Source organism: Dipodomys spectabilis, unplaced genomic scaffold, assembly GCF_019054845.1.
Source record: "Dipodomys spectabilis isolate Male_0828 unplaced genomic scaffold, ASM1905484v1 ptg000024l, whole genome shotgun sequence".
NCBI classification, from domain to species: Eukaryota; Metazoa; Chordata; class Mammalia; order Rodentia; family Heteromyidae; genus Dipodomys; species Dipodomys spectabilis.
The window spans coordinates 12,193,997-12,261,765 of record NW_024870701.1 but is presented as its reverse complement, the minus strand read 5'-3'; the positions used below and the strand labels follow the sequence as shown (position 1 = coordinate 12,261,765).

The 67,769-nt window shown below is 44.2% G+C and overlaps 1 long non-coding RNA gene across 1 annotated transcript; it reads right to left on the bottom strand.

Annotated features, from left to right (window-relative positions):
• Positions 1-41,509: 41,509 nt before the first annotated feature.
• Positions 41,510-66,950, bottom strand: LOC122104388. Its single transcript, XR_006146913.1, has 3 exons — positions 66,940-66,950; positions 58,897-58,903; positions 41,510-41,654 (listed from the first exon to the last, which is right to left on the bottom strand). It is a non-coding gene; the product is annotated as an uncharacterized LOC122104388 (long non-coding RNA).
• Positions 66,951-67,769: the final 819 nt, after the last annotated feature.

The window sequence follows — 67,769 nt, the reverse complement described above, 5'->3', positions numbered from 1 at the left end:
GGATCTGTTGAAGGTCACATGTTGGGAATTCTCAGGGAGGAGGGTCTTCTCTGTCTTTTCAAAGACTCAGAACAAAGCAGTGATGCAGAGGATCTTGTCTCCTCGTGTTATCTCTACAACCAGCCCTAGTGCTTGTTCTCAGTCCAAGACCAGAATTTATCTGTATCTAGCTCCATCAGTGATCTGGCATCCAGCTTAGTGGGAGGATCATCATCAGGTTCAGAGCAAGAGCCAAAAGCAGACTTGACTCTAGCGTACAGCCCTATGGGAGCACCACTATCAAGTGCAGAGGAAAAGCCAGCTACTACCTTGACTCTGGTGCTCAGTCCCAATGAAGCACCAACTTCCAGTTGCTGACCTGGAGCTATGTTGCACCTTGGCTCTAATGCTTCAGGAGCACCAACATTCAGTGCTGATTTGGAGCTACCGTCCACCTTGGCTAAGGTGCTCAGTCTTGAGGGATTACTGATATCCAGTAGTGAGCTGGAGCTATCTTCCATCTAGGCTTGTGTGCTGAGTTCCGAGGGAGCACCAACATCTAGTGCTGACCTGGAGCCAGCTTCAACCTTGGCTCAGGTGCTCCATCCTGAGGAAGTACTATTATTTAATGACAATACTGAGATATCTACCACCCAGGCTCTTGTGCTGAATTCTGAGTGAGCACGAACATGCAGGGCTGACCTGGAGGTATTTCTAGCCTTGGCTCTGAGAGCAACAGCATCCAGTGCAGAGCTAGAGCCAGGTCCAAGATTGACTCCTCTGTCCAGTGCAGAACAAACACCACCATTACTTGCAGAGTTAGAGATGGTTCCATCCTTGTCTCTTGAGGGAGCATCTTCAACCCCAGAGGTATAGTCATCTCCCTCTTTACATGTGATGTACAGTCCTTTGAGATCACACGCAGCATTTGCAGGACCTGAGCCCTCTCCACCTTCATCATGATTCCCAGTCCATTAGGAAATTTGGGTATTGGTCCAGAGGGACAGCCACCTCCACCCTTGGCTCTGGTTCCCAGAACAGTGGGACAGTGGGAGAAACAGAATTTGGCTCAGGCTGAGCTACCTCCACCCCTGGCCCTCATGCCCAGTCCAGTGGGGGTTGGATGATCAAATCCAGAACTAGCAGTGGCATCTGCGGTCGCAGCCTGGATGTCCAGTATACTGGGAGAGTCATCCAGAGCAAGAGTAAGCACCTTCATGGGAACACCAGCATTAGTTCAACAGCTGGAGCCAGTGCCAGCTCTAGCATTGACTCTTGGGAAAAGAGTCTGATCCTGTGCAAGAAAATCTACTGCACAAATCATCCTTGACTGCTGTTCTAGAGCTGGAGCCGGCTGTAGATTCTGAGCCCAATCGATCCTGCATCTGTTTCGTCAGGAGAAGCTTCGTGTCCTATTTGCCGCAGACAGTGGGCAGAGAGAGGAGATGCTTGGCTTGCTTTCCCCACCAGGTGGCAGAGCAGCTCACATGGTTGGATGTGGTGAGGGGCTGGGCAGGGCAGGATGGAAGGGGGCTTCCTTCTGAACTTTGCTGCCCTATCCTGCTATTCTTTACCCTAGAGCCCGAGGTTTCTTCCACCCTGAGCTCCATCATGGCTTCCCCTGACTAGACCAAGTTTTTTAAGTTCAGTCACTAAAGAGGAAATGAGACCCTCTCCCCTCCCAATAGCTGTGCCAACCAAGCATTGGGACAGAGGTGCAGCCCACAGCTCACCATCATGTGTCAGGAGACTTGTACTATTCAGCAACCTGTTATGCGCCAGAGCCCAGGGCAGACAACAGACTGGGGCCTCGTGGTAGGCACTGTGCATGTGGGCCAGGACATAGATATGAGGTGGCTGGGTGAGGGTCAGAGTTGATGCAGGGGCCAGGCAGGCAGAGTTACTTCCTGGCGCAGTCACTGGAACCAGGTAGGGTCACTCAGGTCCTGACTGTACTCCGTGGTCAGCACACCAGACCCAGAAACTCTCACAGGCTCAAGTCACCTCTTCCACTTACTGAGCCCATCCCCTACTTCAGGGATGCAAGCCTGGGCCTGGGCGCTGAAGTTTGTGTCAGGGCCTGGTGGGTGAGACTCTCTTCTCCGGGAGCTGTTCAGGAAAGCAGTGCCCAACCACTGCCTGGGCTCCATCTGGTCCCAGAGGCACAGAAGGGCCAGAAGCATTTGATCCCTCATCTGGGCTATTATTGTACAGTTCAACTACGTGTCCTTCTGCGTCATCACTACTTGTCTAGGAGAACACAACATGAAGGCCCCTAGATAGAACCTTGTAGAACATTGGATCAGGGTAGGGTGGCAGGCTTCAAACTCTCCCTCGGCTCCCTCTACTCTGAGTGTAGCCTGTGGTCAGGGTCCTCTGTGAACCTCGTCAATGTCAATCCAACCCAGGGCAATGCTTCTTGGTGCTCGCTGGTGCTCACCGCTTCCTCCCACTCAGACCTTGGGGAGCGCTGACATCCTGCCCTCCATCCCTGCTGTCTTCAGGAGGGTGCCGCCCATTGATACAGGTGCGATGTGTTATCAGGTGGGGCTCACTCAGTCTTCCTCCTGAGGAGCGTCTCCTTGCCATCCTCCACACCATCTTCTCTGCAGAGTGCAGCCTCAACTGCCTGAAAAGGACATGGAAAGGGCGTCTCAGGTGGGTCTCTCTTCCCACAGGAGCTGTCAGCACGGCTGCCTGCCCCCTCACCAAGCCCTCAGCAGGGGGCTCCACACTCCAGGGCAGGGAGCTGGGCTGTGAAACTCACTGCCTGGGTCCTGGTCAGTCCTTTGCTGCTGAATCTGGACAGAGACACACAGGAGCTTTCCAGGTTTCTTGTGGTAGGCACAGATCTCAGGTCCAGCTGAAATCAAAGCAGAGCTGCACAGTAGAAATAGGGTGGTGCCCCCTTTGGTCAGGAAGAGGGTGAAGAGCCGCTCCAGGCCCATGGCACTTTAGGGCTCAAGGCAATTGAGTCTAACCCTCTGGTGTAGGCAGTTTAGAATCTTGGTTCTAAAACAAAATGGAGTCCCACTCCTCCCCTCCCCCTTTCCAACTGTCACCAGCTCTCTGCCCCTCCTGCAGTGACAGTTTCCAGAGATTCCAAGAGCCATCGTTGTAAGGTTAATCTCAGTTGCAAATCTAATCATGAGACAATGGAGAAGCCGCATTTTGAGGAGTCTTTATTAGAAAGTCAGTATCTACAGGCTCTCCTGTCTCAAAGACCTGCGGCCCCAAAGAAAGCTTTCACAAAGCTTTTAAAGACAAAAACTACATGCTTGGGGTGGAGGTACTCAAGCCCAACAAAAGCAGACCATATTAGGAATTAGCTCAGGTACCAGCAGAACTGTCCATCCATGGAAGTAGCTCAGGGGTCACCTTAGACCTTCCAGATAAGGGATGCACCTCAGACTTTCCATATAGAGGTATATTGAGAGGCTTACTCAGAAGCTGAAGGCCGGCATTTTCTATGCAAATCTCTCCTAAGGGTAAACAGCAAGACATCTGCACTGGCTGGAATCCCCACTCCACCCAGCAAGGCACCAGGATGGCTATGAGTCAGCCTCCTCACTGCATTGTCAGAGATGATTTTTCCCTGAAAACAACTACTCCAGGAGCAGAGAGCTGCTACTAAAGGTTTGGGGAGGTGGCGGCAGAAAACAGAAGAGTAAGGTAGCACAAGTGGCAATCACTTCCATCTTGAAGGCATTTGTGTTACTGGATGCAGGTAAAGGTTTGTGAAGTTTCCCCTCTAAAAGTGGGGACTCTTCACTTAGGGTTCTTGACTTTGAGTGCAGAATAAGAATTTCTGGACAAGTCATGATGGTAAGAAAACTTGGTGGAGGTTTTTTTTTTTTTTTTTTTTTTTTTGATTGTAAAAATACCGTACAGAGGGGTTACAATTACATGGGCAAGATAATGAGTGCATTTCTTATCAAGCATTGCAGCCTCCTCCTTTGTTTCCCCTTCCCATTCTTGGTGGAGGTTTATTGAGTAAGTAAGCCAGCAGGCAGGCAAGCAGACAAGCAGATAAAAAGCAGGAAGGAAGGAGTACACTCTGACAGAGGGTAGAAAGATGCTCTCAAGGAGAGAGAGAGAGAGAGAAAGAGAGAGACAGAGACAGAGAGAGACAGAGGGAGGGAGGGAGGGAGGGAGGGAGGGAGGGAGGGAGGGAGAGGTCCTTGGATGTTGGAGTATTCATATGGTAAAGGCAGGGGGGTTGACTTCAAAGTTATGCAAAAATAGGCATTTTATCTTTGTTCAGTCAGTCCTGGTTTTACAGTTGCTGAGTTTCTGGCTGTTTGGGGCATTTCTTCCAGGTAAGAACTCTCCTGCCATAAAGCAGATCCTTACCCTTGAGATAAGGATCCTTACCTTGGGGTAAGAAGTTGCTTATATTTAAGGGGAGCATTTCTCTTAGGAAGGCACATATCTTGCTTAACAACTGTTAGGTTTTTTTTTTTGCGGGGGGGTGGGGGGGGAGGGGTTTGATTGTGGGCCTGAACTCTGGGCCTGGGCGCTGTCCCTCAGCTCTTCAGCTCAAAGTTAGTGCTCTACCACTTGAGCCACAGCACCATTTCCAGGTTTTTTTTTCTTCTGCTTATGTGGTACTGAGGAATCAAACCCAGGGCCTCATGCATGCAAGGCAAGCGCTCTACCACTGAGCCACCTTCCCAGCCCACAATTGTTAGTTTTTGGGGTGAGAAATGCACCTCTTTGCAACATAGATGGCACCTCTATGTTTCTAAATCCCATATTTCTTTTCTTTTTTTTTTTTTGGTCGGTCATGGGCCTTGAACTCTGGGCCGGAGTGCTGTCCTTCAGCTCTTCAGCTCAAGGCTACCACTCTACCACTTGAGCTATAGCGCCACTTCCAGTTTCTTGGTGGTTTATTGGAGATAAGAGTTTCACGGACTTTCCTGCCCAGGCTGGCTTTGAACCGCGATCCTCAGATATCAGCCTCCTGAGTAGCTATGACCTAAATCCCATATATCTGAGTTGCCTTCACCACACCTCATTTTCCTCAATTTATCCTGCCTCATTTGTGGGAAGTTTCATGACTTTCACTTCTGGATGGAGGGAAGAGAAAGGCTGTTTGGCCCTTAGACAGGTGGGGCACTGTGGGTAACAGGAGGTCTTTGGCAATGGTATGTTGCAGGGAGAGCACAGGATGGTCCCTGGAATAGATAAGCCCCAGAACTGGAGACTCCTGTGACCTGCAGGGATTTAACAGCAACCATGTTGTCAAATATGAGTAGGCCAAAGGGGATGTTGGCTACCGTTCCTCAAACTGTGTTGGCCTGTCTCTAGGAAGCCCAGAACTCAAGCTGTACTGTCTAGGGGAGAGGCTTACTCTGGAATGGGATCCTTTAGCACTGCCCCAGGGGCCAAATGAGCATAGGACCCACTGGGTTTGAATCCAGACTTGCAGATGCAGGATGTTGATCTGAAGTGAGGTGTGTGGCTCTGTGCTTTTCCCTAGAGCAGATGCTGCTGATGGCCAGAGAAAAACTGAGCAATAGTGAACACAGCTGGGGCTGTGGACAACACAGATTCCTTAAAAATATGCCAGACTGGGTGGCAGCAACTCACACCGGTAAGGTAAGGATCAGTGTTGGAACCCAGAGTACGCAGACAAATCTTATCTTGGATTCATTATAAAAACTGGGAGTGGTGCCATGGCCCAGATGTTAGAGCACAGGCCTTGAGCCAAAAGCTAAGGGATAACAGCTGGGCCCCGAGTTCTACCTCTAGAACTGACCAAAAAAATAAAAAAAATTAAAAACTGAGTATCTTTCCTGACTTTTCCATGTAAAGAGGAGCAGCATGCACAGCCCCATTCAGCTGGCAGACTGGTCTGCATAAGTGCGCCCTGGTAAAGCCGCCATTCCAGATGCATGGAGGCAGAGCTTCCTGCCAGGGCCCTGGGCCTTGCTCATCAACCACCCAGTCCCACAAGTTACAACCAAGGGCGTCATTTCCCCCCTGGAAATATTCCTAATGTACGATTGACACAGCCTATCAGGACCCCCTGGGTGTGAGGAGCCAGAGCCCACGTGCAGACCCGAAGTTGAAGGGGAAAGACCCCCTGAGAGGCCTGAGCTCTTAACACTCCTGAGAAATCTCAAGACCATCCTCTAAGCTATCCATGGTACCCATATTACCAGGTGACACCCAGAGATACCTTGCCACTGAGCTGTAGGCAGATCATGTAGTCTGGGCTGCAAATCCCTCAAGGGTGGATAGTGAGGGAAACTTTAAGCTTTCATGAGACAAGCAACCCAGAGTCCAAGCAAGGCCTTTCCCCCTCAACCTCATGTCATCAGAAGGGTTAGAAAAGAAGTCCCTGAACCACAGTCTGGTTGCAAGAGATGGTGCCAGTCCTATGTATGCATATATTGTCCCCTGGGGTAGAGTACACCCTGGCCTGGGGGTCGAAAGGGAGGGAGGACACTTTCTGACTATATTGCTGTCTGCTTTCTAGGAAAGAGCAAGTTACATGGAGTTGATAAAGGTGAGTGGCAGCTGCCTGGACAGGTGGGCTGGGACCCACAGGGTCGTCCATTCAGTCCTGCCCTGCTCCCCTTTATTTACCCAGACTGTGGATACAGAGAGAAGGTCTTTCCAGAAGGCAGGATGGGGTGTGAAGTGGGATCAGTAGAGCTTCCTGTGAACCTCTGTGTGGACACAGCTGTGAGAGCACAGAGCAGCCTGGCTGGACTGAGTGGAGGTTCCAGAGCACAGCCAGCAGAGCTGGTCTCTCCCTGGCCTTCACAGCCCAGCCCTGTCACTACCTTGTGCTCTCCCTGGCCAGGAATATGATAGCATTGAGCGGTTGAATCAGCTACAGGTGAGCTGACGTTATGATAATGTAATAGTAGAAGAGAATTGTATTGCCTGTTTCAGGAGCCTCTAGAGACGCAGCATAGATGGGTTGGGAGGGGGCAGTGGGGGAGTGGAGTGGGCTAAGATGGAGGCCTGAGGCCTGAGGTCTGTGCATGGGTCAGTGTGACACAATACAGGGCTTGGTGAGGGCTGGGCACTAGGCTCTGAATTCCAGGGAGACTCTAGGAGGGACTCAAACATGACATGGGGTCACCTCATATCCAACCTTTGTCTTAGCTACAATCTGTCATGTGCACTGGAGCCCTGGACCCAGACTGACAATAAAAGCCTCCATACCGAGACGCTCTTAACGATTGTGAATGTGTGGAAGAACTGTGTCTCAGTGGGCAGGAGACAGGGAAGATACTAGGCTCCCATCAGGATATGGGGGTCTGATGCTGTGACCTCCTCGCTGAGCAGCCCCATTGCTGGGCTGGGAGACCTCAGGATTCTGTGTTCTCTTTCATGTCTCTGTGATCCCTAACTCAGACCTGGGAAGGGAATAGGGAAACGGTGATTGACCAAGATCCTCTCTCTACTTGTGGTTCATACAATTGGCCCAGAAAAGCCCAGCTGTGCATAGTCTCTGGAAGCCCCTAGACCTGGCTCCCAGGCTGGGGCACCCTTTAGTGTCCTGGCTTCTCCACAGGTGAGGAGAGCACCCTCCCAGCCACCTCCAGGGACTTCTGGGATCACCAGCCAAATCTTCCCCTCATACTTGAGATCCCCACAGGCAACAGCCATTGCTGTGCTTCAGGATGAGCATTGATTGCTCCTCTGTGACTCTGATAACAAGCAGGCAGGAGACTCCTGTGTCATCGGGGTGAGCCTGATGAAGGACACAGGACATAAAGAGTCCACAAAAACATCATGGTAAGTTGTGCAGCTTGGCATTCCCTTGGTGTCTTCATCGAGAGACAGCATCCTGGGCATTGGAGACCATGGGAGATTTGGATTTGTGAAAGTGTGGATTCTCGATCTATTCATAGTTTATATGAATGAATAGCAGAAAGGAAAATATTTATTGATTGGGAAGAAGAGGGTTGGAAGTGGAAACTGCCCTTCTTGATTACTGATATGCTATTAAAATTCTGTTCTACTGATGTGTGGTCATTGTGGTTTTATTCTTTCATTTTCGTGTTTATAAGACTCTCCCACTTGGTGTGAAATAGGAACTTTGGAGGGTGATGGTGGACTTTGGTAGAAGTAGGGAATGCTGCCACTTCTCATCCCTGATGAAGAGAGGGTCTGTCCAAGGCAGCACAGAGCAAGTGTTCATTTCAGTTTCACCTATGTCAGGACACTGCCCTAACAAAGCTCTCAAATTCTGGGGATCAGAATTTGAACACATCATAGAAAGATAAATTGCAATTCAGATGGCAGAGTAGGTCTTGTCTTTCCAGGGAAACAGCCATCACCTGAGGGAGGTTATGAGAATTCACACCTTTTGGCCTGTAGAAGACCAGATTGGTCACCAAATGAGTACTTCATGGGGAGAGACACTGCTTCTAAGATTACAGATTGAAGGCATTGTTTGTTGTTTGGTACTGACAAGGGACAATGGAACAGAAATTTTGGTGAGTACACTCAATGAGGAATCCAGGCAGATGTGACAAAAAGGGTTTGCAAATATCCCCACGCAAATAAAGAGAGCCTTTAAACAGGGCACTCAACGAATCCCTTAGGAAGACCAGTCTGGTTTACCAGGAAGACCACATTGTAATACTCGATGTTCATTTTTCAACAATTACGAAGCATAGAAAGAAGCAAATGGCTTCTTCATAGAGATCAGAGTCTTGCTGAAAGTGATCCTCAGGGAAGCCTACACATTGGGCTTAGTAGTCAAAAACAGTCAATCACCTATTTCAGATATACTTAGTGACATGACAAATATCAGGAACCTACAAAGTAGTCCAGGAAATTAAGAAGAGGACATTTCAGCTAGTGAGGATTTCAGTAAGGAGATGAACTGGAACGAAACCCTCACTAGAGGCATTCAACAGCAGACCTGAGGAGGCAGAAGCATCCATAATATAAAGAAAAGGGAAGTTTTAGGTTATATAATATACAAACCACAAAACTAATGATTAATTACAGAAAAAGCCCATAAAGTTATCATTATAAAGGGAATGCATGATGGTGTGTGATATCAGAGAATATCTAGATTTCTGAAACCAAATTGTTACTGTTTGGACTACATTAATATATGTTTAAGATATTCACTGTCATCTCCAGTATACTCAGGAGACAAAAATTATAAAAAAATAAAAAACAAGAATTTAAATATTTTACTACATAAATCCCCAACTGAAATGTTATAAACAACCCATGTTTAGAGTGAACTTCTTACCCCAACATTCCAGAGCCTTCCCCTTCTCCTTTCTCCCAGATGTCTACAGCTCCTTCTTTTTAGTTTTGAGTTTTGTATTTCACAATTCTGCTTGTCTTCCTCTGTGTGTGTGTGTGTGTGTGTGTGTGTGTGTGTGTGTGTGTGTGTGTGTGTGTGTTCTGGGGTTTGAACTCTGGCCCAGGGTGCTGCTAAGCCTTTGGGCTCAAGGCTCACATTCTGCAACTGGAGCAATGGCTCTACCTCTGGCTTTTTTGGTGCTTAATTGGCGATGAGTCTCAGGGCAACAATACTTGATAAGAAATGTACTCGTTATCTTGCCCATTTCATTGGAACTCCTCTGTACAGTATTCTCACAATAAAAAAAGAAAAAAAAAGAGTCTCATGGGCTTTCCTGCCCTGCTAGGTTGAACCACAATCCTTTGAACCCAGCCTCCTAAGTAGCTAGGATTACAGATCTGAACCTCTAAGTCAGGCTCTGTCTTCCAGTCTTGTACTTTCCCAGTGCCTTCCCTCGGGCTTTTTCTTCTGTTAATTTGAATGTTGTCAGTTCATACCATAGCCTTAGAAGATCCAGTTTTCAGCCCCCACAGAAACTTTTCACTGTGGTCTGTATTTGTACTGTCCAATTGCTAGCACTGAAGTCTCAGCTGAAAACTAAATAGAGAACAAATACATTTTGCTAGGTACACTAAGTCAAAGACTTTCCCTACCCCGTTCCCCTCTCATTTTTCTTCACTATTTTGAAGTATATAAACTAATTTGCAATTGCTAGTTCTTCCTGTAATTCCCCCCCCACTTGAAATGTCTATCTTTTGCCAGCTTTCAGGCACAGCTTTCTGAATGACTGGAGGCTACATTTGTTGTTGTTGTTGTTGTGGGGCTTGAACTCTGTGCCATGGCGCAGTCCCTGAGCAATTCAGCTCAAGGCTAGCGCTCTACCTCTTGATCCACAGCACCACTTCCCAGAGGCTTCAATTTTTAAATGCAAAGATAGTACCCATCTCTCCCCTCCACTAGCTGTAAAGAGTAGCTAATTACCTGTCTTTGGCACCTGGAGGGTGCCATAAAGAAAAGTAGCAAACACAGTACTTGTCACTTCGATGGAAATTGGCTTTAACAAATCCTTAACCTTTCTCCCTGACAGCCATCTCTTGGAATTGTCCTTGTTGCAGATTCCCATGCCTTGGTCCCTCCTTAGATCCCCCTGAACAAACTCACCTAGCAGTGTGGGAAAAGAGAGCTTTAGACCAAGGCCTCCTCTGATGTGGACACTCTAGTGGACACACCTGCTACTGAAACCATGGAACTCCTCCTCAGTCACCATAAGATTGTACTCCAACCCCTCCATATCATCTCCATTTCTGTCTTCCAAGCCCTGCCCCAACACCACCCAGACTTCACTTTTTCTGCCTAATATTTAAAGAAATCCTAGTTGTAAGTGGTTGGGGAGTGTACACCATTTCCTCTTTAGCTGGACTGAAGGAGACTTGGATACTCTTCCCAGGATTTTGTGCAGAATATAGAGGGTTGGTAAGTGGGAGTTTGCTCTTTTCTGCTCTTTTTCTTTTCTTATACAATCCAAGCTCACTGTCAAAGAACTGGAAACACTAGAACTGTCAGCTTCCACTCCTCTCCTCTGGGAAATTCTTGGAACTGAGCTGCCATGCTGTGAAAAGCACAAGCCACACAGGAAGGCTGAGTGTAGCTCCTCCAGAGAAGTACTCCATGGAATCCACAACAGACAATTTAAAGCACAGAAAAGTCCCTGTAAAATTTCTATTTTACCATTTTAAAACCAAAATCAGTGGCAAGTTTACAGAAGGCCCAGGAGACAAGGGACTATGTGGGAGTATGGATCCAGAGTGAGCTTTCATGGTATAGAATGCATTCTAAACATATAGTCCATGTGGTCACCATACCAAAGAGTTTTCTGGCATTATCATTTTTCAGGGTTACTCTAATAGCAAAACAAAAAGATTTGCTTATAATTATAGAACAGTATTCAAATTTTAAAGCATTGCTAATGCAAAAAAAAAATAGTGGAACAAACATATAGAGTTGAGAACAAAAATATATGAAGTCTAAAGTCTGACATCCAACAAGAACGACTTTAGTATATACCTAGCATGCAAACATCTAAAATACTGTCAATATAAAAGACTATTGCAACAGATTTCTAGAGTTAATATTGAAGACAATGTGGTATGAAGTTTATTTTCAAACACAAAAAGTTTATTTAATACAGAACAGAACACAAATGATAATATATTGCCAATGCAAAAAATTACAACAAATATCTAGAGAATGAGAGCATGAGAAATCTAGTAAGTTTTGATTTCCAACACTAAATCGTTACTTGTAAGTAGAGCATGCTATACAAACTTATAAAAAACTGTAAATACTAAAGGACATTGTTAACAGGTATCTACTGAGGACTGGTTTCCAATGTGGTCAGTCCAGGATTCCTGATGCACAGTGGGAGGGCTCAGCAATAGCTAGGTTGGGTAAACAGGTACTATGTGATGGGGGTGGGGATAGAAGCATTGCTTCCTCAGGAGCATCATATCCTGGTTACCAGACCACAAACATCAAATGAGCACTCCAAAATTTAGTCACCAACATTGTGGCCTTTACCAGGTACAATATTCCTCATTTGATGAGCCAAACCAAGGGGTCCGGAGACATTCAATCTGACACTGCCACAGGCCTCCACAGATACCATTCAGTTCATCTGCCAAGGAGTAGCTCATGTATCACACAGTGCCACAGGACAAGGCTTGGACAATCAAAACCCAGAGAGGCAGACGTTGTCTGTACAGAGGTGTCTGAGTAAAGAGGAGCAAGTAGAAGTAGCTCATGGCAACCTAAATGCTCCAACATCTTCTGTCCTTGAGGAAGTATATCTCTGGATCTGTCTGGATGTCTTGAGTCACCAACACCCAGTGACCTTTAGGTTGTGAACTGGTAGAGAAGGTTGGTGGTGAACACTCTGACTGCTGTGCAGGAGAAAATAGGCTGCACCTAGTGGAAAAAGCAAGATTCATAGTCATTGCAGGGGACAAAGGCAATAGGAAATGGATGATCAGAAAACAGCCAGATATGGGGATAGGGTATCACTGAAAAAGGGAGAGGAAGAGAACCACTCGTTTAAAGTCAATCCAATTAGGCAAATGCTTCATGTGTCCCACCCCATAAAATGCTCACCAGACTTACTGCCCAGCAAAGCTTCTCCAACTAGAAAACATGGAGAGACCCACCTAACCAAGTTCTGCACTACCCAGAAAATCAGAAGATCAAGTGACCATTATGCAGAGCTATTGTGTTCGCTCTCCAGCCCCACCTGGGTGACGGTTCAAGTAAAGGTATGTGGCTTGTTCTGTCCTGTGACCTCCTTCATCTGTTAGAACTGCCAGCTTCCTCCAGAATGGACAGGTATTAGGAGTTGAAAATGAGTGCTATTTGTGGAATCCATCCGACTTCCAACACCCAAAGGATGACTCTATAATTTAAAGAAGAGTAAGTAAATCTTTAAAATATTGTCACTGTAAAAATACTGTCATAAATATGTGAAGTTGAGAAAGAAGCTTATGTGAAGTATAAAGACTAACTTCTAAGACAAGGGACTGCTAAAGAAGAGTAAACAAGGGGACTGGGAAGGTGGCTCAGTGGTAGAGTGTTTGCCTTGCATGCATGAGGCCCTGGGTTCGAGTCCTCAGCACCACATAAGCAAAAAAGAAAAAAGCCGGAAGTGGCGCTGTGGCTCAAGTGGTAGAGAGCTAGCCTTGAACTGAAGATCTGAGGGACAGCGCCCAGGCTCAGAGTTCAGGCCCCATGACCGGAATCCCCGCCCTTCCTCCAAAAGAAGAGTAAGCAACCATTTAATCTACTCTCAATGCAGAAGAATATTGTAACAAATGGTATAGTAGAGAAGGACAGAAATATGGAATCTAAAGAACAATTTCTAACATGAATGACTTACTTATACACCAGAGACCTATATGAAAAGCTTTAAAATACTTCCAGGGCAAAAGCATATCATCACAAATATATACAGTTGAGAAAAAACAGAAGGCATGACTACGAAACAAAATATTAACTGAAAATAACTATATAACGGAATGAAAACTGGTAAAATATTGCCAAATGCAGATAATGTTCAACAAATATCTAGAGTTTAGAACAATGGTCTACGAAAATTAGTAAGGTCTAGATTCCAACACAATAGAGATACTTATAATTCTAGCATGATATGAAAACTTAAAAAATAAATGCAAAGAATTATTGTAAGCAACATCTTCTATCTATATTTAGAGTGAAGGGGACAAGAAAACTGAGGTCTGACTTCCAAAGGTGGTCAGTCCAGGTCTCCTGCTAACAATGGAGGTGCTTGCCTATACCTGGGTTTGGGACGAGTGCTATGCTTCCCTGAAACATCATATCTGTGTTACCAGGCCAAACCTGTTAAAATATCATCCCAATGTGCAGGAGCCAGCATTGTGGCTTTCAAGTGGCACCACTTTGCACAATAATGAATCAGGCCTAGAACTCAGGAGACAGTTAGATCTGGCCCTGCCTACAAGACTACACATACCATTCAGTTCTTCTCCACAAGAGCAGCACACTGGAGCATCACACAATGCCACAGAACAAGACTTGGACCATCCAAACCAAGAGAGGCACATGTTGCTATTTTGGTAGTAGCAGGTGGCTGAGTAAAGAGTAGAAACTCCATGGGATTATGCCTGTTACAGATTCTTCTGTCTTTGAGGGAAAGTCTCTTCCTGGCTCTGCCAGGATGTCTTGGGTCACCAGTTCTGCATGGGTAGAGAGGGCTGAGGATGAACACTCGGACTGCTGTGAACGAGAAAATGGATGTGCACCTATTGGGACAAAGCAAGATCTCAGAGTCATTATAAGAGGAAGACACAATTGGGGATGGATTAGGACAAAACAGCAAGAAGATAGGGGAAATTTGATCCCCACAAGAGACAGAGGAAGACAATAAGAACAGATAAAATCAGGAATGCTCCATCGGTCCCACCACATGAAAATCACATGAGAAACCCAACCTACAGCAAAGCTTCCCCATGTTCTAGATCACAGGAAGGTGGGAAGAGCCACTGAGCATGTTCTGCACTACACAGAGACTCAGAAGAGCCAGTGAACAGCATATTCACATTCCTTCAGTTCTCCAGCCTCACCTGGGTGACTGATGAAGTCAGGTAGCTGGCTTCTCGCTTCTATCCTGTGACCTCCTGCACATTCTGGAGTTGCCCACTTCCTCCAGAAGTGACCAGGCACAGGCTGCTAACTTCCAAGTTGGCCATTTGAAGCCAGAGATCCAGGCTGAGTTTGCTATGTGCAACTGCAGAGGTTCAGAGCCTCTCCCTAGTAAATTTTGGGGTCCAGATTCAGACAAAGGGTGGTTGTTTGGGGGAAGGGTTGGGAGGGGACAGGGATTATTCTTTTCTAGTGTGCTGCCATGGAGTTGAAGCAACACCCCTGGCAAGGCATGGGACTGTTGAGCCCCAAAGCCAAACTCCCCTGAAGCCATGGGTGGGTTTGAGGTGGCTCCAATAGAGAGGCTGCTGCTGTCCATGGCTTTCACAGGTGGAGACTGGGAAGAAGAATGATCCAGAAGATGAGCTAGTGCCTAGGGTGGTCCCAGTGAGTCCAGAGCCCCGAGGGCCAGCTGAGGCAGCCAAGCTGCCAGATGGAAAGGCGGCCTGAGAGCAGCTGGCAATCCTGCTGCTAATGGTGGGGGTGGGGGTGGGCTGAGAGGTGACCCGACAGCCAGTGGTGGTGAGAGGGGTCTGGGAGGGCTGCATGCTGGCAGAGGCCCAGAAGGTAGAGGCTGGGCCTTTCTGACAGCCCAAAGCAGACAGGACTGAGGAGCCCAAAGCCACCTGGGCCTGTGCTGTGGCTGGCCCTGGCGGAGCAGGTGTGTGTGCGGCCTCATCCTGTCTTGGCATCCATGAGCAGCCAGGGACTGGTTTGTTGTCCCCACAGGGGAGTTTGGTGCGGCCTTTGGTGTGGATGCGGAGAGTCGGCATGACGCGGGAGGTAGAGGGAAATTGGAAGGCAGGCCTGGCTGTGCGGTTGAAGCTCAAGCTGCCCTCGCTGGTGGTAGAGTCAGGCGAGAGGCTGCGCGGGCTGGGGCAGCCCGTGGAGCTAGAGCAGGTGGCTGCTACCGAGCTGGGAGAGCCCTGACGCTTGGAGAAATGGCCATGGGAGGGCAGAGACACAGGGGATCTGGGAGTAGAATGCAGCAGAGCCCAAATAATGCCCCGCGGAATATTCAAAGTAGTGGCACAGGCCTGGCCCTGAGCTGGCTCTGAGCCTGAGTGTGAATCTGACTTGCCCGAGGCCACAGTGGGGGTGGCAGTATCGGGTCCACTGACCTGGTGCGTGTTGGTGTCTGCAGCAGCTGGCTCTGTGCAGAGTGGCCCTGAGGGTGGGGCCCCCACGCTGCCCTCCACAGGCTTGGTAGCTGTAGCCTGGGTGCAGATGGAGGGGGTGGTGCTGCTGTGTGAGGCGCTAGATGCCAATGAGCTGAGGCGATGCCCTTTGGGTAGAGCTGGAAAAGCGGAGCCTGGCCTGGCAGAGTTGACAGTCTCAGCAGGAGCAGCGCAGGCAAGCTGGCTGTGATTTATGTTAAACCGGACTCTTCGTTTAGTGCCGGGGAAGGTGGCCTTGGTCGCTTGGACTTTGTTAGAGACCTGCAGGTGAGGGACAGTGGGAAACTGGGCGTCAGGGGCTGGGACTGTAGGAGACTGGGCAACAGGGGCCATGTTGGCAGTTGCAGCGCTGGAATGAGGAGGTAGCCGCTCCTCCCTGGCTTTCTTGGCCAGCCTCCCTCCAGGCAGGAAGAGGGAGGCAAGACCTGACCTCTTGCCCAGCTGGGCCCCGGCCTGCGTGGAAGAAAAGCGACAGGAGAGGCCGTTCTGGCTAGAGCCAGGCTTGCCAGCAGCCCGCCCGCTTGCCATGGACCTCTCTGAAGAGGGGTGCCATTGCTCTTGTGAGGGCTGACGGGAGCCCTGGGCAGCGAGGCCCCCCTTGAAGGACTCAGAGCTCAGTACCTGAGACGGCTTCGGGGGCTTGGGCGATGTTTCTCCATCCCCGGCGCCGTCCTGGCGCTGTCTCTTGCTCTGTGGATCAGAGTCGGAGTCCTGGTGGTCTGCAGCCATGGTCTTGGTCTTCCTGTCTTGGAGCACCTCGGTGAGTGTGTGGTGGTCCCCCGAGTGCGGGTGGCTGCTGGAGGGCGCAGACTGTGCGCAGGAGTCGGTGGTGTGCGCCTGCGCTGGGGGAGGCGAAGGTGCGCTGTGCTGAGCGGGCATCCTCGGGGTCAGCGCGCTGCACAGTCTCCTGCTGAGCGTCTGCAGGGGAGGCTGGTTCCAGCACACAGCAGCCAGCGGCCCCAGCAGGGCACGGCGGGCCTGCTGCAGCAGATAGCGTCTCCGAGGCGAGCTGAACACACGCCTGGGCCCAGCGGCAGGATGCCCGCGGGATGGCCTCTTGCCGGCTCTCAGAAGAGAGATGGGCGCCCAGGAGGACAGCAGGGGGATGCTCTTGGAGGCCGAGGGCTCCTGAGGGCCAGCAGGTGCGTGACGCTCAGTGCCGTCCTGTGCCGGGCTGTCCGCGGGCAGAGACAGGCCAGTCTTGTCCAGATAGGCGCCCATGGCGCCCGTTCAGAGGCGTCGGAGCTCTGTGATCAGACTCCTTGGCTCTGGGATTTCGTTTTCCCGCCAACTCGGTGAGTTGCAGGCAATTCGAATGAGCAACGTTCACGAATGCCGCGAGCCACCAATGATGTCCACGTGTGTGAGCGCTGGAGCGTGGACAGGGCGCGCGCCCTGGGGCTCGGGCCTCTCCCAGCAGACCCAGCGGCCTCCAGCCTCACCCGGCCCCGCAGGACAACCAGTAAGTTAGTTGCTAGAAGTGAGCACTAGGTACAGCACCAGGAACAGCAGTAGTTGCAGCAGAAACGATGATCAGTAACAGGCTTAGCACCCGGTATAGGTCGCAGCCTAGACCCATTCAAGGTTAATTTAACATCCTTTATTCTGCTGATACCTGTCAGGAAATAGGAGACTTTTCCTGTCCTTGCATTTTCTTTATTTGTCATTAGTGATACATATGACAATCTGGCTTGGTTTTTATTAATTTATTGAAGTATTTGCTTTCTCTTGTAGCCTCATGGAAAGCTTTTCTAGGCTGACAGAGCTTGTGTTTGTTACACACAAGTGCGTAAACCTGTGGTGGTCGTCTACATCACACTTCCCTCCACAGAAGGCCTAAAAGGAGGGAAGAGTGGAAAGGCAGGTGGAATAGCAGCAGTAGACACCAAGCTGAAGGCTTCAGCGTCTACACATGAAAGTTCAGCACTTGTCAAATGGGCAAGGATGTAAGACCTACCTGTGCCCTGTTCACAGTAATATATAACACAGACAGAGACAGGTGGAGAACAGAAAAACAAAGATAAACTGTGGAAATACTAAACCTAAGAATGTTGGGTCTGGGCATGACAGTGCATGCTGTAGTACTAGGTAGGTAGCAGGTAGTGGTAGGAGGAGGATGGTTCAAGGCCACATTGGGAAAAGTATGGGATTCTAACTGGGGAAAAAATCATACAAATGATAAAAATAGAACTAGAAGAAGTGGCTTAAAATATAAACAAAAAAGGAAAAAAGAAAACATTATTTTAATTTCAGATAAAGCATATTATATGATCCCTAGAGATTGAAACATTTCATACAGCTTAAAAGTTCATTTTGAAGGAACACACAACAGCACATATGTGAAAGTGTATAATTCAGAAACTAAGCTAGAAAAAATTAAACATATAAGAAAAATCCTGATGACTAGGATAATGAAATAGTTCATTTTTCAGCATCTAATAGATTACAAAGTACATTCAAAATTCAGTAATACTAGAAGATTTGAATGGCAGTAAAATAGAAACAATAAGAGATTTTTGATGTGTTAAAGTCATAACATTTAGTGTTTTGAAGACTATTACTTGCAGCATGTCATCTTATTTATTTTTATTCATGTATGTTGTCATACACTGGAAGTATTTTTTCCTTGCATTTTCACACACACACACACACACACACACACACACACACACACACAGACACACACACATATACTGCACTTGGATCATATTTACCCCTCTATTATTTTATCCCTCCTCCTTCCTCCTTCGTGGTCTTCTTTATCCTTCCCAAAAGTCCCCATTTTATTCCCATGACCTTTGCTTTGTGGATCATGTCATTTCCAGGTATGTGTACACCTTGATGGAGTGGTGATTAGCAAAAACTCCGCAGAGGTCAGCCAAATGCTGCTCTAATGTGACACTTGGGGTAGACATCCTGTCCCCAGAAATAGAGCAGTCTTGATGCACTGGTGCTTTGAAGTGATCATCATCAGTTTATTATCAGTACTATTGTCAGTGGACGAGACCACAATGTGCTTCCTCTCTCTGACCACTTTACCATAGCAATTACTTTAGGCTGATTATTTTGAGATACTAAAAACACAGTTCTGAAGACAGAATGTAAGTTTACCTTTTTTGTGAGGGAACTTCCCATGTATGAAGGAAATGTCCAGTTATAATGGTGTCTCTGTACCAAGAAGAGTAGGATGACTCAAAACTCATAAGGGATTCCTGTAAATGGCAGAGGCATTGACTTCTATCAACCCTTAGCCCTGTTTGTCATCCTTTTCCGAGAGACTCTCCCAGAACTTGTCTTCCTTGCCCCAAAGCCCAAACCCTCTTTATTTTAGTCCAAGTTGGTTTATGGTTAAAGTTAATTTGTGCTTAGGCTGCCTCCTACCTTGAGTCCCTCCATGATGACTGCCACTTAGCCCAGGAGTTAAATGAAGAGAGGATTACACTTGAGACTTTACTTCTATAACAAGAAGGTAAGTCTCAACCAATCACAGATGTCAAATTTCCTCTGGTGACACATGACTTCTTATTTGACTTTGTGCAAATATGGCAAATACCGACCTGTAACCTATCAAACTATGCTTAGAGCTCATGAGGAACTAAGAATACCCCTCAAACAGAAATGGATTTTTCTCTGTGTCAACTGTACAAGGCCTCTCCTTGACAAATCCATATGTTTTTAGTGGGCCACTTTGTGGTGAAGTGTCCTGATTTTTCTTAGGACGATGGTTGCCCCATTTGGCAACCAGAAATATAATTGTTTTAACAGTAAAATGTGAAAAAATAACAGATATAGAGAGTCCCTGACTTACCATGCTTTAAGTGTTTGTTGGCACCAAGGTGATATACCTTAATTTTAAATTAGACCATTTTGTTCAGTTGGCTAGGAGTGATATTTGCTCATTTGATCTAGGTTTTCATTGATAACGAGTTTATTGGGCTGTAAGTCCATTACAAGTTGAACAACCTCTCTACTTATTTCGTTAAAAGTAGAATTTGTTCATTGTTGATCTGAAATTCAAGTTTCACTGGGTTTTCCTTTTCTTTTTCCTTCTTGGAAAGACAAACAATCCTCTTCCAAAAACATCAGGTATTCTCATTCAAACATATCTCAAGAATGAACACAGACCAAAGAGGACTCTTGTAACTCAGCAATCTTCCTGGTAATATATGAGAAGTCGCTCAGAAGCAGTAGAGAATGGGACATTGTGAACATTGTTTTTCATTTAAATATTTATTATTCTATACATACAACTATGTAAAAAGGAATAAATATTACCTTCTAGAGAACAGAGAGCACTGAGAGCATGTGAGAACATTTGAGAACACAGGGCCAGGTTAGGTTTTCATGGCTGACCAAGGAGGGAGTGGAACATCAAGTTTTGTTTTTCTGGTAAATGAATCATATAAACATTTTCACACAGCAGTGATATTCCTATTGATAAAATAAAATACATCATAGTAAAAAAAGAAAACCAAAACAACAAAAATAGCAAAACCTACTAAATAGAGTGTAAACAATTCCAGATGATGCAAGAGAGACTTTCATCTCAGACACAACTTATTATGTTTAAATATCTGTCCTTACACAGATATTGGAAGAGTGTATAAATCTTTTCTCAGCACAATTCAACTAAACAATCTCCTTAGCCCACAAAAGTATCATCTTCATGTTTCATTTCCTTAAAAAGTAGAAGTCAAGAATTTAGGTAGTCTGTAAAAATTACAAAATTTTGTGTCAGGGAGTATTTATGTCAACTCTTCCTGATCTGCATGTATATTTTATTTTATTTTATTTATTTTTTTTTTTAATTTTATTTTATTTTATTTGAGAACATACTGTACAGAGGGGTTACAATTACATGGGCAGGATAATGCATACATTTCTTACCAAGCATTGCATCCTCCTCCTTTGTTTACCCTTCACCTCCCTTCCCAGCCTCCCCCCTCCCTCCCACCCAATCATACCTCCCCCCCCCTCACCGACATTGTAAAGCTGGTTTTGACATGACATTTTGTACTTCTCATTGTTGCAACAGGTCCACCTGAATCCTTAAACGACTTGTTTGTCCCCGTCTCCTCCACATGTTATACTGACATCAAATATAGTGAAAGCAGGGGTTACACTGTGGGGGAGGGACATACAAAGCAACAAAGAAATAATCTTATAAATGCATTAGAAACACATGCATGAAAGAAACAAAAACATTAAAATACATATTTGAGGTTTTGTTTTCCTAACATCATATTATCTGACTTTTTCCGCTTGACTCATACCTATACTAGATATTGCAAATAAGGGAAACCATGGGACCTATGTTTCTTTGGGCCTGGCTTACTTCACTTAATATAATTTTTTCCAAGCCTTTCCATTTCCTAACAAATGGGGCAATGTCATTCTTTCTGATGGAGGCATAGAATTCCATTGTGTATATATACCACATTTTCTTGATCCATTCATCTACTGAGGGGCATCTGGGTTGGTTCCATGTCTTAGCTATGGTAAATAATGCTGCAATAAACATAGTTGTGCTGGTAGCTTTAGTGTGGCCTTGTTTGTGATCATTTGGGTAAATGCCCAAAAGTGGGATTGCTGGGTCGTTGGGGAGCTCTATGTGGAGTCTTTTGAGGAACCTCCATACTGCTTTCCAAAGTGGTTGAACAAGTTTACATTCCCACCAACAATGAAGTAAGGTTCCTTTCTGTCCACATCCCCTCCAGCATCTGTTGTTGTTAGAGTTCTTGATTTTTGCTGTTCTAACTGGAGTGAGGTGATATCTCAATGTTGTTTTGATTTGCATTTCTTTTATGGCTAGGGATGTTGAACATTTCTTCATGTGTCTATTGGCCATCCTTCTTTCTTCTTCAGAGAAGCTTCTCTTTAAGTCTTTCGCCCACTTACTTATTGGGCAGTTGTTTCTTTGAGGATTTGTTGTTGGGTGGTTTAATTTTTTGAGTTCCAAGTATATTTTAGATATGAGACCCTTGTCCGTTGTATGGCTAGTAAAGATCTTCTCCCAGTCCGTGGGCTTTCTATTGATCTTGCTAGCTATGTCATTTGCCCTGCAGAAGCTCTGCAACCTTATACAATCCCATTTGTCCAGCCTTTCTTTGATTTGTTGTGTTTCCGGGTCTCTATTCAGAAAATTTCGGCCTGAGCCAAGGAGACCCAGGGTTTCTCCATCCTGTAATGTTTTCAGAGTGTCTGCTTCTGCATGTATATTTTAAAGGATAGCACTTTCTGAGAGAAATAAATGCAATCTACTTTGGATCCTCATAACTCTGATAACTTTGTTAAAAAAACACAAGGCAAGGATATTGTGCATTGTCAGGTCAATATTTGAGGATTTTACAACATAACATCTATTACCCATATATTAAATCTTTACAAGCCTATGAATACATCGGAGATACCAGAAGAAAAGCATAATTTTAAACCTCATAACAGAAGACACATAAGATCCTTTGATATTTCTGGCCTTTTACCTGAAAAAGAATTGCTTGAAAATTCATTTTGCTTCTATCAATAATTATTTGGCATCATGTTAGGCAGTGTGCATCCTATGGCAGTGTTAGAATGATTGATAAGACACCATCCCTACAATAGTAGGGATAGTAGCCTCCACCAAATTGTGGCTGTCAGAAAATAGTATATCTTGCCATAGCAACTCAGGAGGCCTGAGGTCTAAGGATTGAGATTTGAAGCCGGCCAGAGGAGTAATGTCCATGGAATTCTAATCTCCAATTAACCTTCCAAAAGCTGGAATTGGAGGTGTGGTTCAAGTTGTAGAGTGCCATCTTTGAGCCAAACCTTTAAACAAGATCACAAGGCCCTGAGTGCAAGCCCTAGTATTCAGGAGGAAGGTGGAGAATATCCTGAGCTTTTCAAGCAATGAACTATTATTACTATAATACTAAGACATGACTCATTTAAGGCCAGCATATACTCAAATATCCCGTGCATACACACACAGTGTTTATTCTTACTATTTCAGTGCTTGAAAATTTAACACATCTCATTTAAATGAAAGAGTTTCAGTCTTAAAGGGAAAACAAGGAAAGTGAGAGCCCAGACTTTAGAAGTGCCTTTGGATAAATAAGTATGTATCTGCTTGGGGCAGGAATGTGGAGACTCTTAGTTAAATGCTAACAGGATATGCAGGAAAATTCAGTTTCTTGGGTTTACAAATGATCTGGATACTACATGTCAATTTAGCAAATTCCCAGAAACTAGATGTCGCTGTGTTTTGTGATTATTGTGTGCACAACCTGCTGAAAATAGGCTCTTAAGGGAATCAAGAAGCCTTTCTAAAACACACCAACGGGAGCAGAAACAGCGTGACTTTGTGCAGATCAGTGACTGAGAAGAGGTTCAAGTTCAATTATCTCTTGTCTGCAGGTCTGCAGTGCTCCTGAAAGGCCAGGAACATGGACAACATTCAGCCAGTCACTGCTAGTTCCATTCTAGGTGAGTCTGTGACTGAATGCTATTTAGGAGTAAGAATGTTGCACAGTGCTGTGCTTGGTGACTCTGGCAGAAGCTGTGGTCATGGTAGAGTTAGAATGACCAGATTCTGCAAAAGCAGAAGTGCTGGGGACTCCAGTTCCAGAAACCACAGTGTTTCTAACTTTTATGAAGGCTTCTGTGGGCATCTGATAACTGGAGTGCAGCATGGTAGCAGAGGTTATCACTCTGTCACCATCACACCATCACATTCCACCTGTTGGGCGTGGTTACAGTGTGTTGTACCCCTGAACTGGGAGCAAGGATGCTCTCTCTCTCCCTTACCATAACATAATGTGCATCTTGAAGATGGTAGGTAGCTTCCAGAGGGTTCTGGACACATGTTACCACAACATTCTTTCTGTAACCACAACATTCCCTTCATTAGTATAATGGTGATCTTCCATGGTGAAGGTTGGGCCTCTCTGTCACAATAAGGCTTTGAGGTTGTCCTAGACCCACAATCATGGTGCCTGTTGGCAGATTAGAGTAGAGCTTGTGGCATAGTAAGATCCTGCCATTATGATAGTCCCAGAAACCCTGGGGTCAGGAAGTGGTGGCGCTATCTTTTGACTCTGCCTGGAAGACACAGATGTTTCAGTGATTGTCTCCTGAGTTACTTTCTCTGTCTGTGCTCCATGCACAGGTTCTGGGATTGAAAGCTGCTGTTAGAAGAGTAGCTATTCTCTGAATTACCCAGGGTTTGCTCATGCAAATATGTCAGCAAATATGTGCTCCTGTTTGTTTCTTTAACAAGGTACTGCCTCTGCTCCATTTCCATATCCATATCTAGTTTTTGGTCTAAGCAAACTTCAACCAGTGTCTTGAATTTAAGTCCCAAGTCATGTATGAATGGTCCTCTAGCTCTCCTTCAATAAAACTTCTACAGCCAATGGAGCCCCGTAGAGAATCCGTGTCTTCCTGCGAAAGAACCAGCAGGCAATCTTTGGCCATGTGACTGTCATCGTTGTCAGTGTAGGAGGCTGCTTTCTAAAATGAAAATACAAAGAGAGACTAAAAATTAATGATACAAATTCTCTTAAAAACAAGACAGTTGGGCTGGGATGTAGCTCAGTGCCAAAGTACTTACCAAGCACATACAATGTCTTGTGTTCAGTTTCCAGTCCCTGCCAAAAAAGACTAAAATAAAAAATTTACAAAGTTTTATGTAAAAAAAAGTGTACAGAAGGGTTACAGTTACATGAGTAAGGTAATGAGTACATTTCCTGTGGAGCATTTTTATCTCCTCCTTTATTTTTCCCCTAATGTCCCTTCCCACACCAATGCCCCACTTACTTCCTCCCTCCCCCCACAGAAGTTGTAAAGTTTGTTTTCAACATAGTGTCTTGCACTTACGTCTAGTTATTACAATGGGTCAAAAAAAAGCCTATACAATAACAACAAATAAACCCTTAAAAATCAGGATTTAAAAAAATATTCCACTTAACTTCATCTTACCTGGTTATTTAAGTTAAATGAACCGAAGATATGGACAAAAATGGTTTTTTTCTCTCTTCCTATTTTTCCTAACATATTTATAAGGTACAGTGTGATTTTTTTTGTTGCTTTGTATATTCCTTTCCCATGTTATAAACCCTGTTTTCACTGTATTTGATGTTGATATAATTTGGGGAAGGGAAGGGAAAAAACAAAATGCTTATAATAGGGATACAGGTTGACCCATTCTAACAATGAAATTTACAAGACACTATGTGGAAAACAAACTTTACAACTTAGGCCTGGGGGGGGGGGGTGGAGAGAGTGGAGAGGGACTTTAGTTCTGGAGGTGGGAAGGAATGGATGGTAGTGGAAAAACAAAAGAGGAGGCAACAATTTTTGATAAGAAATGTACTCAATTACCTTGCTCATGTAACTGTAACCCCTCTGTACATTATTTTCACAACAAAAAACTTATTAAAAATTAAAAAGAGGGCTGGGAAGGTGGCTCGTGGTAGAGTGCTTGCCTTGCATGCATGAGGCCTGGGTTTGATTCCTCAGAACCACAGAAACAAAAAGAAAGTGGTGCTGTGGCTCAAGTGGTAGAGCAGTAGCCTTCAACTGAAGAGCTGAGGGATAGCGCCCAAGCCCAGAGTTCAGGCCCCACGACCAGACCCTCCCCCCCCCCCAAAAAAGAAACCAAATCCAAAAATAAATTAAATAAATAAATAAAAATTCCTATTTAATCTGAGTGCGGGTAGCTCTTGCTTATAATCCTAACTACTCAGAAGGCTGAGATCTGAGGATTGCAGTTGAAAGCCAGCTCAGGCAGGAAAGTCTGTGAGGCTCTGATCTCCAATTCATCACTAGAAGTCTGGAAGTGGAGCTGTGGCTCAAAATGGTAGAGTACTAGCCTTGAGCCAAAAGTACTTAGTGACAGTACCCAGGCCCTGAGTTCAACCCCCATGACTGACCAAAATAAATATATAAATAATAACTTCCTACTGAAAATGTGATACCAGAGGTATAATAATTACATAGAAGCATAAGAAAAACTCTCATCTCTTATTAACCACCATAAAGCTAGAAGTGGAAATGTAGCTCAAGTGCTGTAGTAGGGGCCTTGAGCAAAGAAGGTAAGAGAATGGGGTTGGGCTCTAAGATCAAGCCTCTGTGTTGGCACAGACACAAAAAAAGTCTACACTGTCATATTGAACATTTTAAAGAACTTTCTTTCATGATAGAATACTTAATGGGCATTCAATGAAAGCTATGCTACACAAGAAAATGCAATTCCTTCCGTATGGAATAGGGTGAGACAGGCATATGGACATGTGTTGGTTGTGACAGTTTTGCCCCTAAGATTGACATTGTGCATTGTCACCCTAACTCACCAGAAAACTGACAATTATTGACTAACAGGAAAATCTCCAGGGATAATCCAATCTGTTTAAACCAAGAACCACTGATAACTGTGTAGCATGGTGTTTATTAGTACTGCTTTGTATTAACTCTATGAAAGCTGGCCTTCCAGCCATGAGAAACGCATGCTAAGAGGAAGGTATCTACCACTCTCACCAAAAGAAGAAATTAGTTCTAGCAACTTATTTTTTTAAAGAGCCAAGATTTTTAACAAGAAAAAATTGTGGCTATACTATGGGGGACGGTCATAGAACGCATCAAAGAAATCATCTTATAAATATGTTAGAAACAATTCCAAGAAATCAAAAAAACATTTGAGTCCTTATCTTGGAGTTCATTTGGATTGACATCAACTTATCTGACCGTTTCTGCTTGTCTCAGACATTTACTAGTTACTACAAATAAGGGAAACCATGGGACCTATGTTTCTTTGGGCCTGGCTTACTTCACTTACCCCTGTTTTTACTGTATTTGATGTTGGTATAATTTGTGGAGGTTAAGGGAAAAAACAAATTGTTTAAATAGGGATATAGGTGGACCCATTGCAGGAATGAGATGTACACGACCCTATGTAGAAAAACGAATTTTACAACTTTGGTGGGAGGTGGGGGGTGGGAGGGAAATGGAAAGGGATGGGAAGAGGAAACTAAGGAGGAGGCAACAATGCTTGATAAGAAATGTACTCATTACCTTGCCCATGTAATTGTAACCCTCTGTACAGTATTTTCACAAATAAAAAAAAGTAAAACAGATAAAAATAAAATTCTGTCTATTCATAGTCTTTGGGCTAGTACTCTCATCAGCCAAGTTCTGTTGATTAAATTATGACACAGTACAATAATATTCTCCACATAATTCAATAAATACTGATAGTCAAAAGAAAACTGCCCAAACAAAAAGCTGGTGGCCAATGTCCCAATGACTATGGAGTGTAAGAAGCCTTGACTCAGAGACCTTGAGACACAGGGGTGGGGAAGACACTGATTCCCCATCTGCAAGTACAAGGCACAAGCTGAGGGAGCTGTTAAGTTGATTGTAGTCTCCATTAAGTTGTAATGCATTAGTTTCTAAATTAAAATGAAATGGCTGCCTTCCATCAAATAATTCCTTGTACACTGTGCTTGTACATATCTTATGTTCTTATTTTTCTTTTTTGTTTTCATAAACATATTTGCAGTATTCGGTTATGTAGGTGCACTTACTTAACTATTCTAATACTATGCATTTGGGCCATTCACAATTTTTTTTAAATTTTATTTTATTTTATTTGAGAACATACTGTACAGAGGGGTTACAATTACATGGGCAGGATACACAATTTTTAAATAAAATTAATGTGGCCATAAGCATTAATGTACAACTATTTTCCTTTTTTGACCTACTTCCTATTACTTAGGAATTACTTAAAGTTTATTTAGGTTTTATTCTATTATTGTTCTTCATTTCTGATGTCTCTGACTGGACCACTTTGGCTTGGCTCTTCAGGATAACATGAAATACATCCCATACATTTATATGAATTAGAACAAAACTATTCACTTGTTATTTTTGGATGATTGCTTGTAGGTTTTCTTTTCTTCTCTGTAAGTGTGGAAAACAATTTATTCTGCCCCTTTATTTAGGGGTAATATCGGGTAGTGAGTTTTGAACTTGATTTTCCTTGGCTTGCATGATTGTTCTGTTGGCACTCTATCTCTTGATCCATTCCTCAGGCCTGCTTTCTGCTGGTGAATTAGAGATTGAGTCCCACAGACCATTCTGTGTTGGTTGTCCTGAAACAATGACCCTCTATATCTGGACCTCCTGAGTAGCTAGGATTATAGGTGTGAGCTACAGGTATCTGAGTATTTGTCCTCTTCTAAGAAGGGGATAACCTTATGATGGTTGGTCTGACACCAGCCTATCAGGGCCCCCTGAATGAGAACAGCCTGAGCCCAGGTGCTAGTCTGAGGCTGGAGGGGAAAGACCGTGTGGGCCCTGTGCTCTAACACTCCTGAGAAATCTCAAGACCATCCTCTGATCTAGCCACTGCACCCATCTTACAGGTGACACCCAGGGATGCCTGGTCACTGAGCTCTTGGCAGATTGCCAAGCCTGGACTATAAATCTCTGAAGAGTGGACAGAGGGGGGAATTTTAAGCCAGATTTTCATGACACAAGCAATGCAGTATCCAAGCATTGGCTTTTCCCTGAAGCAGCAATCTCGTTTCATGAGATGTGCTAAACAAGTCATCCCTGAACCTCAGCCTGGGTGCCCATCTAAAAGATGTTCCCAGTCCTCTGTATGCATATATGGTCTCCTGGGGTATTCTACACCCTGGAGTGGAGGTCAGAAGGGAGGAGAGGCCACTTTCTGTCTATATTGTTGTATTTCTCCTAGGAAAGAGAACATTAGATGGAGTTGATAAAAGTGAGTGGCAGCTGCCTGGACAGGATGGGCCAGGACTCACATGGTTGTCCATTCAGTCCTGTCCTGCTCCCCGTTATTTACCCAGACTTTAGGTATAGAGAGAAGGTCTTTCCAAAAGGCAGGTTTAGGTGTGAAGTGGGATCAGGAGAGCTTCCTGTGAACCACTGTTTGTACTCAGCTGTGAGAGCACAGAGCAGCCTGGCTGGACTGAGTGGAGGTTCCAGAGCACAGCCAGCAGAGCTGGTCTCTCCCTGGCCTTCACAGCCCAGCCCTGTCTCTACCTTGTGCTCTCCCTGGACAGGAATATGATAGCATTGAGCAGTTGAATCAGCTACAGGTGAGCTGACATTATGATAATATAATAGTAGAACAGAATTGTATTGCCTGGTTCAGGAGCCTCTAGCGACTCAGCATAGATGTGGGTTGTGAATGTGTGGAAAAACGTGTCCTGGTGGGCAGGAGTCAGGGAAGATACTAGGCTCCCATCATGATAGGGGGGTCTGATGCTGAGACCTTCTCGCTGAGCAGCCCCATTCCTGGGTTTGCCAGGTTTCAGCATTCTGTGTTCTCTTTCATGGCTCTGTGATCCCTCCCTCAGACAAGGGAAGGGAATAGGGAAACGGCGATTGACCAAGATCCTTTCTCTACTTGTGGTTCATACTATTGGCCCAGAAAAGCCCAGCTCTTGCATACAGGTTCTGGAAGCCCCTAGACCTGGCTCCCAGGCTGGGGCACCTTTTAGCGTCCTGGCTTCTCCACAGGTCAGTAGAGCAGCCTTCCAGCTACCTCCAGGGACTTCTGGGATCACCTGAGCCTCCACCAGCCGAATCTTCCCCTCACACTTGAGACCCCCCCCTCTGGCAACAGCCATTGCTGTGCTTCAGGGTGAGCATTGATTGATCCTCTGTGACTCTGATAACAAGCAGGCAGGAAGCTCGTGTGTCATCAGGGTGAGCCTGCTGAAGGACACAGGACATAAAACCTGCACAAAAACATCATGGTAGGTTGAGAAGCATGGCATTCTCTTGTGTCTTCATCCAGAGACAGCATCCTGGGCATTGGAGATCATGGGAGATTTGGATTTGTGGAAGTGTGGATTCTCGATCTGTTCATAGTTTATATGAATGAATAGCAGAAAGTAAAATATTTACTGATTGGGAAGAAGAGGGCTGGAAGTAGAAACTGCCCTTCTTGATTATTGATATGATGTTAAAATTCTGATTTTACTGTTGTGTGGTCATTGTGGTCATTGTGGCTTTATTCTTTCATTTTCGTGTTTATAAGACTCTCCCACCTGGTATGAAATAGGAACTTTGCAGGGTGATGGTGGACATTGGTAGAAGTAGGGAATGCTGCCACTTCTCCACCCTGATGAAGAGAGGGTCTGTCCATGGCAGCACAGAGCAAGTGTCCTAACATAGCTCCCAAATTCTGGGGATCCGAACTTGAAGACATCGTAGAAAGATAAATTGCAATTCAAATGTCAGAGTAGGTCTTGTCTTTCCAGGGAAACAGCCATCACCCGAGGGCTCTAGCCATTACATCTTGTGGCCTCTAGAAGACCAGAGTTCATCACCAGGGGAGTGCTTTATGGGGAGAGACACTGCTCCTAAGATTACAGATTGAAGGCATTGATTATTGTTTGGTTACTGACAAAGGGCAATGGGACAGAAATTTTGGTGAGTACAATCAATGAGGAATCCTGGCAAGTATAATAAAAAGGCTTTGCAAATATCCCTACCCCAACAAAGAGAGCCTTCAAACGGGCACTCAATGAATCCCTAAGGAAGACCAGTCTGGTTTACAGACTCACCACATTATAATACTCAATGATCAGTTGGTAACAATTATGAAGCATAGAAAGAAGAGAATGGCTCCTTCATAGATATCAGAGTCTTGCTGAAAGTGGTCATCAAGAAAACACATATTGAGCTTAGTAGACAAAGACAGCAAATCACCTATTTCAAATATGCTCAGTGACATGACAAATACCAAGAACCCACAAAGTAGCCAGGAAATGAAGAAGCAGACATTTCAGCCAGTGAGGAGTTCAGTAAAGAGATAAACATGATGAACTGGAATGAAACATTGTATATGTAGAGATAGGAACTGAAATATAACACGCACTAGAGGCATTCAACAGCAGAGTTTAGGAAGCACAAGCATCCATACTACAAAGAAAAGAGAACTTTTAGTCATATAAATGATTCAATGTACAAATCACAGAACGAATATTAGGTTTAATAAGTGTTGAATTAGATTAATTAGAAAAAGTACATAAAATTATCATTATAAGGGAAATGCATGACCTTGTGTGATATCCGAGATTATGTAGATCAGTGAAACCAAATTGTTTCTGTTGGGCTACATTACTATATGTTTAAGATATTTATTGTCATCTCCATTATACCCAGGAAATGAAAATTATAAAAAGCAAGGAAGACAAGAATTTAAATGTTTTACCATATAAATCCTCAATTGAAACAACCCATGAATACAGTGAAATTCTTTCCCCCATATTCCAGAGCTTTGCTCTTCTCCTTCCTCCCATATGTCTTCGGCTCCTTCCTTTTTTCAAGGTTATATGTGATTCATCATCCTGCTGGTCTACCAGCTATATTTATGTGTGTGTGTGTGTGTGTGTGTGTGTGTGTGTGTGTGTGTGTGCCCGCGCGCGTGCGCACACGCACCCACGCTGGTTCTGGCCCTGTGTGCTGCTTAACTTTTAGGCTCAAGGCTCACGTTCAACAACTTAAGCCATAGCTCTACTTCTGGTATTTTGCTACTTAATTGATGATAAGAGTCTCATGGGCTTTGCTGCCCTGCTGGTTTTGAACCACAGTCCTCAAACCCCAGCCTCCTAAGTAGCTAGGATTACAGATCTGAACCTCTGAGTCAAGCTCTGTCTTCCAGTCTTGTACTTTCCCAGTGCCTTTCTGCAGGCTTTTTCTCCTGTTAATTTGTATGTTTTCAGTTCATACCATAGCTTTAGAAAATCCAGTTTTTAGCCTCCACAGAAAGTTTTCACAGTGGTCTGTATTTGTACTGTCCAACTGCTAGCACTGAAGGCTCACCTGAAAACGAAATAGAAAACAAATACATTTTGCCAGGTACACTAAGTCAAGACTTTCCCTCCCCGATTCCCCTCTCATTTTTCTTCACTTTCTTGAAGTATTTTAACTGATTTGCAATTGCTAGTTCTTCCTGTAATTCTCCACACTTGAGATGTCCATCTTTTGCCAGCTTTGAGGTACACATTTCTGAATGAACATGGGCTATAATTTTTAAACGTGAATAAAGTACCCATGTCAACTCACCACAGTATTTCTTTGGATAAAGAAAGTTAGCAAACACAGCAGTTGTCACTTGGATGGAAAATGGCTTGAACAAAGAAAGCCTTCAGCTTACTCCATAACAGAGTTCTCTTAGAATTGTCCTTGCTGCAGATTCCCAAGCCTTGGACTTCCCTCATTTGCCCCTGACCAAACTCACCCAGCAGTGTGGGAAAAGAGAGCTTTAGACCAAGTCCTCTGATGTCATACTGCTGGTTGGCACACTGCTGGTAAAATCTTATTACTTCAAGTCAGTCAAAATCAGATTGTTCTGAAACCCCTGCTTTCCATCCCCACTTCTGTCTTCCAAGCCCTGCCCTGCCCCCACATCCGAGTTTACTTTTTCTGCCTAATATTAAAGAAATCCTAGTTGTAAGGGGTGGGGAGCATACACCATTTCCCCTTTAGCTAGGCTGAAGGAGATGGGGAGCTCCAGGGTTTGCTCCAGAATAAAGAGTGTTGGTTAGTGGGAGTTCGCTCTTTTCTGCTCTGTTTCTTTTCTTACACAACCCAAGCTCTCTGTCAGAGAACAGGAAACGCTGGAACTGTCAGCTTCCACTCCTTTCCTCTGGAAAACCCTTGGAACTGACCTGCCAGGCTGTGAAAAGCACAAGCCACACAAGATGGCCAAGCATAGTTCCTCCAAAGAAGTAGTGCACGGAATCCACAACAGACATCTGGCATGTCTGCAAGCCATGGAGTGAACACTGGTCATCCCTGCCCAGTGAATGCCCAGATGAATACAACTGCAATCAGGTCACATGGCACGGAAGACTGGCCCAGGATAGGCCTGGATACTCACAGAATCCTAAGTGGGTAAGTGGGTTGCAAAATGGACATTATTGTAAGCCACAAAGTTTGAGTTTTATCCCTGCTGCCTCATTAAATAAGTCAAAAAAGGGGCAAAGCAATCACAAGAAAAGAATCTCCTTGGATTCCTTGGTGCAGGTGAATTTTCCTCTCCCATTCTCTCGTTTTCCTTCACCAACTTCTTATTTGCTTTCCCTCTGTAGAGATTTTGTATCCATTTGCTTTCCAAATATCTTTCTTTTTGTGCTTGCATTGGGATATGAGCTCAGGAATTTGGCAAGGTCTCTTAGCTTTCTCCCTCAAAGCTCATCCCTCTACCCTTGGCTTTGAGGTGTTAATTAGAGGTGTTAATGTGTCAAAGTCTTTTCTGCTGTGCTTGGCTTTAAACTGGCATCCTTAGATCTCAGCCTCTTGAATAACTAAAATTACAGATATGAGCCACTAGAGCCTGGCTTCCCTACAGATGGCACACTAGGCTTCTATACCTAAATGTACTAGCATCCAAAGAGGAAAAGCCCATCAGTACTGGCTCATGCATGTAATCATAGCTACTCAGGCTGAGATGTGAGGAAAAAGCCAGCCCAGGCAGGAAAGTCCTAAGATTTTAACTTCAACATAGCCCTTCAAAAGCTGGAAGTGATAGTTGTATAACAAAGGTAAAGTAGTAGCCTAGAACAAGCTCTGAGTTTCAGTCCCAGGACCTCCATCCTCCTCCATCATAAAATATCAAAGAAAGAAAAAGAAAAACATAAAAGGAAAGGACTTCTCCTATGACTTCTTCATAATCTCCACCTAGAAAGGATAACTTTTATCCTACACAAGAAAAAAGACAATTTAATCAACACAGAAATCCCTGTGTATTTTCTATTTTATTATTTCAAAATTCAAATCAGTGGCAAGTTTAGAGCCAGCTCAGAAACAGGAGTCTAGTGGGACTATGGAGCCTGAGAGAGCTTTCTTGATATAGATGGCATTCTATAACCAGGGAGTTTCCGTGCCATTCTTCTATACCTACTGTATATGTGGTTACCATTCCAAAGTGTTTTGTGACATTGACATTATTGAGGGTTACTCTAATAGCAAAACAAATGGATATGCTTGTTATTATAGAACAGCATTCAAATTATAAAGTATAGCCAGTGCCAAAATATACTGCCACAAGCATATAGAGTTGAGAACAAAAACATGTGAAGTCTAAAGCCTGACATCCAATACAAAGGACTTCAGTATATAACTAGCATGCAAACATCTAAAATACTGTCAATGTATAAGACTATTCCAACAGATTTCTAGAGGTAATATTGAAGACAATGTGATCTGAAGTTTATTTTCCAACACAAAATGTTTATTTAGTATAGAACAGAATACAAATGATAAAATATTGCCAATGCAAAAAATATTTCACCAAATATCTAGGTTGAGATTGAGGGCATGGGAAATCTAGTAAATTTGGATTTCCAACACAAAATTGTTACTTGTAAGTAGAGCACACTAGACAAACTTTTAAATACTGTAAATACAATACAATATTGTTAACATTTATCTATTGAGAACTGGTTTCCCATGTGATCAGTCCAGGACTCCTGATGCCCAGGAGAAGGGCTCACAATACCTGCATTGGGTAAACAGGTACTGTGTGTTGGGGGTGGGGGAGAGAAGCATTGTTTTCTCAGGAACATCATATCCTGGTTACCAGACCATATATATCAAAGCAGGACTCCAAAATTTAGTAGCCAATATTGTGGCCTTCATATGTCACCATTTTCCACATTTGAATAGCCATGCCTAGGTCTCTAGAGACAGTTGAACCTGACACTGCCAAAAAGCCTCCACAGATAACCCTTCAGTTCATCTGCCAAGGAGCAGCTCGTGTATCACACAGTGCCATGGGACAAGGTTTGGACAATCAAAACCCAGAGAGGCAGATGTTGTCTGTACAGAGGTGGCTGAGTAAAGAGGAACAAATAGAAGTAGCTCATGGCAACCTACATGCTCCAACATCTTCTGTCCTTCAGGAAGTATCTCTCTGGATCTGCCTGGATGTCTTGAGTCACCAGTGACCTTTAGGTTCTGAACTGGTTGAGAAGGTTGGTGGTGAACACACTGACTGCTGAGCCAGAGAAAATAGGCTGTACCTAGTGGAAAAAAGCAAGATTCATGGTCATTGCAAGGGATAGAGGCAATAGGAAATGGATGATCACAAAGCATCCAGATATGAGGATATTGTATCACTGAAAAAGAGAGAGGAATAGATGACTTGTTTAAAGGCAGCCCAAGCAGGCAAAGTTTAGGTATGCTTCATTTGTCCACCCTATAAAATGCTCATCAGACTTACGGCCCAGCAACGTTCCCATAACTTGTAGCTTTAGAAAAAAATGGAGAGACCCACCTAACCAAATTCTGCGCTACACAGAAAATCAGAAGAGCAAGTGACCACTTTTCAGAGCTCTTGTGTTCGCTCTCCAGCCCCACCTGAGTGACAGTTGAAGTAAAGGTATGTGGCTTGTTCTGTCATGTGATCTCCTTTATCTTTTAGAACTGCCAGCTTCATCCAGAATGAACAGGTATTAGGAGTTGAGAATGAGTGCTATGTGTGGAATCCATCCATCCAAAGGATGACTCTATAATTTAAAGAAGAATTAGTAAATCTTTAAAATATTGTCATTGTAAAAAATACTGTCATAAAGATGTAGAGTTGAGAAAGAAGGTGATGTGAAGTATAATGACTAACTTCTAAGACAAGGGACTGCTAAACAAGAGTAAGCAACCATTTAGTCTACTCTCAATTCAGAATAATATTGTAACAAATGGGTATAGTTGAGAAGGACGGAAATATAAAATCTAAAGAACAATTTCTAACACAAATGATTTTCTTATAAACCAGAGACCTATCTGTAAAGATTTAAAATACTGCCAGGGCAAAATCATATCATCAAAAATATATAGAGTTGAGAAGAAAAAGAAGGCATGACTACAAAAGAAAATGTTAACTGACAATAACTACAGAATAGGATGTAAATGGTAAAATATTGCCAAATGCAGATAATGTTTAACAAATATCTAGATTTGAGAACAAGAGTCTATGAAAACTAGTAAGGTCTACTTTCCAACACAATCGTTATTTATAATTATAGCATGACATGCAATCTTTAAAAATATTCTAAATGCAAAGAATATTGTCAATAACATCTTCTGTGTATATGACAGTGAAGGGGAAAAGAAAACTGAGGTCTGACTTCCAAAGGCGGTCAGTCCAGGTCATCTGATACACACCAGAAGTGCTTGCATATACGTGGGTTTGGGAAGCAAGTAAGGGAATGGGAGGAATATGCTTCCCCTGAAACATCATATCTGGGCTACCAGGCCAAACTCGTTAAAATATCATCCCAATATGCAGGAGCCAGCATTGTGGCTTTCACATAGCACCACTTTGAGCATTATTCAACAATGCTTAGGATTCAGGAGCCAGTTAGATCTAGCCATGCAAACAAGACTACACATACCATTCAGTTCTTCTCCACAAGAGCAGCAACCAGGAGCATCACAGAGTGCCACAGGACCAGGTTTGGACCATCCAAACCAAGAGAGGCACATGTTGTTGTCATGGTAGTAGCAGGTGGCTAAGTAAGGCAGAGGAAGTTCATGGGATTGTGCCTGCTCCACAAGCTTCTGACCTTGAGAGAGGGTCGCTTGCTTGCTTGGTCAGGATGTCTTGGGCCACCAGTTCTGCATGGGTAGAGAGGGCTGAGGATGAACACTCAGACTGCTGTGAAGGAGAAAATGGTTGTGCACCTATTGGGACAAAGCAAGATTACAGGGTCATTATAGGAGGAAGACACAATTGGGGATGGATTAGCAAAAAAAGCAACATGATAGGGGAAATTTGATCTCAACAAGAGACAGCGGAAGACAATAAGAGGAGATAAAATTAGGAATGCTGCATCTGTCCCGCCACACGAATATAACATGAGAAACCCAACCTGCAGCAAAGCTTCCCCATGTTCTAGATCACAGGAAGGTGGAAGAGCCACTGAGCATGTTCTGCACTACACAGAGACTCAGAAGAGCCAGTGAACAGCATATTCACCTTCCTTTAGTTCTCCGGCCTCACCTGGGTGACTGATGAAGTCAGGTATCTGGCTTCTGGCTTCCATCCTGTGACCTCCTACACATGCTGGAGGTGCCCACTTCCTCCAGAAGTGACCAGGCACAGGCTGCTAACTTCCAAGTCGACCATTTGAAGCCAGAGATCCAGGCTGAGTTTGCTTTGTGCAACTTCAGAGGGTCAGAGCCTCTCCCTAGCAGGTTTTGGGGTCCAGATTCAGACAAGGGGTGGTTGATTGGGGGAAGGGATGGGAGGGGACAGGGATTACTTTTTGCTAGTGTACTGGCATGAGGTTGAAGCCACACCGGTGGCAAGGCATGGCACTGCTGATCCCCAAGGCCCAACTCCCCTGAAGCCATGGGTGGGTTTGAGGTGGCTCCAACAGAGAGGCTGCTGCTGTCCATGGCGTACACACATGGAGGCTGGGAAGAAGAATGCTTCAGAAGAGGAGCTAGGGCCTGGGGTGGTCCCAGTGGGTCCAAAGCCCCGAGGGCCAGCTGAGGCAGCCAAGCTGCCAGATGGAAAGGCGGCCTGAGAGCAGCTGGCAATCCTGCTGCTAATGGTGGGGGTGGGGGTGGGCTGAGAGGTGACCCGACAGCCAGTGGTGGTGAGAGGGGTCTGGAAGGGCTGCATGCTGGCAGAGTCCCAGAAGGTGGAGGCTGGGCCTTTCTGACAGCCCAAAGCAGACAGGACTGAGGAACCCAAAGCCACCTGGGCCTGTGCTGTGGCCGACCCTGGCTGAGCAGGTGTGTGTGCGGCCTCATCCTCTCTTAGCATCCATGAGCAGCCAGGGACTGGCTTGTTGTCCCCGCAGGGGAGCTTGTTGCGGCCTTTGGTGTGGATGCGGAGAGTGGGCATGACGCGGGAGGTAGAGGGAAATTGGAAGGCAGGCCTGGCTGTGCGGTTGAAGCTCAAGCTGCCCTCGCTGGTGGTAGAGTCAGGCGAGGGGCTGCGCGAGCTGGGGCAGCCCGTGGAGCTAGAGCAGGTGGCTGCTACCGAGCTGGGAGAGCCCTGACGCTTGGAGAAATGGCCATGGGAGGGCAGAGACACAGGGGATCTGGGAGTAGAATGCAGCAGAGCCCAAATAATGCCCCGCGGAATATTCAAAGTAGTGGCACAGGCCTGGCCCTGAGCTGGCTCTGAGGCTGAGTGTGAATCTGACTTGCCCGAGGCCACAGTGGGGGTGGCAGTGTCGGGTCCACTGACCTGGTGCGTGTTGGTGTCTGCAGCAGCTGGCTGTGTGCAGAGCGGCTCTGAGGGTGGGGCCCCCACGCTGCCCTCCACAGGCTTGGTGGCTGTAGCCTGGGTGGAGATGGAGGGGGTGGTGCTGCTGTGTGAGGCGCCAGATGCCAATGAGCTGTGGTCATGCCCTTTGGGTAGAGCTGGAAAAGCGGGGCCTGGCCTGGCAGAGTTGGCAGTCTCAGCAGGAGCAGCGCAGGCAGGCTGGCTGTGCTCTATCTTAACCCGGACTCCACGTTTGGGGCCGGGGCAGGTGGCCTGGGGCCCTGGGACTTTGTCAGAGGCCTCTGGGTGTGGGGCTGCTGGAGACTGGGCGTCAGGGGCCATGTTGGCAGTTGCAGCGCTGCAATGAGGAGGCAGCCGCTCCTCCCTGGCTTTCTTGGCCAGCCTCCCTCCAGGCAGGAAGAGGGAGGCAAGACCTGACCTCTTGCCCAGCTGGGCCCCGGCCCGCGTGGAAGCAAAGCGACAGGAGAGGCCTTTCTGGCCAGAGCCAGGCTTGCCAGCAGCCCGCCCGCTTGCCATGCACCTCCCAGAAGAGGGGTGCCATTGCTCTTGTGAGGGCTGATGGGAGCCCTGGGCAGCGAGGCCCCCCTTGAAGGACTCAGAGCTCAGTACCTGAGACGCCTTCGGGGGCTTGGGCGATGTTTCTCCATCCCCGGCGCCGTCCTGGCGCTGTCTCTTGCTTTGTGGATCAGAGTCGGAGTCCTGGTGGTCTGCAGCCATGGTGTTGGTCTTCCTGTCTTGGAGCACCTCGGTGAGTGTGTGGTGGTCCCCCGAGTGCGGGTGGCTGCTGGAGGGCGCAGACTGTGCGCAGGAGTCGGTGGTGTGCGCCTGCGCTGGGGCAGGCGAAGGTGCGCTGTGCTGAGCGGGCATCCTCGGGGTCAGCGCGCTGCACAGTCTCCTGCTGAGCGTCTGCAGGGGAGGCTGGTTCCAGCACACAGCAGCCAGCGGCCCCAGCAGGGCACGGCGGGCCTGCTGCAGCAGATAGCGTCTCCGAGGCGAGCTGAGCACACGCCTGGGCCCAGCGGCAGGATGCCCGCGGGATGGCCTCTTGCCGGCTCTCAGAAGAGAGATGGGCGCCCAGGAGGACAGCAGGGGGATGCTCTTGGAGGCCGAGGGCTCCTGAGGGCCAGCAGGTGCGTGACGCTCAGTGCCGTCCTGGGCCGGGCTGCCCGCGGGCAGGGACAGGCCAGTCTTGTCCAGATAGGCGCCCATGGCGCCCGTTCAGAGGCGTCGGAGCTCTGTGATCAGAGTCCTTGGCTCTGGGATTTCGTTTTCCCGCCAACTCGGTGAGTCGCAGGCAAATCGAATTAACAACGTTCACCAATGCCGCGAGCCACCAATGATGTTCACGTGTGTGAGCGCTGGAGCGTGGACAGGGCTCGCGCCCTGGGGCTCGGGCCTCTCCCAGCAGACCCAGCAGCCTCCAGCCTCACCCGGCCCCGCAGGACACCCAGTAAGTTAGGTGCCAGAAGTGAGCACTAGGTACAGCACCAGGAACAACACTAGTTGTAGCAGAAATAATTATGAGTAACAGGCTGAGCAGTGTCAGGCATAGAGCCAAGTACAGGACCAGGGCTAGACTTATTCAAGGTTAACTTGCAGTCAGCCTTTATCCTCTTGATACTATTTTCTGCCTGGTTATAAAAAATACTAGACTTTTCCTGTCCTTGCATTTCTTTATTTGGCATCAGTGATATGTATCACAATCTGACTTGGTGCTTATTCATTCATAGAAGTTCTTTCTTTTTTTTTCTAGCCTCATTGAAAGGTTTTCTAGGCTGACAGAACTGTGTTTAATTACGCACAAGGACATAAACCAGTGGTGGCAGTCTAAAACATACTTTTCACCACCGAAGGCCTAAAAGAAAGAAATAGTGAAAAGGCAGTTGGAATAGCAGCAGTAGACATCTAGCTGAAGGCTTCAGCTTCCACACGAGTGGTTTCCCTAAAGCCTTCCATAACAGTTCAGCACTTCTCAAGTGGACAAGAAGGTAAGACCTTCCTATCCACTGTTCAATAGCAATGCAGTATATGACAGAAACAGAAACTGGTGCAGAACGGAGAAATCCAAGGATAACTTGTAGAACAGGATACCTGAGAAAGTTGGATCTGGGTATTGTAGTGCATGCCCAGGTATTTAGGTAGTATCATTAGGAGGGTGTTGTTTGAATGGCAGACTGGGCAAAAGTGTGAGATGCTAACTGGGGGAAAAAATCCTAAAACCAGAACTAGGGGAAGTGGCTAAAATGGTAGATTACTAGACTAGTAAGCCCAAGTTTCTATGTTCAATTTCCTGAGCAGTAATATATATATGTGTGTATTTATATATATATATATATATATATATAAAAGGAGAAAAGAAAAATTTATTTGTTTTACTGTCAGTTAAATCACATGACATGATTACTAGAAATGAAATATTTCCTTATAGTTTAAAATGTCAGTTTCCCTGGAGCACACAAAAGAACAGATGTGAAGATTTATAATTCAGAGTGGAAAACTAGAAAGAATTAAAATATAAGCAAAATTGTCATGAGTAGGAAATTGTAATAGTTCATTTTTCATTGCCATACCGGTTCAATGTGAATAAATAACAGATATAGACAATCCCTGACTTCCAGTGCTTTAGATATTCATTGATATGTCTTAATTCTAAATTAGACCATATTGTTCAATTGGCTAGGAGTACTGTGGGCACATTTGTAGTAGGTTTTCATTAATAATGAGTTTATTGGACTATAATTCCAATACAAGATGAACAGCATCTCTCCTTATTTTTTAAAGAGTAGAATTTGTTCATTGTTGATCTGAAATTCAAGTATAACTGGGCTTTCCTCTTTTCTTTCCTTCTTAGGAAGACAAACAATGCTCTTCTAAAAACATTGGCTATTCTCATTCAAGCAGAGCTCAGGAATCAGCACAGAGCAAAGCGGTCTCTTATAACTCAGCAATCTTCCTGATAACATATGAGAAGTCGCTAAGAAGCAGTAGAGAATGGGGCATTGTGAACATTGCCTTTTTATTTAAATATTTATGATGATATACATACAAATATGTAAAAATGAAGGAAAATGCTCTTTTAGAAAACAGAGAGCACTGAGAACATGTGAGAACATTTGAGAACACAGGGTCAGGTTAGGTTTTCATGGCTGACCAAGGAGGGAGTGGAAGATCAAGTTTTGTTTTTCTGGTGCATGAATCATATGAACATTTTCTCACAGCAGTGATATTCCTATTGATAACATAAAATACATGGTAGTGAAAAAGGAAAACGAAAACAACAAAAATAACAAAACCTACTAAGTAGAGTGTAAACAATTCCAGATCACACAAGAGAGACTTTCGTATCAGACACAACTTATGATGTTTAAAACTTTCCTGACACACAGATATTGGAGTAGTATATAAATCTTTTCTCAGCACAATTCAACTAAACAATCTCCTTAGCCCACAAAAGTATCATCTTCATGTTTCATTTCCTTAACCAAATAGAATTCAAGAGTTTAGGTAGTCTGTAAAAAGAAAAAAGTTTGTGGCAGGGAGTATTGAATTAAACTCCTCCTGATCTGCATGTATACTTTGAAGTATAGCACATTCTGAGAGAAATAAATACAATCTACTTTGGATCCACATAACTCTGGTAACTTTGTTACAAAAAAACAAGGCAAGGATGTTGTGCATAGTCAGGTCAATATTTGAGGATTTTATAATATAGTATCTATTACTTACATACTTAGTCATGACAAGGCAATGAATAAATCGGAGATATTAGAATAAAAGCATAATTTCAAACTTAATAACAGAAGACACATAAGATCCTTTGATGTTTTTGTCCATTTAGCTGAAAAAGAATTGCTTGAAAATTCAGTTTTCTCCTATCAATAATTATGTGGCACTATGTTAGGCATTGTGCATACTATGGCAGTGTTAGAATGATTGATAAGACACCCTCCCTACAACAATAGCGAATAGAGTTGGTAAGTTTGCCTCCACCAAATTGTGGCTGTTCAGAAAACAATATATCTTGGCCACTGGTGGCTTACAACTGTAATGCTAGCAAGTCAGGAGGCTGAGGTCGAAGGATTGAGATTTGAAGCTAGCCAGGGTAATAAAGTCCATGGAATTCTTATCTCCAATTAAGCATCCAAAACCTGGAAGTAGAGGTGTGGTTCAAGTTGTAGAGTGCCAGCTTTGAGCAAAACAATTAAGTAAGATCACAAGGCTCTAAAATGGAGAGAATCCTGAGCTTTTCAAAAAATTAACTATCATTCTTATAATAAGTAAGATATGAATCATTTTAAGGCCAGTATATAATAAATATCTTGTGTATACATACACAATCTATGTTCTTTCTATATTAGTGCTTCAAAATTTAAGACATCTCACATAAATGAAAGAGTTTCAGCGTTAAAGAAGCCCACAAGGAAAGTGGTAGCCTTGATGGTACATGTGCCCTTGGATAAATGAGTTATATATCTGTTTGGGGCAGGAATGTGGAGACTCTATGTTAAATATTAGCAAGGTATTCGGAGAAATCTAGGTTCCTGGGTTGGCAAATGAACTGGCTACTGCACATCAATTGAGCTAGATGTCCTTGTGTTTTGTGATTATTGTCTGCACAACTTGCTAAAAACAGGCCCTTAAGAAACAACCCCATCCTGTTTTCACTGTATTTGATGTTGGTATTATTTGTGGAGGGGTAGGGAAAAAAACAAATGGTTCAAATAGGGATACAGGTGGACCCATTGCAACAATGAGATATACAAGACATTATGTCAAAAAATGAAGTTTACAAATTTAGCCTGGGGGTTGGGGAGGTGTAGGGGAATGGTGGGGGAGGGAGATAGGAAGGGATGGGTACGGGAAACAAAGGAGGAGACAACAATGCTTGATAAGAAATGTACTCATTACCTTGCCCATGTAATTGTAACCGCTCTGTACAGTATTTTCACAATTAAAAACATCACCTGTCTATCTTCAGGGTATCAAGAAGCCTTTCTCAAATACACCAGTGGTAGCAGCGGCAGTGTGGCTCTGTGCAGATCAGTGACTGAGAAGTTGTTCAAGTTCAATTACCTCTGTCTACAGATCTACAGGGTTTCTGAAAGGCTAGAAATGAGGACAACGTTCAGCCAGTCACTGCTAGTTCCATTCTGGGTGAGTCTGTGACTGAATGCTATTTAGGAGTAAGAATGTTGCACAATGCTGTGCTTGGTGATTCTGGCAGAAGCTGTGGTCATGGTAGAGTTATAATGACCAGATTCTGCAAAAGCAGAAGTGCTGGGACTCCAGTTCCAGAAACCACAGTGTTTCTAACTTTTATGGAGGCTTCTGTGGGCATCTGGCAACTGGAGTGCAGCACAGCAGCAGGGGTTAGCACTCTGTCTGTCACCATCACATTCTGCCTGTTGGGTGTGGTTACAGTGGGTTGTACCCCTGAACTGGGAGCAAGGATGCTGTCTCTCTCTCACTTACCATAACACAATGCGCATCTTGAAGCTGATGGGTGGCTTCCAGAGGGTTCTGGACACCTGCATTGGGCTGGATCACTCTTTCTGTAACCACAACATTCCCTTCATTAGCATAATGGTGATCTACCATTTCTGCTCCATTTCCATATCCATATCTAGTTATTAATCTAAGCAAACTTCAGCCAGTGTCTTGAATTTAAGTCCCAAGTCATGTTAGAAGTGTCCTCTAGCTCTCCTTCAATAAAACTACAACAGCCAATGGAGCCCCGTAGAGAATCTGCGTCTTCCTGCAAATAAAACAGCAGGCAACCTTTGACCATGTGACTGTCATCCTTGTCAGTGTAGGAGGCTGCTTTCTAAAATAAAATACAAAGAGAGACAAATAACTAATGATACAAATTCTCTTAAAAACAAGACAGTTGGGCTGGGATGTAGCTCAGTGCCAAAATACTTATCAAGCACATACAATGTCTCGTGTTCAGTTTTCAGGCCCAAAAAAGAAAAGACAAAAAATAAAAAATTTTAATAATCTTATAATGTAAAAATAGTGTACAGAGGGGTTACAGTTACATGAGTAAGGTGATGAGTATATTTCCTATTTTTACCTCCTCCTCTGTTTTTCCCCTAAAATCCCTTGCCTCCCCAATGCCCCAATTCCTCTCTCCCTTCCCCCAAAAGTTGTAAAGTTTATGTTCAGCATAGTGTCTTGCTTGTACATCTCATTGTTACAATGGGTCAAAAAAAGTATACAATAACAACAAATAAACTCTTAAAAATCAGGATTTAAAAATTATGCTTAACTTCATGTTATCTGGTCATATAAGTGAAATGAACCCCCAAGATAGGGACACAAATGGGTTTTTCTTTCTTGCTATTGTTTCTGAAGTATTTATAAGGTACCGAAATTTTTTTTGTTGCTCTGTATGTTCCTGCCCCATGGTATAAGCCCTATTTTCGTTGTATTTGATGTTGGTATAATTTGGGGAGAGGAGGGGAAAAAGCAAAATGCTTAAATAGGGATACAGGTGGGCCCATTGTAACAATGAGATGGGGTGGGGTTTGAGGGGAGTGTCTTTATTGAGGTGGGAGAGAAGGGATGGTAGGGGAAGAACAAAGGAGGAGGCAACAATGCTTGATAAGAAATGTACTCATTACCTTGCTCATGTAAGTGTAACCCCTCTGTACAGTATTTTCACAATAAAAAACTGATTAAAAATAAAAATAAAGAAACTAAATCCAAATAAATAAATAAATAAATTCCTATTTAAACTGGATGCTGGTGGTTCATGCCTGTAATCCTAACTACTCAGAAGGCTGAGATCTGAGGATTGCAGTTGAAAGCCAGCCCAGGCAGGAAATTCTGTGAGGCTCTGATCTCTAATTCATCACTAGAAATCTGGAAGTGGAGCTGTGGCTCAATATGGTAGAGTACTAGCCATGAGCCAAAAGAGCTCAGTGACAGTACCCAAGTCCAAGCCCCATGACTGACTAATATATATATATATATATATATATATATATATATATATATATACACACACACACATACATACATATAAATTTCCTAATTAGAATGTGATACCCAAGGTATAATAATCACAAGGAATAAGAAAGCATCAACTAAGTGACAGCCTACATTTTAGCTAATGTGTATTTAAAAAGTATATATATATATATATATATATATATATATATATAAAGTATATAAAAAGTATATATATATACTTACATAAATATATTAATATCATGAGGCAGGTGGGATGGTTTAAGAGTATAATCCCAGCTACTTTGGAGATGGATATAAGGAGAATCAAAATTTGAGGCTGGAAATCAAAACAACATTGAGATACCACCTCACTCCAGTTAGAATGGCTAAAATCAAGAACTCTAAAAACAACAGATGCTGGAGGGGATGTGGACAGAAGGGAACCTTAGTTCATTGTTGGTGGGAGTGTAAACTTGTTCAACCACTTTGGAAAGTAGTATGGAGGTTCCTCAAAAGACTCCACATAGAGCTCCCCTATGACCCGGCAATCCCACTTTTGGGCATTTACCCAAATGTTTATAAACAAGACCACACTAAAACTACCAGCACGACTATGTTTATTGCAGCACTATTTACTATAGCTAAGATATGGAACCAACCCAGATGCCCCTCAGTAGATGGATGGATCAAGAAAATGTGGTATATATATATATATATATATATATATATATATATATGTATATATATATATATATATATATATATATACACAATGGAATTCTATGCCTCCATCAGAAAGAATGACATTGTCCCATTTGTTAGGAAATGGAAAGACTTGGAAAAAATTATATTAAGTGAAGTAAGCCAGGCCCAAAGAAACATAGGTCCCATGGTTTCCCTTATTTGCAATATCTAGTATATTTTTGAGTCAAGGAGAAAAGTTCAGATAAGGTAATGTTAGGGAAATGAACCCTAAGATATGTATCCAAATGTTTTTTTTTCTTTCACGTGATTATTTCTAACACATTTATAAGATTATTTCTTTGTTGCTTTGTATGTCCCTCCCCCACACTATAACCCTTGCTTTCACTGTATTTGATGAGGGTATAATTTGTGGAGGGGAAGGGAAAAACAAATCGTTTAAATAGGGATACAGGTGGACCATTGCAACAATGAGATGTACAAGTCGTTATGTCGAAAATGAACTTTACAACTTTGGTGGAGGGGTTGGGGGGGGAGTGGGGAGGATTGGGGTGGGCGGGGGAGGATGTGAAGGGTGGGAAGGGGAAACAAAGGGAGGAGGCTACAATGCTTGATAAGAAATGTACTCATTATCTTGCCCATGTAATTGTAACCACTCTGTACAGTATTTTCACAATAAAAAAAATTTGAGTCTGGCCTAGGAAAAAGATTAGTAAGATTCCTTCACAACAAGTCATCTGGGCTATGTGTGGTTGGCAGGTGGGTGTTAGTCCAAGCAACCTAAGACCCTATGACAAAAAAAAGCAAATGTAAAATTAAGAAAGAGATAGAGGCATGGCTGAAGTAGCAGAACACTTGCGTGGCAAGTGCATCCTGACCCCCCCCCCCCACAAAAGTGGGGGCACAATCAAAATAACTGTATACATGCATATGTCACAATAATATCTATTATTTCTGTACTGAATAGAAGCTAACAAAACAAAGAAGGGAAGAAGGGATTTTATATTGAAAGCAAATAAATGATCATGACAAGTAAATATAATGAAGGATCTTGACAGGATCATGGATAGTAATGCAATTCTATGAAGGCAAAATTCAAATACAGATTGTATCAATTTTAAGTTTCTAAATTTTTGATGGTACTCTATGGTACTATGGATTATTATGTGAATGCATGCGCAGATGTGAATGTGTGCATGCATATGAACATGTATGCACATATGCATCTGCATGAATATATAGGTGTGTGCCTGCCATATTTTAATATGTGTGTTTATGTACACATACGCACATGTGTGCATGTGGTATGTGTAAGAGAATGGAAGACTAAATGGCAGATGTAGAGAAATACTAAAATTCAGGTGATATCTGGGTATGTTATTCAGGAGTTCAAAATTACTATCCTTAAATGTTTTCTGACACATTTTTTTGTGGGTGGTAGTGAAATTTGATTTGCAATTTTCGGATAAGTTTGAATTATTTCCCAATCAAAAGGTAGCAATATCTGCATAACCAGTATTTACTGGGGCATGATTATAGTGGACAAAGAAAATATTTCCCCCTTCCCCAATATATTAATAGGTATTCTTACATCAGGGAATTGATTCCTTAAGAATTCCTCATACACTGCACCAGCAGCTGCTTGAGCTCCAGCTATGTCCCTGGAGGCCCCTGTGGCTCCTGAGGTCCTCAAAGTTTCATGGCCCACGAAGGCTCCCGTAGTCGCAGTGACTTGGGTTGCTGCAGCAGTCAGGAGGCTTCAGTGTTCTTCCCAACATCCATCCACATCAGACAACTCATGCTGCCCTTTGGTAAAAGAAGCAGAGCTGCTTCCTCTCATGATGGTCTCCCTGGTGATTGTGCCTGAGATCCCATTTCTTACTTCTGTGTTCTCCCTGTGATCCACTAAAATCCCTGGAATTTCCAAAGTGCTAGTGTCTTAGAGACTGAGCCCTCAACCTGGGAGAAGTCACACTAGCTCCAGGGTCATAGGGTCATGATGGAATTGACTTAGAAGGTTACCCAGCCAAGTCTGCTGCAGAATTGGTTTCCCACTTGCTACCAGAGAGAAATCCCACACATTGGGAGCTCCCAGCATGCTATGCTGATTGTTTTGCTGTGAGATCAGAGAGATCAACAGTAGTCCTTTCAGATCTCCTGCCAGGCCTTTGTTAAAGAAAGGCCTCAAGTGACAGCATATTTTGTCTTACTGACCAGAAGAGAGTTGATACAGTGTTCCTGGGGGCGGTGTGTGTGTGTGTGTGTGTGTGTGTGTGTGTGTGTGTGTGTGTGTGTGTGTGTGTGTGTGAAAATCCCTTGTTAATTAGTAGGGAGAGCAAGAATCAGTGCAGACCCAGTGAATGGAGAGTAAGGGTCAGGGCAAACAGACATGTATAGGAATTTAGGATGGGATTTTTGTGCCACTGCTTAAACGTACATTCTTTCACTACCAGGAACTACTGCTTTTCTATTCCTCTTGAAGTACTCCTCTCTTCTTGTTGCTCCTCCCATGATGAGTCCCATTCCCACACTGCACACTCAAGTTTGGCCCCTCACACTCCAACTCACAACAGGAAAATGAGTAAACTGCTCACTAAGACTATTTTCTACAAGTTGCTTTATGACTTCTGCTTGATTCACACCAATCAGGACCCAAGAGGCTGTGTGCAGTAGCAACTCAGGCCTAGATACATGTTCTTTACTTTTGTGTTTGTGTGTGTGCTGGCCTCGGAGCTTGAACTCAGAGCCTATGCACTGTTTCTGAGATTTTTTGCTCTACAACTGGAGCCACAGCTCCATTTCTGACTTTTCAGTGGTGAACTGGAGATGAGTCTCAAAGACTTTCCTGCCCAGGCAGGCACTGAACCTTGATATTCATTTCTCAGCCTCCTGATTAGCTAGAGTTACAGGTGTGAGCCACCTGCTCCAGCCCTACTCATGCCTACCACTGAAAACAAGGAGTCCTATAAAGTGTGTGTGTCTGTGTGTATCTATGTCTGTGTGTCTCTGTGTCTCTACTGGCACTTGAAGTCATAGCCTTGTACTCTCATAAGGCTTTTTCACTCAAGGCTGGAGCTCTACCATTTGAGCCCACTTCTGGCTATATTTTGCTGCCACAAAGTCATAAAGACAATTTTCTTGCAAGAATCTTAATACTTAATATGATTCATTTGCTCTGTATATCTGTAATTTATAATTGCAGCTGTTAAGATAATAACACATTGTTTGAATTTTATTTTTGTTTTATCTTGTTTATGGAGGTTCTGAATAAGAAATCTAATTCACATTAAAACAAACATGGATTTTGTTTCCTGACTTGCCTCAGGGGAAATACCTCATCCCTCCTTAAGCTCAGATCCTCCACTCAGTGTAGAGACCCTCCATTCTTTGGTACTGTGTTTAACTGTGTTCACTCACAGATGATGCCAGCACTTTTGGTGATGGATCAGAGGGAGAACACAGCAGTAAGAAATGGGGTCAAAGGCACAATCACCAAGGAGGCCCTCAGGAAAGGAAGCAGCTCTACTTCTTTTACCAAAGTGCAGCATGCGTTATCTGATGTGGATGGATGTTGGGAAGAACACCGAAGCCTCTGGACTGGTGTAGCCACCCTAGTCACTGTGACTACGGGAAGCTTCATGAGCCATGAAACTCTGAGGACCTCAGCAGCCACAGGGCCTCCAGGGACATGGCTGGAGCTCAGGCAGTTGCTGGTGCAGTGAATGAGGAATTCTTAAGGAATGAATTCACTGATGTAAGAATAGATGTATTTATATATTGGGGAAGGGGAATATATTTTCCTTGTCCACTCTAATCCTGCCCAGTAAATCTTGGTTATGCAGATATTGCTACTTTTGATTAGGAAATAATTCAAACTTATCAGAAAAGTGCAAATCAAATTTCACTACCATCCACAAAAAACTGTGTCAGAACACATGCAGGGACAGAAATTTTGAACTCCTGAATAATCTACCCAGATAACACTTGGTTTTTAGTATTTCTCTACATCTGCCATTTAGTCTTCCATTTTCCTTCACATACCACATACACACATGTGCATATGTGTATATAAACACAAATACTAAATATACCACATGCACACATATATGCATTCATCCAGATGCATATGTGCTTACATGTTCATATGCATGCACACATTCACATCTGTGCATGCATTTACATAATAATCCATAGTACCATCAAAAATTTAGAAACTTAAAATTGGTACCATCTATATTTGAATTTTGCCTTTATAGAATTGCATTACTATCCATGATCCTGTCAAGATCCTTCATTAGATTTACTTGTCATGATCATTTATTTTCCTTCAATGTAAAAGTCCCTTCTTCCCTTCTGTGTTTTTATTAGTTTCTATTCAGTATAGAAAGAATAGATTTCATTGTGACACATGCATGTGTCCAGTACTTTGATTACAACCCCACTTCTGTGGGGGTTTTGCAGGGTGCACTTGTCAGGCAAGTGTTCTGCTACTTCAGCCATGTCTCCAACTCTTTTTTACTTTTTACCTTTGCTTTTGTTTGTCATAGGGTCTTGGGTTGCTTAGACTAAAACCCACCTTCCAAACACACATAGCCCAGATGACTTGTTGTGAAGGGATCTTACTGACCTTTTGCCCAGGCCAGCCTCTAATTTTGATTCTCCTGATTTCCATCTCCCAAGTAGCTGGGATTATAGTCCTAAGCCATCCCACCTGCCTCATGATATTAATATATATGTATACATATATATATATATACTTTATAAATACACATAAGCTAAAATGTAGGCTGTCTCTCAGTTGCTGTTTTTCTTATGCTTCCTTGTAATTATTATACCTTGAGTATCACATTTTCATTAGGAAATTTTTTTATATATTTATTTTTGTCAGTCATGGGGCTTGAACTCAGGGCCTGGGTACTGTCACTGAGCTCTTTTGGCTCAGGGCTAGTGCTCTACCATATTGAGTCACAGCTCCACTTCCAGATTTCTAGTGATGAATTAGAGATCAGAGCCTCACAGACTTTCCAGCCTGGGCTGGCTTTCAACTGCAATCCTCAGATCTCAGCCTTCACAGTAGTTAGGATTATTGGCTTGAGCCACCTGCACTCAGCTTAAATAGGAATTTATTTATTTATTTTATTTGGATTAAGTTTCTTTCTTTTTATTTTTTTTGAAAATACTGTACAGAGGGGTTAGTTACATGAGCAAGGTAATGAGTACATTTCTTATCAAGCATTGTTGCCTCCTCCTTTGTTTTTCCCCTACCATCCCTTCCCTCCCACCTCAATAAAGACACTCCCCTCAACCCCCACCCCATCTCATTGTTATAATGGGTCAACCTGTATCCCTATTTAAGCATTTTGTTTTTTCCCTCCCCCAATTATACCAACATCAAATGCAGTGAAAACAGGGATTATACCATGGGGCAGGAACATACAGAGCAAGTAAAAAAATTTCCTGATACCTTATAAATACTTTAGAAACAATAGCAAGAAAGAAAAAACCATTTGTGTTCCTATCTTGGGGTTCATTTCACTTATATGACCAGATAACATGATTTTTAAGGGTTTATTTGTTGTTATTGTATAGTTTTTTGACTCATTGTAACAATGAGATGTACAAGCAAGACACTATTATGAACACAAACTTTACAACTTGTGGGGGGCAGGGATGGAGGAATTGGGGCACTAGGGAGAGAAGGGATGAGGGGGAAAAACAAAGCAGGAGGTAAAAATGCTCCATAGGAAATGTACTCATTGCCTTACTCATGTAACTGTAACCGCTCTGTAAATTATTTTTACATTAGAAGATTATTTAAAACTTTTATTTTTTGTCTTTTCTTTTTTGGGACTGAAAACTGAACACAAGACATTGTATGTGCTTCGTAAGTACCTAGGCACTGAGCAACATCCCTGCCCAACTTGCTTGTTTTTAAGAGAATCTGTATCATTAATTATTTGTCTCTCTTTGTATTTTCCTTTTAGAAAGCAGCCTCCTACACTGACAACGATGACAGTCACATGGCCAAAGATTGCCTGCTGGTTGATTCGCAGGAAGACAGGTATTCTCTACGGGGCTCCATTGGCTGTAGAAGTTTGATTGAAGGAGAGCTAGCGGACACTTCTAACATGGCTTGGGACTTAAATTCAAGACACTGGCTGAAGTTTGCTTAGATCAAATACTAGATATGGATACGGAAATGGAACAAAGGTAGAACCTCATTAAAGAAACAAACAGGAGCACAGATTCGCTGGCAGCATGAGCAAACCCTGGTTAATTCAGGCAATAGCTACTCCTCTAAAAGGAGCTTTCAAGTTCCATAACCTATGCATGGAGCACACACAGAGAAAGTAACTCAGGAGTAGTCACTGCAACATCTGTGTCTTCTAGGCAGAGTCAAAAGATAACGCCACCTCTTCCTGATCCCAGGGCTTCTGGGAATATCATAATGGCAGGATCTTCCTATGCCACAAGCTCTACTCTGCCACTAGGCACCGTGATCCTGGGTCTAGGATGACCTCAGAGCCTTATTGTGACAGAGAGGTCCAGCCTCCACCATGGTAGATCACCATTATACTAATGAAGGGAATGTTGTGGTTACAGAAAGAGTGATCCAGCCCAATGCAGGTGTCCAGAACCCTCTGGAAGCCACCAGCATCTTCAAGATGCTAATTATGTTATGGTAAGGGAGAGAGAGAGCATCCGCATTCCAAGTTCAGGGGTACAACCCACTGTAACCACACCCAACAGGCAGAATGTGATGGTGACAGACAGAGTGCTAACCCCTGCTGCTGTGCTGCACTCCAGTTGCCAGATGCCCACAGAAGCCTCCATAAAAGTTAGAAACACTGTGGTTTCTGCAACTGGAGTCCCCAGCACTTCTGCTTTTGTAGAATCTGGTCATTTTAACTCTACCATGACCACAGCTTCTGCCAGAATCACCAACCACAGCACTGTGCAACATTCTTACTTCTAAATAGCATTCAGTCACAGACTCACCCAGAATGGAACTAGCAGTGACTGGCTGAATGTTGTCCGTGTTTCTGGCCTTTCAGGAGCCCTGCAAGTCTGCAGACAGAGGTAACTGAACTTGAACCTCTTCTTCGTCAGTGATCTACACAGAGTCACACTGTCTCTGCTACCATTGGTGTATTTGAGAAAGGCTTCTTGATAACCTGAAGATAGACAGATGATTTTTTTGGTGAAACTACAGTACAGAGGGATTACAATTACGTGGGCAAGGTAATGAGTACATTTCTTATGAATCATTGTTGCCTCCTTTGTTTCCTCTTCCCATCTCTTCCTATGTCTCTCCCCCACACACTTTCTCCTACTTCCCCACACCAGGCTAAACTTGTAAAGTTTGTTTTTTTTGACATAACGTCTTGTACATCTCATTGTTGCAATGGGTCCACCTGTATCCCTATTTAATCCATTTGTTTTTTCCCTTCTCCTCCACAAATTATACCAACATCAAATACAGTGAAAACAGGATAGTGTTGTTTCTTAAGGGCTATGCACAACATCCTTTTAGCAAGTTGTGCAGACAATAATCACAAAACACAAGTACAACTGGCTCAATTGACATGCAGTATCCAGTTCCTTTGTCAACTTAGGAACATAGATTTTTCCACATACCCTGCTAATATTTAACATAGGTTCTCCACATTCCTGCCCCAACCAGATGCATAATGCATTTATCCAAAGGAATATGTACAATCGGGGCTACCACTTTCCCTGTGGGTTTCTTTAACACTGAAACTCTTTCATTTATGTGAGATGTCTTAAATTTTGAAGCACTAATGTAGTAAGAATATGCATTGTATGTGTATACACAAGATATTTATCATATGCTGGCCTTAAAATGATTCATATTTTACTTATTATAGGAATAATAGTTAATTTTTTTAAAAGCTCAGGATTCTCTCCATTTAGAGCCTTGTGATTTTACTTAGTTGTTTAGCTCAAAGCTGGCGCTCTACAACTTGAACCACACCTCCACTTCCAGCTTTTGGATGCTTAATTGAAGATAAGAATTCCATGATCTTTACTAACCTGGCCAGCTTCAAATCTCAATCCTTAGACCTCAGCCTCCTGACTTGCTAGCATTACAGTTGTAAGCCACCAGTGGCCAAGATATATTGTTTTCTGAACAGCCACAATTTGGTGGAGGCAAACTTACCAACTCTATTTGCTATTGTTGTAGGGAGGGTGTCTTATCAATCATTCTAACACTGCCATAGTATGCACAATGCCTAACATAGTGCCAAATAATTATTGATAGGAGAAAACTGAATTTTCAAACAATTCTTTTTCAGGTAAATGAACAAAAATATCAAAGGATCTTATGTGTCTTCTGTTATTAAGTTTGAAATTATGCTTTTTTTCTAGTATCTCTGATTTATTCATTGGCTTATCATGACTAAGTATATGGTTAATAGATACTATATTATAAAATCCTCAAATATTGACCTGACTATGCACAACATCCTTGCCTTGTTTTTTTGTAACAAAGTTACCAGAGTTATGTGGATCCAAAGTAGATTGTATTTATTTCTCTCAGAAAGTGCTATACTTCAAAATATCCGTGCAGATCAGGACGAGTTTAAGTTAATACTCCCTGTCACAAACTTTTTTACTTTTTACAGACTACCTAAATTTTTGATTTCTATTTTGTTAAGGAAATGAAACATGAAGATGATACTTTTGTGGGCTAAGGAGATTGTTTAGTTAAATTGTGCTTTGAAAAGGTTTATACACTACTTCATAAAATCTGTGTGTAAGGACAGAGATTTAAACATTATAAGTTGTGGCTGATGAAAGTCTCTCGTGATCTGGAATTGTTTACACTCTAATTGGTACGTTTTGTTATTTTTGTTGTACATTTTCACTATGATTTATTTTGTCAATAGAAATATCACAGCTATGTGAAAATGTTCATATGATTCATGTAGCCAGAAAAACAAAACTTGATCCTCAACTCCTTCCTTGGGCAGCCTGGAAAACCTAATCTGGCCCTGTGTCCTCAAGTGTTCTCACATGTTCTGGATGTTCTCTGTTTTCTAAAAGGGGATTTTCTTTCATTTTTACATATTTGTATGTATATCATCATAAATATTTAAGTAAAAAGTCAATGTTCACCATGCCCCATTCTCTACTGCTGCTTAGTGTCCTATCATATGTTCCCAGGAAGACTGCTGAGTTATAAGAGACTGCTTTGTTCTATGCTAATTTCTGACTCTGCTTGAATGAGAATAGCCAATGTTTTTAGAAGAGTATTGTTTGTCTTCCTAAGAAGGAAAGAAAAGAGGAAAGCCCAGTTAAACTTGAATTTCAGATCAACAATGAACATATTCTACTTTAAAAAAAAAAAAAAGAGATGCTGTTCAACTTTTAAAGGAGTTTCACCCCAATAAACTCGTTAACGAAAACCTAGAACAAATATGCCCATAGTACTGCTAGGCAACTGAACTTATGGATGGGAAGGGTAAACAAAGGAGGAGGCTACAATGCTTGTTAAGAAATGTACTCACTATCTTGCCCATGTAATTGTAACCCCTCTGTACAGTATTTTCACAATAAAAAAAAAGAATTAAGGCATCTCAATGAACATTTGAAGCATGGTAAGTCAGGGACTGTCTATAGCTGTTATTTATTCACATTGAACCGGTATAACAATGAAAAATAAACTATTACAATTTCCTGCTCATCACGATTTCGCTTATATTTTAATTCTGTCTAGTTATCCATCCTGAATTATAAATCTTTACATCTGTTCTATTGTGTGTTCCTGGGAAACTGACTTTTTAAACTATATGGTATGTCTCCATGTCTAGTGATCATGTCATGTGATTTACCTGGGAATAAAATAAATAAATTTTTCTTTTCTCCATATACAAACATATACACACACACACACACACACACACACACACACACACACACACACACACACACACACACACATATATACATACACATATATTTTGCTGCTTAGGGAATTGATCACAGAAACTTGGGCTTACTAGGCAAGTACTCTACCATTTTAGCCACTTCCTCTAGTTCTGTTTTTAGGATTTTTCCCCCAGCTAGCCTCTCACACTTTTGCCCAGTCTGGTCTTGAATCATCACACTCCTACTGATCTTTCCTAAATACCTGGGCATGCACTACAATGCCCAGACCCAACATTCTCAGGTTTCCTGTTTCTACAAGTTATCCTTTGATTTCTCTGTTCTGCACCAGTCTCTGTCTCTGTCACATAGTGCAGTGCTGTTGAACAGTGCATAGGAAGGTCCTTCTTGTCCACTTGAGAAGTGCTGAACTTTTATGGAAGGCTTTAGAGAAACCACTCCTGTGTGGAAGCTGAAGCCTTCAGCTAGGTGTCTACTGCTGCTATTCCAACTGCCTTTTCAATATTTCTTTCTTTTAGTCCTTGTGTGGTGGAAAGTATGTTTTAGACTACCACCACTGGTTTATGTCCTTGTGTATAATTAAACACAGCTCTGTCAGCCTAGAAAATTTTCCATGAGGCTAGAAAAAAAAAAAGAAAGTACTTCTATGATGAATAAGCACCAAGTCAGATTGTGATACATATCACTGATGCCAAATAAAGAAATGCAAGGACAGGAAAAGTCTAGTATTTCTTTACATCCAGGCAGAAAATAGTATCAAGAGGATAAAGGCTGACTGCAAGTTAACCTTGAATAACTCTAGCCCTGGTCCTGTACTTGGCTCTATGCCTGACACTGCTCAGCCTGTTACTCATAATTATTTCTGCTACAACTACTGCTGTTCCTGGTGCTGTACCTGGTACTCACTTCTGGCACCTAACTTGCTGGTTGTCCTGCGCGGGAGGGTGAGGCTGGAGGCTGCTGGGTCTGCTGGGAGAGGCCCCACTCCCATGGCGCGAGCCCTGTCTAAGCTCCAGCGCTGACACCCGTGGACGTCATTGGTGGCTCGCGGCATTCGTGAACGTTGCTCATTCGATTTGCCTGCGACTCACCGAGTTGGCGGGAAAACGAAATCCCAGAGCCAAGGACTCTGATCACAGAGCTCCAAAGCCTCTGAACCGGCGTCATGGGCGCCTTTCTGGACAAAACTGGCCTATCCCTGCCTGTGGACAGCCCGGCCCAGGACGGCACTGAGCGTTACGCACCTGCTGGCCCTCAGGAGCCCTCGGCCTCCAAGAGCATCCCCCTGCTGTCCTCCTGGGCGCCCATCTCTCTTCTGAGAGCCGGCAAGAGGCCATCCCGCGGGCATCCTGCCGCTGGGCCCAGGCGTGTGCTCAGCTCGCCTCGGAGACGCTATCTGCTGCAGCAGGCCCGCCGTGCCCTGCTGGGGCCGCTGGCTGCTGTGTGCTGGAACCAGCCTCCCCTGCAGACGCTCAGCAGGAGACTGTGCAGCGCGCTGACCCCGAGGATGCCCGCTCAGCACAGCGCACCTTCGCCTCCCCCAGCGCAGGCGCACACCACCGACTCCTGCGCAAAGTCTGCGCCCTCCAGCAGCCACCCGCACTCGGGGGACCACCACACACTCACCGAGGTGCTCCAAGACAGGAAGACCAAGACCATGGCTGCGGACCACCAGGACTCCGACTCTGATCCACAGCGCAAGAGACCGCGCCAGGAGGCCGCTGGGGATGGAGAAACATCGCCCAAGCCCCCGAAGGCGTCTCAGGTACTGAGCTCTGAGTCCTTCAAGGGGGGGCCTCGCTGCCCAGGGCTCCCGTCAGCCCTCACAAGAGCAATGGCACCCCTCTTCTGAGAGGCCCATGGCAAGCGGGCAGGCTGCTGGCAAGCCTGGCTCTGGCCAGAACGGCCTCTCCTGTCGCTTTGCTTCCACGCGGGCCGGGGCCCAGCTGGGCAAGAGGTCAGGTCTTGCCTCCCTCTTCCTGCCTGGTGGGAGGCTGGCCAAGAAAGCCAGAGAGGAGCGGCTGCCTCCTCATTGCAGCGCTGCAACTGCCAACATGGCCCCTGACGCCCAGTCCCCCGCAGCCCCAAACCCAGAGACCTCTGACAAAGTCCCAGGGCTCCAGGACACCTGCCCCGGCCCCAAACGTGGAGTCCAGGTTAAGATAGAGCACAGCCAGCCTGCCTGCGCTGCTCCTGCTGTGAAAGCCAACTCTTCCAGGCCAGGCCCCGCTTCTCCAGCTCTACCCAAAGGGCATCACCACAGCTCATTGGCATCTAGCGGCTCACACAGCACCACCACCCCCTCCATCTGCACCCAGGCTACAGCCACCAAGCCTGTGGAGGGCAGCGTGGGGGCCCCACCCTCAGAGCCGCTCTGCACACAGCCAGCTGCTGCAGACACCAACATGCACCAGGTCAGTGGACACGACACTGCCACCCCCACTGTGGCCTCGGGCAAGTCAGATTCACACTCAGCCTCAGAGCCAGCTCAGGGCCAGGCCTGTGCCACTACTTTGAATATTCCTCGGGGCATTATTTGGGCTCTGCTGCATTCTACTCCCAGATCCCCTGTGTCTCTGCCCTCCCATGGCCATGTCTCCAAGCGTCAGGGCTCTCCCAGCTCGGTAGCAGCCACCTGCTCTAGCTCTACGGGCATCCCCAGCCCACGCAGCCTCTCACCTGACTCTACCACCAGCGAGGGCAGCTTGAGCTTCAACCGCACAGCCAGGCCTGCCTTCCAATTTCCCTCTACCTCCCGCATCATGCCGACTCTCCGCATCCACACCAAAGGCCACACCAAGCTCCCCTGCGGGGACAACAAGCCAGTCCCTGGCTGCTCATGGATGCCAAGACAGGATGAGGCCGCACACACACCTGCTCAGCCAGGGCCGGCCACAGCACAGGCCCAGGTGGCTTTGGGCTCCTCAGTCCTGTCTGCTTTGGGCTGTCAGAAAGGCCCAGCCTCCACCTTCTGGGCCCCTGCCAGCATGCAGCCCTCCCAGACCCCTCTCACCACCACTGGCTGTCGGGTCACCTCTCAGCCCACCCCCACCCCCACCATTAGCAGCAGGATTGCCAGCTGCTCTCAGGCCGCCTTTCCATCTGGCAGCTTGGCTGCCTCAGCTGGCCCTCAGGGCTTTGGGCTCAATGGGACCATCACAGGCCCTAGCTCCTCTTCTGGAGCATTCTTCTTCCCAGTCTCCATGTGTGTAAGCCATGGACAGCAGCAGCCTCTCTGTTGGAGCCACCTCAAATCCACCCATGGCTTCAGGGGAGTTGGGCCTTGGGGCTCAGCAGTCCCATGCCTTGCCACGGGTGTGGCTTCAACCTCATGCCAGTACACTAGCAAAAACTAATCCCTTTCCCCCTCCCAACCTCTTCCCCCCAACAACCACCCCTTGTCTGAATCTGGACCCCAAAACCTGCTAGGGAGAGGCTCTGAACCTCTACAGTTGCACAAAGAAAACTCAGCCTGGTTCTCTGGCTTCAAATGGCCGACTTGGAAGTTAGCAGCCTGTGCCTGGTCACTTCTGGAGGAAGTGGGCAATTCCAGAATGTGCAGGAGGTCACAGGATAGAAGCGAGAAGCCAGATTCCTGACTTCATCAGTCACCCAGGTGAGGCTGGGGAACTGAAGGAATGTGAATATGCTGTTCACTGGCTCTTCTGAGTCTCTGTGTAGTGCAGAACCTGCTCAGTGGCTCTTCCACCTTCCTGTGATCTAGAACATGGGGTAGCTTTGCTGCAGGTTGGGTTTCTCATGTGATTTTCATGTGGTGGGACAGATGGAGCATTCCTAATTTTATCTGCTCTTATTGTCTTCCTCCGTCTCTTGTTGAGATCAAATTTCCCCTTTTATGTTGCTGTTTTGTCCTAATCCATCCCCAATTGTGTCTTCCTCTCATAATGACCCTTTATTCTTGTTTTGTCCCAATAGGTGCACATCCATTTTCTCCTTCACAGCAGTCTGAGTGTTCATCCTCAGCCCTCTCTACCCATGCAGAACTGGTGGCCCAAGACATCCTGGCTGAGCAAGGGAGAGACCCTCTCTCTAGGACAGAAGCTCGTGGAGCAGGCACTATCAAATTAACTTCCTCCTCTGTACTCAGCCACCTGCTAGTACCAAGATAACAACATGTGCCTCTCTTGGTTTGGATGGTCCAAGCCTGGTCCTGTGGCACTGTGTGATGCTCCAGTGTGCTGCTCTTTTGGAGAACTGAATGGTATGTGTAGTCTTGTTGGTAAGGCTAGAACTAACTGTCTCCTGAATCTTAGACATGGTTCATTAATGTGCAATGTGGTGCTACGTGAAAGCCACAATGCTGGCTCCTGCATATTGGGATGATATTTTATCGGGTTTGGCCTGGTAGCCCAGATATGATGTTTCAGGGGAAGCATAGTCCTCCCATTCCCTTACTTGCTTCCCAAACCCAGGTATATACAAGCACTTCCGGTGTGTATCAGGAGACCTGGACTGACCGCCTTTGGAAGTCAGACCTCAGTTTTCTTTTCCCCTTCACTCTCATATGCACAGAAGATGTTAGTTACAATATTCTTTGCATTTAGAGTATTTTTAAAGTTTGCATGTAATGATATAATTATAAGTAACTCTACTATTTTGGAAACTTGACCTTACTAGTTTTTATAGACTCTTGTTCTCAAATCTAGATATTTGTTAAACATTATCTGCATTTGGGAATATTTTACCATTTACATCCTATTCTGTAGTTATTGTCACTTACTATTTTGTTTTGTGATCATGTCTTCTTTTTCTTCGCAACTCTATATATTTCTGATAATATGCTTTTGCCCTGGCAATATTTTATTTTATTTTATTTATTTATATTTTAATTTTTTGAGTGCAGTCATGGCGCCTGAACTCTGGGCCTGGGCGTTGTCCCTCAGCTCTTCAGCTCAAAGCTAGCGCTCTACCACTTGAGCCACAGCGCCACTTCCGCCTTTTTTTCTTTTTGCTTATATGGTGCTGAGGAATCGAACCCAGGGTATGAGGTATTCAAGGCAAGAGCTCTACCACGGAGCCACCTTTCTAACCCCATTGCCCTGGCAGTATTTTAAATTTTTACATATGGGTCTCTGGTTTATAGGTAAACCTTTTGTGTTAGAAATTGTTCTTTAAATTCTATATTTCCTTCCTTCTCAACTATATCCAGTTGTTACAATATTCTTCTGAATCGAGAGTAGATTGAATGGTTGCTTACCCTTCTTTAGCAGTCCCTTGTCTTGGAAGTTGGTCTCTATATTTCACATCACCTTCTTTCTCTACTCTAGGTATCTGTGACAGTATTTTAAAGATTCACTTACTCTTCTTTAAATTATAGAGTCATCCTTTGGGTGTTGGAAGTCGGATGGATTCCTCACATAGCACTCATTCTCAACTCCTAATACCTGTCCATTCTGGAGGAAGCTGGCAGTTCTAAAAGATGAAGGAGGTCACACGACAGAACAAGCCACATACCTTTACTTCAACCGTCACTCAGGTGGGGCTGGAGAGCGAACACAAGAGCTCTGCAAAGTGGCCACTTGCTCTTCTGATTTTCTGTGTAGTGCACCTAACACTAGGTTAGGTGGGTCTCTCCATTTTTTCTAGGGCTACAAGTTGGGGGAGCTTTGCTGGGCAGTAAGTCTGATGAGCATTTTATAGGATGGGACAAATGAAGCATACCTAAACTTTGTCTGCTTGGGCTGCCTCTAAACAAGTGGTCTCTTCCTCTCCCGTTTTCAGTGATACCATATCCCCATATCTGGCTGCTTTGTGATCATCCATTTCCTGTTGCCTCTATCCCTTGCAATGACCATGAACCTTGCTTTTTCCCACTAGGTACAGCTATTTTCTCCTGCACAGCAGTCAGTGTGTTCACCACCAACTTTCTCTACAAGTTCAGAACCTAAAGGTCACTGGGTGACTCAAGACATCCAGGCAGATCCAGAGAGATGCTTCCTCAAGGACAGAAGATGTTGGAGCATGTAGGTTGCCATGAGCTACTTCTATTTGCTCCTCTTTACTCAGCCACCTCTGTACAGACAACATCTGCCTCTCTGGGTTTTGATTGTCCAAGCCTTGTCCCATGGCACTGTGTGATACACGAGCTACTCCTTGGCAGATGAACTGAAGGGTTATCTGTGGAGGCTTTTTGGCAGTGTCAGGTTCAACTGTCTCTAGAGACCTAGGCATGGCTATTCAAATGTGGAAAATGGTGACATATGAAGGCCACAATGTTGGCTACTAAATTTTGGAGTCCTGCTTTGATATATATGGTCTGGTAACCAGGATATGATGTTCCTGAGAAAACAATGCTTCTCTCCCCCACCCCCAACACACAGTACCTGTTTACCCAATGCAGGTATTGTGAGCCCTTCTCCTGGGCATCAGGAGTCCTGGACTGATCACATGGGAAACCAGTTCTCAATAGATAAATGTTAACAATATTGTATTGTATTTACGGTATTTAAAAGTTTGTCTAGTGTGCTCTACTTACAAGTAACAATTTTGTGTTGGAAATCAAACTTTACTAGTTTTCTCATGCCCTCATTCTCAGCCTAGATATTTGTTGAAATATTTTTTGCATTGGCAACATTTTATCATTTGTGTTCTGTTCTTTAGTAAATAAACATTTTGTGTTGGAAAATAAAGTTCTGTCCACCTTTTCTTCAATATTACCTCTAGAAATCTGTTGGAATAGTCTTATACATTGACAGTATTTTAGATGTTTGCATGCTAGTTATATACTGAAGTCCTTTGTGTTGGATGTCAGGCTTTAGACTTCACATATTTTTGTTCTCAACTCTATATGCTTGTGACAGTAAATTTTGGCACTGGCTATACTTTATAATTTTAATACTGTTGTATAATTACAAGCAAATCCATTGGTTTTGCTATTAGAGTAACGCTCAATAATGTCAATGTCACAAAACACTTTGGAATGGTAACCATATATACAGTAGGTGTGGTAGAATGGCATGGAGGCTACCTGGGAATAGAATGCTATCTATATCAAGAAAGTTCGCTCAGGATCCATAGGCCCACTATTCTCCTGTTTCTGGGTCTTCTCTAAACTTGCTACTGATTTTTATTTTAAAATAATAAAATAGAAAATACACAGAGATTTCTGTGTTGATTAAATTGTCTTTTCCCTTGTGTAGGATAAAAGTTATCCTCTCTAGGTGGATGTTTTGAAATTTCCATCATTTACGAGAAGTCTTTTCCTTTCAATTTTTTTCTTTTTTTTCTTTGATATTTTGTGATGGAGGAGGATGGAGGTCCTGGGACTGAAACTCAGAGCTTGGGTGGTACCCTGAATTTTATTGCTCTAGGCTACCACTTTACCTGTGTGATACAACTATCACTTCCAGCTTTTGAAGGACTGTTTTAAAATTAGAATCTTAGGACTTTCCTGCCTGGGCTAGCTTTTTCCTCACATCTCAGCCTGAGTAGCTATGATTCCATGCATGAGCCAGTACTGATGGACTTTTCCCCTTAAGATGCTAGTATATTTATGCATAAAAGCCTAGCTTGCCATCTGTAGGGAAGCAAGGCTCTAGAGCCTCATATCTGTAATTTTAGTTATTGAACAGGCTGAGATCTGAGGATGCCGGTTTAAAGCGAGGCACAGCAGAAAAGACTTTGACACTTATCTCCTGAAATCCAAGGGTAGAGATATCAGGGAGAAAGCTAAGAGACAGTGTCCTGAGCTCATATGCTAATGCAAGCACAAAAAGAAAGAAATTTAGAAAGCCAACAGATACAAAATCTCTACAGAGGGAAATAGAATAAGAAGTGGGTGAAGGAAAAGGAAGAGAATGGGAGAGCATAATTCAGCTGCCCCATGGAGTCCAAGAGATTCTTTCCTTGTGATTGCTTTGCTGCTTTTTTGACTTATTTAATGAAGCAGCAGGGATAAGCCTAAAACTTTGTGGCTTACAATAAAGTCCATTTTACAACTCACTTACCCACTTACGATTTTGTAAGTATTCGGGCCTAAGCTGGGCCTGTCTTCAGTGCCCTATGATGTGGTTGCAGTTGTATTCATCTGGGCATTCACTGCAGGGATGACCAGTGCTCACTCCATGGCTTGCAGGCATGCCAGATGTCTGTTGGGGATTCTCTGGAGGAACTATGCTTGGCCATCTTGTGTGGCTTGTGCTTTTCACAGCCTGGCAGGTCAGTTCCAAGGGTTTTGCAGAGATGAGAAGTGGAAACTGACAGTTCCAGTGTTTCCGGATCTTTGACAGTGAGCTTGGGTTGTTTAAGAAAAGAAAAAGAGCAGAAAAAAGTGAACTCCAACTAACTAACACTCTTTATTCCGGAGCAAACCCTGGGAAGGGTAACCCAGTCTCCTTCAGCCTAGCTAAAGGGAAATGGTGTAGCTCCCCACCCCTTACAACTAGGATTTCTTTAAATATTAGGCAGAAAAAGTGAACTTGGGTGTGGGGGCAGGGCAGGGCTTGGAAGACAGAAGTCGGGATGGAAAGCAGGGGTTGGAGAACAATCTGATTTTGACTGACTTGAAGTAAGAAGGCTTCACCAGCAGTGTGTCAACCAACAGTATGACATCACAGGAGGCCTTGGTCTAAAGCTCTCTTTTCCACACTGCTGGGTGAGTTTGATCAGGGGCAAATGAAGGAAGACCAAGGCTTGGGAATCTGCCAAAAGGACAATTCTAAGAGATCTCGGTCAGGGAGTAAACTGAAGGCTTTCTTTGATCAAGCCATTTTCCATCCAAGAGACAAGTGCTGTGTTTGCTAACTTTCTTTATCCAAAGTAATACTGTGGTGGGGAGAGATGGGCACCTTCTTCACATTTAAAAATTATAGTCCATGGTCATTCAGAAATGTGTGCCTGAAAGATTGCAAAAATGGACATCTCAAGTGGGGGGAATTACAAGAAGAACTAGCAAGTGCAAATCAGTTGAAATACTTAAAGAAAGGGAAGAAAAATGGGATGGGAATGGGGGAGGAAAATCTTTGACTTATTGTACCTAGCAAAACGTATTTGTTCGCTATTTAGTTTTCAGATGAGCCTTCAGTGCTAGCAGTTGGACAGTACAAATACAGACCACTGTGAAAAGTTTCTGTGGGGGCTGAAAACTGGATCTTGTAAAGCTATGGTATGAACTGACAACATACAAAATTAACAGGAGAAAAAGCCTGCAGAAAGGCACTGGGAAAATACAAGACTGGAAGACAGAGCTTGACTCAGAGTTTCAGATCTGTAATCCTAGTTTCTTAGAAGGCTGAGGTTTGAGGATTGTGGTTCAAAGCCAGCAGGGCAGGAAAGCCCATGAGACTCTTATCCATTAAGCACCAAAAAAGCCAGAAGTGGAGCTATGGCTCCAGTTGCAGAATGTGAGCCTTGAGACCAAAAGCTCAGCAGCACACATGTCCAGAACCAGCACATCCCCCCCCACATAGACACACACACAGACACAGATACAGACACAGACACAGACACAGACACAGACACAGAAACACACAGACACACAGACACACACACAGAGAAATATAGCTGGTAGACAAGCAGGATGCTGAATCACATATAACCTTGATAAAAGGAAGGAGCTGAAGACATCTGGGAGTAAGGAGAAGGGGAAAGCTCTGTAATATGGGGGAAAGTAGTTCACTGTATATATGGGTTGTTTTATGACATTTCATTTGAGGATTTATATGGTAAAACATTTAAATTCTTGTTTTTCTTGCTTTGTATAATTTTTGTTTCCTGCGTAAAATGGACATGACAGTAAATATCCTAAACATATAGTAATGTAGCAAAACAGAAACAATTTGGTTTCACAGATCTATATATTCTCTGATATCACAGAATGCCATGCATTCCTTTATAATGATAATTTTATGTACTTTTTCTAATTAATCTAATTCAAAACTTATCAAACCTAATATTTGTTCTGTGATTTGTACATTGAACATTTATATGACCTAAAAGTTCCCTTTTCTTTATAATATAGATGCTTTTGCCTCCTAAACTCTGCTGTTGAATGCCTCTAGTGAGGGTTTCATTTCAGTTTCTATCTCTACATATATAATGTTTTGTTCCAGTTCATCAGGTTTATCTCCTTACTGAAATCCTCACTGGCTAAAATGTCTGCTTCTCCATTTCCTGCATTACTCTGTGGGTTCCTAGTATTTGTCATGTCACTGAGCATATTTGAAATAGGTGATTGGCTATCTTTGCCTGTAAGCCTAATTTGTGGGTTTCTCTGAGGATCATTTTCAGCAAGACTCTGATGCATATGAAGGAGCCATTCCCCTCTTTCTATGCTTCATAATTGTTGTGACCTGAACATTTAATATTACAATGTGGTTGGTCTGTAAACCAGACTTGTCATCCTTACGGATTCATTGAGTGCCCTGTTTGAAGGCTCTCTTTGTTTGCTTGGGGATATTTGCAAACCCTTTTTATCACACCTTCCTGGATTCCTCATTGAGTGTACTCACCAAAATTTCTGTTCCATTGTCCCTTGTCAGTACCAAACAACAAACAATTCCTTCAATCTGTAATCTTAGAAGCAGTGTTTCTCCCCATGAAGCACTCCCCTGTTGACCAACTCTGGTCTTCTAGAGGCCACAAAATGTAATGGCCAGAGCCCTCAGGTGATGGCTGTTTCCCAGGAAAGACAAGACCTACTCTACCATTTGACTTGCAATTTATCTTTCTATGATGTCTTCAAATTCTGATCCCTGGAATTTGGGAGCTATGTTAGCGCAGTTCCCTGACATAGGTGAAACTGAAATGAACACTTGCTCTGTGCTGCCGTGGACAGGCCCTCTCTTCATCAGGGTTGAGAAGTGGCAGCATTCCCTACTTCTACCAATGTCCACCATCACTCTGCAAAGTTCCTATTTCACACCAAGTGGGAGAGTCTTATAAACATGAAAATGAAAGAATAAAACCACAATGACCACACATCAGTAAAACCAGAATTTTAATATCATATCATTGTTCAAGAAGGGCAGTTTCCACATCGAAAACTCTTCTTCCCAATCAGTTTTTATTTTACTTTCTGCTATTCATTCATGTAAGCTATGAACAGATCAAGAACCCACACTTTCACAAATCCAAATCTCCAATGGTCTCCAATGCCCAGGATGCTTTCTCTCGATGAAGACACCAAGGGAATGCCATGCTGCTCAACCAATCATGATGATTTTTTGCAGGCTTTATGCCCAGGCCCAGTATCCTTCAGCAGGCTCACCCCGATGACACAGGTGTCTCCTGCCTGCTTGCTATTCAGAGGCACAGAGGAGCAATCAATGCTCACCCTGAAGCACAGCTCTGGCTGTTGCCTGTGTGTGTGTGGGTCTCAAGTATGAGGGGAAGATTTGGCTGGTGGAGGCTCAAGTTATCCTAAAAGTCCCAGGAGGTGGCTGGGAGGCTGCTCTACTCACATGTCGGGAAGCCACGACACTAAAGCGTGCCCCGGTATGGGAGCCCGGTCTAGGGGCTTTCAGAAACTGTATGTAAGAGCTGGGCTTTTCTGGGCCAATAGTATGAACCACAAGTAGAGAAAGGATCTTGGTCAATCGCCGTTTCCCTATTCCTTTCCCGGGTCTATGTGAGGGATCACAGAGACATGAAAAAGTACACAGAATGCTGAGGTTTCCCAGCTCAGGGATGGGGCTGCTCAGCGAGGACGTCTCAGCATCAGACACACATATCCTGAATGGGAGCCTAGTATCTTCCCTGAGTCCTTCCAACCAAGACACACTTCTTCTACACATTCACAACCCACATCTATGTTGAGCCTCTCCAGGCTCCTGAACCAGGCAATAAAATTCTCTTCTACAATGATATTGTCATAACTTCGGCTCACTTGTAGCTGCTTCCACCGCTCAATGCTATCATATTCCTGGCCAGGCAGAGAACGAAGTAGTGACAGAGCTGGGCTGCGATAGACGGGGCGGGGGGGGGGGGGGCGGTGACCAGCTTCGCAGGCTCTGGAACCCTCCACTCAGTCCAGCCAGGCTGCTCTGTGCTCTCACAGCTGTGTCCCCATAGTTGATCACAGGAAGCTCTCTTGATCCCTCTTCCTACCTAAACCTGCCTATTGAAAAGACCTCTCTAAAGTCTTGGTAATAAAGGTGAGCAGGACAGGACTGAATGGATGCCCTGTGAGTCCCAGCCCACTCTGTCTAGGCAGCTGCCACTCACCTTTATCAACTCATCTAATGTGTTCTTTCCTAGGAGGAATACAGCAATATAGACAGAAAGTGGCCCCTCCTCCCTTCTGACCTCC